We start from the raw sequence: 72,089 nt of genomic DNA on the forward strand, positions 1-72,089 counted from the left end.
CCTCTGTCTCATTCGGCGTCCTCTGGAACCCCAATTAAACATAGATTTTTCCTACTGAGGCTATCATTTATTTCCCTTAACATTTCCTAATGGTCTTTTAATTGTTCTCTCTTCTCTTTTTGCCTCAGCTTCCTTCCTTGCCATCAACTTGTCTTCTATGTCGCTCACTCTTTCTTCTCCCTCATTAACCCTCATCGTTAGGACCTCCAGTTTGGATTGCATCTCATTTAATTTATTTTTAATTTTGGCCTGATTCTAAATTCTAAATTCTGCAGTCATGAAGTCTCTTGATTCCTTTATGCTTTTTTACAGAGCCACCAGTAGCTTTGTAATGCTTTTCAATTGGTTTTCTGACATTGAATTGTAATCCAAATTCTTTTTTTTTTGTAACTAGGATTTTTTTATTATGCAGAATAATTGTGAGGCTTACAGTCCAAAAGAGCCATGCTCATATAGGATTATTTCCAGAAGGTTTGCTATAATGAAAACCATAAAATGATCTAAACCAGAGGTTGAGCAGATTTAGCCCCCATCCTGTTCTTATGAAAAGTTTTATTGGAACGCAGGCATGCCCACTTATTTACACTTGTCATTCTTCTTGTTCTAATGATAGAACCTTTAAGCATTAAATTGAGATCCCATGACCCACAAAACCTAAAGTATTGACCATCTGGCCCCTTACAGTAAAGTTTAACATTTCTTTTTTTTTGTTGTTTTTGTTTTAGTTATATTTTTGTTTTCATTTGTTTTCAAATACATATAATAAATTTGAAATAATACTGAAGTGAACACCCACAGAGCCATCATCATTCCACCAATTTTAACTTTTTGCAAAATGTCATCACACACATACACAGATGTTTAAATGTACACACTTTTGTCCTCAAATTCTGTAACTCTGTGGCAGACAGTACTGTTTCTGATTCTTTCTTTTGTGGTAAGTTCTTTCTAGTCATTTTGCTCAGTGCAGAGTGGCTAAAAACGAGTTGTACTGGAAAAAAGAAAGAAACAAAGAAAAAAAAAACAAGAACAGAAAACAAGGAGGGGTACCCTCTGGTTCTATATACTGTAAATCCCTCAACTCCCCTGGAACTTTCTAGCACTACTCGGCCAAGAACTTGCTCTTCTCCTGTCCTTCCGGCTAATCTTCTGGGGGAGGGGACTGCTGTGCTGATTCTCAGGTGTGTGCACCTGGGTGTGCCTCCCCGCCCCCTGCCAGGTGCAGGGCCCAGGGGAAGCTGTTTATCCTGTGAGGCCCCTGTTCCCTGGTCCCCCCCTCCGTCCCAGGTACAGTGTGACACCAGGAGGAACAACAACACTGGCCTCGGCCAGCTCTCTGCCCTGGAGGCAGCTACCCCAGTAAGCACCCACAGACTTCCAGTCCACACTGGCCTGGATGTTTGTGGGGGGGAGGGTGGGCACTGATCTGCACAGCTTGGGGCTGCCGGATGGCAGGAGCATCCTCACTGTCCTGTGCCCTCCTTGCCTCAGCCTGTCCCGCAGGCAGCGCAGGATCCTGGGCTGTGTCCCCCACACCCTGGGGTCCGGGGCCTGTGCTGCTGGAATCGCACTCCTGGGCTGCAGCTCCCCAAGGCAGCAGGGCACAGCCCCCTCCGCCCGGAGCCCCCGCCTGAGCTGCTCCCGAGGCCCCGCGTGGCGCACACTCCAGCGCTTTACCCGCTCTGCCCACGGTGTGTGGCGCGCTCTCCTCCAGGAGCACTTCCTCTGTTGGTGACCCCAAGAACCTGGGGGCTCCTCTGCCCCTCCTGCGGTTCTGCCCGATTTCCCTGCGAGCGCCTTTCCCTCCGGGAAGAATCCGGTGCAGATATTTAAAGTTCCTGCTTCTCTGGGGCTGGGCTTTCCTGTCCTGGAGGCTCTCCCCGCCTGGCCTTAGTCCGGCTCCTCACGGGGACCCCGCCCCCATTGGATTCTTTTTTATTTTATTTTATTTTATTTTATTTTATTTTATTTTATTTTATTTTATTATTTTATTTTATTTTTTATTTTATTTTATTTTATTTTATTTTATTTATTTTATTTTTCCACCTTCCTACCTTGTTAGAAGCACGAATTCTTCAGTCTGTAGCGTTCCAGCTATTCTCTCTTTAAATCTCAGGCCAAATTCTTAAGTTTTCAGGATGATAAGAAAGTTATCTAGGTAGTTGGTGGGGACAGGTGACTTGGGGACCCTACTCCTCTGCCATCTTGCTCCGTCCTCCCCAGGAATATAATTAACTCCATTCTCCACACCTGAGAACAGGCACAAAAACCAGGAGAAATTAAGCTTGCATGGTACTTGTACAGAAATACAAAGTCAGTAAAGGAACCATCTACAGAGTGCAAAACTGATCAAATTTAGCAAGAGTTTACTTCTCCTATAAAGGACACTTAAAATTGATAAGAATTTTCCCATAAATGGTGCTAAGTGACCATTGTGAGGAAAAAGGTCGGATCTCTGCAGCATTCCTTACATCAGAATAAATTGTAGATATATCAAAATGTAAATGAAGTCATGCATGTAGCAAAACTAAAAATTGTAGAAAAAGATGATTTTTGAAAAGCATTACCTTTTAACAACAGACTTTTCAAATCTTAACACAAAATCAAGTCATAAGGTAAAAGGATGATTAATTATACATGTGTGATATAAAAATCCATAAAGTCAACTTGCAAAGTAGAAAAAGACTTATTTTTAATGCAAAATCAAAGATCCCATTCCTCAAAATATTCAAGGGTTTTATACAGCAGTGGAAGAAGGTTGAAGAACCCGATAAAAGTAGCAAAGAAATACTCAGAACATCACAGAAGAAATAGGAAATGAAAATGATCTGTAAACATATAAAATTATGTTCATCCTCAACTATAATTAAAGTATCATAAATTAACAGGGAGATACCATTTTTTGATCTAATGGATTAACAAAATAACCAAATTGAAGAGTTTCACACTACTAAATGGTAGTAGAGTTCTAACGAAATAGGAACTTTTATGCAATATTGATGCATAAGATGACACAAATTTGTGAGAGGACAATTGACAGTATCTATTGCCATTTAAAGAAATAGACCATTAGATCCTGCGATTAAACTTCAGGAATATATATTTCAAATAGAGTTGGCAAGGACACAAAGATATATGTCCAATGAAGTGGCACTGTTTTAATATCTGAAGATTGGGAAAAAAATCATATGTCCTTTAGTATGGATATGATGAGATGTTACAGCATATTTGTACCATGCAACATAATCATTTAGTTTTAATGGGTTAGATTGATATGTGCTGTGAAATCAAAACTAAACTATGACTAATGTGTAAGCCAAGCCACAAAACCAATAAAACAATAAAATTCAAATTACTAGCATTTCCTTAATGTGATGAATGATGTTTTGCTGAAATAAAATTGCCACTGGAAATATGATTGGAGATTAACAGCCTCGGGGCATTTCCCTGCATCCTACAAGGCCATACTATCATATAATAACCTGACTCTTTTATTTTTTTCTCTTACAATTTTTGACCTTTGCCTAATATGAATGCATCTTTTGGATCTGAAATATACCTTTAAAAAATGTTTTCTTTTTTTTTTGTTCATTCTTCTTTTTATTTTTGCAAAGCATAGCAAAATGAGTAAACAACTGACAGGTGAAGAGTTTGCACAACAGACCACCCTGACCATATCTTGATTTTATGAGGATGATAGGTGGGAAAGTGTTCCTTTAAAGTGATTTTGTAATAGAAGAGTCATCTGAAATGGTTCTCATGGTGGGGGAGAGGAAAGACAAGAAATCAACATTCACAATTAGTTAAAATGACTTAAAAGCTAAACATAATATATTATCCTAGTACAAAAAATATTGCCAGAAACTATATATTTGTTCAAATATTTTGAAAAAGGTATAAGAATACAAATAGATATTAACAGTGGCTAGTGATGATTCATAAGGTTTTCTTAAACTGTAATAGAAATTTATATTTTCAACTATTTACACTGCTTTCAACGAAATTTATTAAGACATGTTTACACAGGCTTTTGAGAAACATACAGAAGGATGAAGTGAGCTTTAATACTTTCTTCCTTGCTCCATGTAGTGGAGCAGAAGGTGTCCAAAACTGTGTACAATTTAGCAATCTAAAAGAACTCTTAGTAATATCTACCTGGCTAACCTATGGGGAAAAAAACTCTATAGAGTAGAATACATGACTCCTTACATAAGGTGTTCTTTAAATTATCAACAGGTTAAATGATTCATACTTGTAAGAAAACAGGCTATTCACTGGTGGATTCTTAGTAAGTTCCGGGTAAAGAAGGTCCTTGGGGGTGGTGGTAAGTGGAAGGTCCTGGGAAAACTGTATAATACATATGTTGTAGATGAAAATGAAAGTGATATCATGTACCCTATATTTTCTTGTTCAATTTGTAAGATCAGAAGCTGGTAAGTCTCTTACTCAGCACTTTTTGCAGACTGTGGGATCCTTGAGGTCACTGCTGTCTCGGGCTAAGCACAGTGCCTGACATGTCACAAGGACTCAATAAAGGGTGGACTGTCACATGTCTGATACTAACCAATTAAATTTTACTGGTCACAGATATAGTCTTGCCTAGTGGTAAAGTGCCTTTATTTTTAACATAGAGCACAAATGTTAGAACTACTCCAATTGGATTTTCAATTTCTCTGTGTTTTTCACCAGATTTTACTCCTGATGCTTTATAGATCATCACAAGCAGTGAGTGATGTTCTGTTTACAAGAGTGATTTTAAGATGAGAGGAGGAAAAGGTATACTTTCTGTCCTCTCCTGTGAACAACTATAGTTGAAATAAAAAATGTTTTCATTAGCTTGAGAGAGTTATAGGAGTAGTTCCTTTTTCATGTAGCCAAAGTCTTAATTTAATAGTTTATAAGTCTCATTCTTTAAGACTATCCTTTTTGAATTGTTCCCACAAAGGGAAAGCTTTGACTTTATGTACAGTAAATTAACAACTTTAATAAGAGAGCCCACCTAAAACCCCTGCTATCGTGTTGATATTAAGACTTTGCTAACCAAATTAACTCCACCATGTAAGGGTGATCACATGGTACAAAGCAACTAACAACCAAAATGAAAGCACCAGCCCTGCAATTAATTAAACTTGTAGTACTCAGAGAGATAGATCCAAACAATCCAATATCTGTTTATTTTCATTTCTATGTAATTACCATAAATGTGAAAACAAAAGTTTGATGACTTGAGAACCCCGGGATATATCTGCTGATGCTATCTGGAATGCTATTGGTGTAAGGTTTTTTTTTTTTAAGATTTTATTTATTTGACAGAGAGAGTGAGCAAGCAAGCAGAGGCAGAGGAGAGACAAGCAGGCTCCCCTCCCAGAGCAGGGAGCCTGATGCGGGGCTCGATCCCAGGACCCTGGGATCATGTATTGGTGTAAGGTTTGAATGAAGGGTGTCAGTAGCATGAGTAGGAGACTTCAGCCTGTGACCTCAAATAGAAGACCGAGTGCCCTAGGATGTCTCAGAGGATGGAAAGGTAATCAGGTTGAGGGCTTTTCAAGCTCCAGGGAATGCCCTGTTTACATACTCTCAGGACCTCAGCTTTAAATAGATCCTTGAAGGAAAAATGCTCTCTGTTCAGGAGTGGGACCTAGGAGAATTGGAGTTTGTACCTGGAGTTGAGTAAGGCAGAAAGGCTCGGGATGGAGTCAGACTCCTAGGATGACTGGAGTGCAGGCCTGGAAGGCATTGCTTAGGAGCCAACCCACAACCCGTGCTGTCCTTCCAGACTGGATCTGGAGGCTGCAGACATCATTCCCTCCCACACTTGATCCTTGATCCTTCACCAGGGACCCTGCATCCCAGTTGCTGCCTCCTCTCTGCCCCCAGGTGAGAGTGGACAAGCTGGTGATGGGCCTCAGGCTGTAGGAATCTTAGTACCCATTGGGGGTTGGGAGGTGGGCATGGCATTGGGAAAGGTAAATTTTGTCATTTGATTTCTTGCACATCAATGTTGTTCCTTACTGGACACCCAAAGACAACAATTCTATTCCCACTCTTCTCCAGGATCCCAGCCCAAAAATGCTTTCCCAGACTTTCTTCTTCAGGAATAGGGCTCCTTCCAGAGAGATCACAGAGGTTGTGCTTCTTGCTGTTGAAAAGAAACTGCCTGATACTCCCTTTGCCTCCTTTGTCAGGCCTTCAGCATCATGTTTGCCTCAGCTTGCATTTGTCCCACCCTCTCCCATTGAACAGGCAAGGGGCTAGAAAGAAACAGGAATCATGCTTCAAGGAATCCCATCAAGAGCTCCTTGCTCTTGCGTCTTCGCTGGGTCTAGGAGATGTGAAGGAACCAGGACTGTGTAGTACAGCCTTCTAGGAAGGCCAGCACTGCTGCCTCCAAGCCTCTGGTGAGTTAGGGCAGACAGTAGGATGTGAGTCCATTTGCAGGCAGTGGTGGCCTTCTAGCCCTGAAGAGGATACTGGCGCCCACTACAGGTGCCCTCGCGCAAACATCCCATAGTGTGATATCTTGCACATACAAGTCAGGCTTGTGGGTTCCCACAACTGGTCAGTATCTGTTGGCTCAGTACCCACTCTGGGACATCTTTGGTTGTTGTGAAAGATATGGTGGCCATGAGGGTACATATATAAGAATATTAAATACTTCAGTGATTATGTCCATTTAACACTAGGAAACAAGAGGAATAAAGGAATTAAATCAACTGGCCAAGGCCACAGAGCTAAGAAATAGGGGGAAAGGATTCAACTTATGTCTGTGTTACTCACAATTCTTTATTGTTACCCATTTCTCTATATGATTTAGATTATATTCTATAGGAAAACAATAATTTATTTAGCATATCACCTACTGTTAGACTGTAAGTTCTTTTATCCTGGAATACCCTGTAAAGCAAAGTTTTATGTGAATATCCTTTAAAGCAAAGTTTCATGCATACCTGTAATTATCTCTAAAATGTAAAGTCCTAAAATTAGCATTGTTTAGAAAAAAAGGCAAGTCCATTTTGTAAATTTTTAATATTTTCGGATCACCTTCTAGAGAGATTTTATAAATGTGACCTGCCTATATTTTTCACACTTGTTTGTCCCATTCCAAAAATACAGTGGATGATTTCAATCTATTTCACCTTTGCTAATCTAATGTGAGAGATACAATAGCTATTATTTTATTTCCTATTTCTGTAAGCTAGGATGAACATTCTTTATATAATTCTTGGACATTTGCATTTCTTCTATGAATTGGCTATGTAATATCCTGTTTGCATCATTTTCTTTTTTTTTTGCTTTTTAGAAGCCCTTTGATGACCTAGTATCCTATTTGTTGTTTATATGTTAACTGTGTGTGTTCTTTATTTAACCACTCATTTTTTGTCATTATTTTTTTAATTTATTTTTTATTGGTGTTCAATTTGCCAACATATAGAATAACACCCAGTGCTCATCCCATCAAGTGCCCCCGTCAGTGCCCGTCACCCAGTCACCCCCACCCCCTGCCCACTTCCCTTTCTACCACCCCTTTTATCCACTCATTTTTACATTGTTTTATAATAGTCTATACCCACCTTAGGTTAATGGCTATGGTTTTGATGGCATCTTAATAGGTCCTTTCCCAAAGAAAGATCACAGAAAGTATACACTTACATTTTCTACTGGTAATAGTATGATGTCTTTGGTTTTGTTTTTCCTCACACCGAGTTATTTAATCCATCTGGATTTGAGGGGAGAAGAAGAACTAATGTGAGACTATTTTGTTTCCAAACAGCCAGATATTCTAACACCATTTTTAAGAACACACCTTTCTCTGTTAATTTAGATGACACTTGCATCATTCATGTCCTTATATTCTTGAGTTTGATTCTTGTCTATTTCATTGAGATGTTGGTGTTTGAGCTAATACGATATATAGAAATTAATCAGATTCAATTGTGTATCTTAATATCAGGTAAGTTAAATCTCCTAACCTCACCACTACAACAATGTTTTTCTTTCATAGTTTCAGATACTTTCCCTGTAGATTTTCACATGGATTCTTCTGGATAATCTCCAAAATTCTCTTGTTAAATTTTCCATCAGAAATTGCTTTAAAAAAAGAAATTGCTTATAGATTTTGATTATAATTGCCTTTGATTTTTAGAGTGTTTCTAGGGAGTGTTTCTCAAAATATGGTCCATGGAATAATCGTATCAAAATCACTAAAAATACTTGTTAGAAAGGCAAATTTCTTTGTTCCACCACAAACCTACTGAAAATCTCCAGTGGCCAGATATGTTTATTTTTGACACACTCTCAAAGAGAGAATTATTAGGAACATCAATATATGAGAATCAGTGATTTAGGAAGAATTGATATCTTCATAATGTTTAAAGATTTTATTTATTAACTCATGAGAGATACACAGAGAGAAGCAGAAGCATAGGCAGAGGAAGTGGAGAAAGGGGAACATGAATGAGAACATATAATGTTTGTCCTTCTCCGACTGACTTACTTCACTCAGCATAATACCCTCCAGTTCCATCCATGTCGAAGCAAATGGTGGTATTTGTCGATCCTAATGGCTGAGTAATATTCCATTGTATACATAGACCACATCTTCTTTATGGACACTGAGGCTCCTTCCACAGTTTGGCTATTGTGGACATTGCTGCTATAAACATCGGGGTGCAGGTGTCCTGGCATTTCACTGCATCTGTATCTTTGGGGTAAATCCCAGCAGTGTAATTTCTGGTCATAGGGCAGAGCTATTTTTAACTCTTTGAGGAACCTCCACACAGTTTTCCAGAGTGGCTACACCATTTCAAATTCCCACCAACAGTGCAAGAGGGTTCCCCTTTCTCCACATCCTCTCCAATATTTGTGGTTTCCTGCCTTGTTAATTTTCCCCATTCTCACGGTGTGAGGTGGTATCTCATTGTGGTTTTGATTTGTACTTCCCTGATGGCCACTGATACGGAGCATTTTCTCATGTGATTGTTGGCCATGTCTGTGTCTTCCTCTGTGAAATTTCTCTTCATGTCTTTTGCCCATTTCATGATTGGATTGTTTGTTTCTTTGCTGTTGAGTTTAATAGGTTCTTTAGAGATCTTGGATACTAGCCCTTTATCTGATAGGTCATTTGCAAATATCTTCTCCCATTTTGTAGGTTGTCTTTTGGTTTTATTGACTGTTTCTTTTGCTGTGCAAAAGCTTCTTATCTTGATGAAGTCCCAGTAGTTCGTTTTTGCTTTTGTTTCTCTTGCCTTCATGGATGTTATCTTGCAAGAAGTTGCTGTGGCCAAGTTCAAAATGGGTGTTGCCTGTGATCTCCTCTGGGATTTTGATGGAATCTTGTCTCACTTTTAGATCTTTCATCCATTTTGAGTTTATCTTTGTGTATGGTGTCAGACAATGGTCCAGTTTCATTCTTCTGCATGTGGATGTCCAATTTTCTCAGCACCATTTTTGAAGAGACTGTCTTTTTTCCAGTGGATAGTCTTTCCTCCTTTATCGAATATTAGTTGACCATAAAGTTGAGGATCCACTTCTGGATTCTCTATTCTGTTCCATTGATCTATGTGTCTGTTTTTGTCCCAGTACCACACTGTCTTGATGAGCACAGCTTTGTAGTACAACCTGAAATCTGGCATTGTGATGCCCCCAGATACAGTTTTCTTTATTTCTTTTTAAATTATTTTTATTTATTTATTTTTTGTTTTTTAAACTTTTATTTATTTATGATAGTCACACACACACACACACACACACACACACAGAGAGAGAGAGAGGCAGAGACACAGGCAGAGGGAGAAGCAGGCTCCATGCACCGGGAGCCCGACGTGGGATTCGATCCCGGGTCTCCAGGATCGCGCCCTGGGCCAAAGGCAGGCGCTAAACCACTGTTCCACCCAGGGATCTCCGGTTTTCTTTTTTAAAATTCCCCTGGCTATTTAGGGTCTTTTCTGATACCACACAAATCTTAAGATGATTTTTTCAAACTCTCTGAAGAAAGTCCATGGTATTTTGATAGGGATTGCATTAAATGTGTAAATTGCCCTGGGTGGCATTGACATTTTCACAATATTAATTCTTCCAATCCATGAGCATGGAATATTTCTCCATCTCTTTTTGTCTTCCTCAATTTCTTTCAGAAGGGTTCTGTACTTTTAGGGTATAGATCCTTTACCTCTTTGGTTAGGTTTATTCCTAGGTATCTTATGCTTTTTGGTGCAATTGTAAATGGGATTGACTCCTTAATTTCTCTCTCTTCAGTCTCATTGTTAGTGTTTAGCAATGCCACTGACTTCTGGGCATTGATTTTGTATCCTGCCACACTGTCGAATTGCTGTATGAGTTCTAGCAATCTTGGGTGGAGTCTTTTGGGTGTTCTACCTACAGTATCATGTCATCTGCGAAGAGGGAGAGTTTGACTTCTTTGCCAATATGAACGCCTTTTATTTCTTTGTTGCCTGATTGCAAGGCTAGGACTTCCAGTACTATGTTGAATAGCAGTGGTGAGAGTGGACATCCCTGTCTTGTTCCTGATCTTAGGGGAAAGGCTCCCAGTGCTTCCCCATTGAGAATGATATTTGCTGTGGGCTTTTCTTAGATGGCTTTTAAGATGCTAAGGAATGTTCCCTCTATCCCTACACTCTGAAGAGTTTTGATAAGGAATGGATGCTGTATTTTGTCAAATGCTTTCTCTGGATCTGTTGAGAGGATCATATGTTTTTGGGTTTTTCTCTTGCTGGTATGATCAATCACATTGATTGCCTTATGAGTGTTGAACCAGCCTTGAATCCTAGGGATAAATCCCACTTGGTCATAGTGAATAATTTTCTTAATGTATTGTTGGATCCTATTGGCTAGTATCTTGTTGAGAATTTTTGCATCCGTGTTCATCAGGGATATTGGTCTATAATTCTCCTTTTTGGTGGGATCTTTGTCTGGTTTTGGAATTAAGGTGATTCTGGCCTCATAGAATGAGTTTAGAAGTATTCCATCCCTTTCTATCTTTCAGAACAGCTTTGGAGGAATAGTATTGTTTCTTTAAACGTTTGATAGAATTCCCCTGGGAAGCCATCTGGCCCTGCACTTTTTTTGTCTTGGGAGGCTTTTGATGACTGTTTCAAATTCACCCCCTGTTTATTGGACTGTTCATGTTTTCTATTTCTTCCTGTTCCTGTAGTTTGTGGTTTTCCAGAAATGCATCCATTTCTTCTAGATTGCCTAATTTATTGCCGTAAAGCTGCTCATAATAAGTTTTTAAGATCGTTTGTATATCCTTGGTATTGGTGTTGATCTCTCCTTTCTCACTCATGATTTTATTAATTTGAGTCTTCTCTCTCTTCTTTTTAATAAGGCTGGCTAAGGTTTATCTATCTCATTAATTCTTTCAAAGAAACAACTCCTGGTTTTGTTAATTGATTCCACAGTTCTTCGTCTCTATTTCATTGAGTTCTGCTTGAATTTTTATTAATTCTCTTCTTCTGTTAGGTGTAGGATCTGTTTGATGTTTTTTTCTACACCTCTTTAGGTGCAAGGTTAGCTTTTGTACTTGAGTTCTTTCCAGTTTTTGGATGGATGCTTGTATTGCGATATATTTCCCCCTCAGGACTGCTTTTGCTGTATCCCAAAGATTTTGAACGGTTATATCTTCATTCTCATTAGTTTCCTCGAATCTTTTTAATTCTTGTCTAATTTCCTGGTAGACCCTTTCATCTTTTAGCAGGATGGTCCTTAACCTCCAGGTGTTTGAAATCCTTCCAAACTTCTTCTTGTGATTTAGTTCTAATTTCAAAGCATTATGGTCTGAAAATATGCAGAGGATGATCCCAATCTTTTGGTATCAGTTAAGACCTGATTTGTGATCCAGTATGTGCTCTAATCTGTAGAAAGTTCCATGTGCACTTGAGAAGAATGTGTATTCAGTTGAGTTTGGATGTAAAGTGCTGTAAATATCTGTGAAATCCATCTGGTCCAGTGTATCATTTAAAGCTCTTGTTTCTTTGGAGATGTTGTGCTTAGAAGGTCTCTCCATTGTAGAAAGCACTACATTCAAGTCACTTACAATAATAAGTGTATTATTATCTAAGTATGCCTTCACTTAGGTTATTAATCGATTGGTATATTTGGCAGCTCCCACATTCGGGGCATAAATGTTCATGATTGTTAGGTCCTCTTGTTGGATAGATCCTTTACGTATGATAGAGTGTCCTTCTTCATCTCTTACTACAGTCTTTGAGATAAACTTTAATTTATCTGATATAAGAATTACCACCCCTGCTTTCTTTTGAGAACCATTTGAATGGTACATGGTTCACCAACCTTTTATTTTCAGGCTATAGGTGTCCTTTTGTCTAAAATGAGTCTCTTGTAGACAGCAAATAGGTGGGTCTTGCTTTTTTATCCAGTCTGAAACCCTGCGCCTTTTAATTGGGTCATTAAGCCCATTCACGTTCAGAGTTACTATGAAAGATATAAATTTAGTATCATCATGAAACCTATTCAGTCCCTGTTTTGTGGATTGTTCCATTGGACTTCCTCTTTCTATTACAAAGTATTTCTTGCAGAGCCTTCTTCGTGGTCACATATTCTTTCAGTTTCTGCCTATCTTGGAAGCTCTTTATCTCTCCTTCTTTTCTGAATGAGAGCCTTGCTGGATAAAGTATTCTTTTTTTTATTATTACATACTGTCTTTTTATTTTAATGAGATTTTTTTTAGTTTATTTTTTATTGGTGTTCAATTTATTAACATACAGAATAACCCCCAGGGCCCGTCACCCATTCACTCCCACCCCTCGCCCTTCTCCCCTTCCACCACCCCCAGTTCATTTCCCAGAGTTAGCAGTCTTTACGTTCTGTCTCCCTTTCTGATATTTCCCACACATTTCTTCTCCCTTCCCTTATATTCCCTTTCACTATTATTTATATTCCCCAAATGAATGAGAACATATAATGTTTGTCCTTTACCGACTGACTTACTTCACTCAGCATAATACCCTCCAGTTCCATCCACGTTGAAGCAAATGGTGGGTATTTGTCATTTCTAATAGCTGAGTAATATTCCATTGTATACATAAACCACATCTTCTTTATCCATTCATCTTTCGATGGACACCGAGGCTCCTTCCATATTTTGGCTATCGTGGCCATTGCTGCTAGAAACATCGGGGTGCAGGTGTCCCGGCGTTTCATTGCATCTGTATCTTTGGGGTAAATCCCCAGCAGTGCAATTGCTGGGTCGTAGGGCAGGTACATTTTTAACTGTTTGAGGAACCTCCACACAGTTTTCCAGAGTGGCTGCACCAGTCCACATTCCCACCAACAGTGTAAGAGGGTTCCCTTTTCTCCGCATCCTCTCCAACATTTGTTGTTTCCTGCCTTGTTAATTTTCCCCATTCTCACTGGTGTGAGGTGGTATCTCATTGTGGTTTTGATTTGTTTTTCCCTGATGGCAAGTGATGCAGAGCATTTTCTCATATGCATGTTGGCCATGTCTATGTCTTCCTCTGTGAGATTTCTCTTCATGTTTTTTGCCCATTTCATGATTGGATGGTTTGTTTCTTTGGTGTTGAGTTTAATAAGTTCTTTATAGATCTTGGAAACTAGCCCTTTATCTGATAGGTCATTTGCAAATATCTTCTCCCATTCTGTAGTTGTCTTTGAGTTTTGTTGACTGTATCCTTTGCTGTGCAAAAGCTTCTTATCTTGATGAAGTCCCAATAGTTCATTTTTGCTTTTGTTTCTTTTGCCTTCGTGGATGTATCTTGCAAGAAGTTACTGTGGCCGAGTTCAAAAAGGGTGTTGCCTGTGTTCTTCTCTGGGATTTTGATGGAATCTTGTCTCACATTTAGATCTTTCATCCATTTTGAGTTTATCTTTGTGTATGGTGCAAGAGAGTGGTCTAGTTTCATTCTTCTGCATGTGGATGTCCAATTTTCCCAGCACCATTTATTGAAGAGACTGTCTTTCTTCCAATGGATAGTGTTTCCTCCTTTATCGAAATTTGTTGACCATAAAGTTCAGGGTCCACTTCTGGATTCTCTATTCTGTTCCACTGATCTATGCGTCTGTTTTTGTGCCAGTACCACACTGTCTTGATGAGCACAGCTTTGTAGTACAACCTGAAATCTGGCATTGTGATGCCCCCAGATATGGTTTTCTTTTTTAAAATTCCCCTGGCTATTCGGGGTCTTTTCTGATTCAACACAAATCTTAAAATAATTTGTTCTAACTCTCTGAAGAAAGTACATGGTATTTTGATAGGGATTGCATTAAACGTGTATATTATCCTGGGTAACATTGACATTTTCACAATATTAATTCTGCCAATCCATGAGCATGGAATATTTTTCCATCTCTTTGTGTCTTCCTCAATTTCTTTCAGAAGTGTTCTATAGTTTTGAGGGTATAGATCCTTTACCTCTTTGGTTAGGTTTATTCCTAGGTATCTTATGCTTTTGGGTGCAATTGTAAATGGGATTGACTCCTTAATTTCTCTTTCTTCAGTCTCATTGTTAGTGTATAGAAATGCCATTGATTTCTGGGCATTGATTTTGTATCCTGTCATGCTACCGAATTGCTGTATGAGTTCTAGCAATCTTGGGGTGGAGACTTTTGGGTTTTCTATGTAGAGTATCATGTCATCGGCGAAGAGGGAGAGTTTGACTTCTTCTTTGCCAATTTGAATGCCTTTAATGTCTTTTTGTTGTCTGATTGCTGAGGCTAGGACTTCCAGTACTATGTTGAATAGCAGTGGTGAGAGTGGACATCCCTGTCTTGTTCCTGATCTTAGGGGAAAGGCTCCCAGTGCTTCCCCATTGAGAATGATATTTGCTGTGGGCTTTTCATAGATGGCTTTTAAGATGTCGAGGAATGTTCCCTCTATACCTACACTCTGAAGAGTTTTGATCAGGAATGGATGCTGTATTTTGTCAAATGCTTTCTCTGCATCTAATGAGAGTATCATATGGTTCTTGGTTTTCTCTTGCTGATATGATGAATCACATTGATTGTTTTACGGGTGTTGAACCAGCCTTGTGTCCCAGGGATAAATCCTACTTGGTCATGGTGAATAATTTTCTTAAGGTACTGTTGGATCCTATTGGCCAGTATCTTGTTGAGAATTTTTGCATCCATGTTCATCAGGGATATTGGTTTGTAATTCTCCTTTTTGGTGGGGTCTTTGTCTGGTTTTGGAATTAAGGTGATGCTGGCCTCATAGAACGAATTTGGAAGTACTCCATCTCTTTCTATCTTTCCAAACAGCTTTAGGAGAATAGGTATGGCTTCCTCTTTAAACGTTTGATAAAATTCCCCTGGGAAGCCATCTGGCCCTGGACTCTTGTGTCTTGGGAGGTTTTTGATGACTGCTTCAATTTCCTCCCTGGTTATTGGCCTGTTCAGGTTTTCTATTTCTTCCTGTTCCAGTTTTGGTAGTTTGTGGCTTTCCAGGAATGCGTCTATTTCTCCTAGATTGCCTAATTTATTGGCGTATAGCTGTTCATAATATGTTTTTAAAATCGTTTGTATTTCTTTGGTGTTGGTAGTGATCTCTCCTTTCTCATTCATGATTTTATTAAGTTGAGTCTTCTCTCTCTTCTTTTTAATAAGGCTGGCTAATGGTTTATCTCTCTTATTAATTCTTTCAAAGAACCAACTCCTGGTTCTGTTGATCTGTTCCACAGTTCTTCTGGTCTCGATTTCGTTGAGTTCTGCTCGAATCTTTATTAACTCCCTTCTTCTCTTGGGTGTAGGATCTATTTGCTGTTTTTCTCTAGCTCCTTTATGTGTAAGGTTAGCTTTTGTATTTGAGTTCTTTCCAGTTTTTGAATGGATGCTTGTATTGCGATGTATTTCCCCCTTAGGACTGCTTTTGCTGCATCCCAAAGATTTTGGATGGTTGTATCTTCATTCTCATTAGTTTCCATGAATCTTTTTAATTCTTCCTTAATTTCCTGGTTGACCCTTTCATCTTTTAGCAGGCTGGTCCTTAACCTCCACGTGTTTGAGGTCCTTCCAAACTTCTTGTTGTGATTTAGTTCTAATTTCAAGGCATTATGGTCTGAGAATATGCAGGGGACGATCCCAATCTTTTGGTATCGGTTCAGACCCGATTTGTGACCCAGTATGTGGTCTATTCTGGAGAAAGTTCCATGTGCACTTGAGAAGAATGTGTATTCAGTTGAGTTTGGATGTAAAGTTCTGTAGATATCTGTGAAATCCATCTGGTCCAGTATATCATTTAAAGCTCTCGTTTCTTTGGAGATGTTGTGCTTAGAAGACCTATCGAGTATAGAAAGAGCTAGATTGAAGTCACCAAGTATAAGTGTATTATTATCTAAGTATTTTTTCACTTTGGTTAATAATTGATTGATATATTTGGCAGCTCCCACATTCGGGGCATATATATTGAGGATTGTTAAGTCCTCTTGTTGAATAGATCCTTTAAGTATGATATAGTGTCCCTCTTCATCTCTCACTACAGTCTTTGGGGTAAATTTTAGTTTATCTGATATAAGGACGGCTACCCCTGCTTTCTTTTGAGGACCATTCGAATGGTAAATGGTTCTCCAACCTTTTATTTTCAGGCTGTAGGTGTCCTGTCTAAAATGAGTCTCTTGTAGACAGCAAATAGATGGGTCCTGCTTTTTTATCCAGTCTGAAACCCTGCGCCTTTTGATGGGGTCATTAAGCCCGTTCACGTTCAGAGTTACTATTGAGAGATATGAATTTAGTGTCATCATGATAACTATTCAGTCCTTGTTTTTGTGGAATGTTCCACTGAACTTCTTCTTAAAGGGGAATTTTAAGAGTCCCCCTTAAAATTTCTTGCAGAGCTGGTTTGGAGGTCACATATTCTTTTAGTTGCTGCCTGTCTTGGAAGCTCTTTATCTCTCCTTCCATTCTGAATGAGAGCCTTGCTGGATAAAGTATTCTTGGTTGCATGTTCTTCTCATTTAGGACCCTGAATATATCCTGCCAGCCCTTTCTGGCCTGCCAGGTCTCTGTGGAGAGGTCTGCTGTTACCCTAATACTCCTCCCCATAAAAGTCAGGGATTTCTTGTCTCTTGCTGCTTTAAGGATCTTCTCTTTATCTTTGGAATTTGCAAGCTTCACTATTATGTCGAGGTGTTGAACGGTTTTTATTGATTTTAGGGGGGGATCTCTCTATTTCCTCGATCTGAATGCCTGTTTCCGTTCCCAGATTAGGAAAGTTTTCAGCTAGAATTTGTTCAAATACATATTCTGGCCCTCTGGCCCTTTCGGCGCCCTCGGGAACACCAATTAAACGTAGGTTTTTCTTCCTCAGGCTGTCGTTTATTTCCCTTAATCTATCTTCATGGTCTTTTAGTTGTTTGTGTCTTTTTTACTCAGTTTCCCTCTTTGCTATCAACTTGTCTTCTATGTCACTCACTCGTTCTTCCACCTCGTTAACCCTCGTCGTTAGGACTTCTAGTTTGGATTGCATCTCATTCAATTGATTTTTAATTTCTGCCTGATTAGCTCTAAATTCTGCAGTCATGAAGTCTCTTGAGTCCTTTATGCTTTTTTCTAGAGCCACCAGTAGCTGTATAATAGTGCTTGTGAATTGGTTTTCTGACATTGAATTGTAATCCAGATTTTGTAACTCTGTGGGAGAGAGGACTGTTTCTGATTCTTTCTTTTGAGGTGAGGTTTTCCTTCTAGTCATTTTGCTCAGTGCAGAGTGGCCAAAAGCAAGTTGTACTGGGAAAAGGAGAAAAAGAGGAGAGAAAGAAGGAAAGAAAAGAGAAAGAGAAAAAAAAGGATGAAAAAAAAGAAAAAAAAATAAGAAAAAGAGAAAGAAAAAGAAAGAAAGGAGAAAAAAGGGGTGTGGGGGAAGGAAACAAATCAAAAAGAAAACAAACAAATAAAGAAAAGAAAAAAAAAAAGAACCACGGGGAGTATCTTCTGATTCTGTGTACTTTAAGTCCCTTGGCTTCCCCTGGAAGTTGTCAGTCAGTCTAGCTGGTCTTCTGGGGGAGGGGCCTGCTGTGCTGATTTTCAGGTGTTAGCACTTGGGGGAGCTGCTCTGCCTCCTGCCTGGTCAGGGCTCAGTGGGGGTTGTTTACCCCGTGAGGCCCCAGGAGCAACAGCCCTAGTGGCGGGGCCAGCTCTGGAAACCTGCATTCAGCCCCCACAGGAACTCCGGAGCTCTCCGTCTGCAGGGCCTGGAGGCTCCGGGCGGGGCCGCTGATCTGCTCAGCTGGGGCAGGAGCGTCCTTGCTGTCCTGGGCCCTCCCGGCCTCTGCCTGTCCCGGGGGAGGCCGGATCCTGGGCTGTGTCCCGGCGCCCTGTGCTCCGGAGCCTGCGCTGGTGGATTCGCGCTCCCGGGCCGCGCAGCCCCCTCCGCGGAGCCGCCGCCCGAGCACCCCGAGCTGCTCCTGGAACCGTGCAGCCCCCTCCGCACGGAGCCTCTTCCTCTGCCCGAGCCCCTCCGAGCTGCTCCCGCCCCGCAGCCCCCTCCGCGGAGCCGCCGCCCGAGCCCCTCTGAGCTGCTCCGGGTCCAGCCTGCGCGCTGCAGCCCTTTAGGGAGCTCGGCGCACTCTCCCGGGGCGCAGGTGTCTGTTAGTGTCCCCGGGAGCCCGAGGGCATCCCCGCCCTCCTGGGTCCTGCTCCAACTCCCTGCGAGCCTCTTTCCGCCCGGGAAGGTCGGTGCAGCTCCTGCGTCTCCGGGACGGGGCTCTCCTGTCCTGGGGACACTCGCCCCGGCCTCAGCCCGGCTCCTCGCGGGGCCCCTCCCCCTTGGAGGCCTTTGTTTCTTTATTTCTTTTTCCCCGTCTTCCTACCTTGATAGAAACGCGAACTCTTCTCACTGTTGCATTCCAGGTGTTCTCTCTTTAATTCTCAGGCCGAATTCATAGATTTTCCGGATAATTTGAAGGTTTTCTAGGTAATTTGGTGGAGACAGGTGATTTGGGGACCCTACTCTTCCGCCATCTTGCCCCTCCCCCTGGATAAAGTATTCTTGGCTGCAGGTTCTTCTCATTTAGGACCCTGAATATATCCTGCCAGCCCTTTCTTGCCTGCCAGGTCTCTGTGTAGAAGTCTGCTGTTAATCTAATATTTCTCCCCATAAAAGCTAGAGATTTCTTGTGTCTTGCTCCTTTAAGGATCTTCTCTTTATCTTTGGAATTTGCAAGTTTCACTATTAAATTTCGATGTATTGAGCGGTTTTTATTGATTTTAGGGGGGTATCTCTCTATTTCCTGGATCTGAATGCCTGTTTCCCTTCCCAAGTTAGGAATGTTCGCAGCTATAATTTGTTCAAATACATATTCTGGACCTCTGTCCCTTTCAGTGCCCTCAGGAACCCCAGTTAAACCTAGATTTTTCCTTCTGAGGCTGCCATTTATTTCCCTTAACCTTTCCTCGTGATGTTTTAATTGTTTTTCCCCTTTTTTCCTCAGTTTCCCTCCTTGCTATCAACTTGTCTTCTATGTCACTCACTCGTTCTTCTACCTCGTTAACCCTCATCATTAGGACCTCTAGTTTGGATTGCATCTCATTTAATTGTTTTAATTTCATCCTGATTATATCTAAATTCTGCCATCATGAAGTCTCTTGAATCCTTTATCTTTTTTCTGGAGCTACCAGTAGCTTTATAATTGTGCTTCTGAATTGGTTTTCTGACATAGAATTGTAATCCAAATTTTGTAACTCTGTGGGAGGGAGGACTGTTTCTGATTCTTTCTTTTGAGGGGAGTTTTTCCTTCTAGTCATTTTGCTCATTGCAGAGTGGCCAAAAACAAGCTGTACTTGATAGAAGCATAAACTCTTCTCACTGTAGCTTTTCAGCTCTTCTCTCTTTAAATCTCAGACCGAATTCATAGGTTTTCAGGATGATTTGAAAAATATCTAGGTAAGTTGGTGCGGACAGGTGACTTGGGGACCCTACTCTTCTGCCATCTTTGGAGTCAGCCATATTTTGTTTTATATTGCTTCTAGAAAGAGGGCTGGTCATGTAGCGGCTACTTTATTAAGACCAAAATCAGATGCAATAATATGACTTTAGTTTAGAGGCATCCTCAACTAAGTGCTGTTTAGATTTTCCCATGTTTATATTTTTCCTATATTGGCAATACATGGTGACCCATTAAAGAACAAAAACGTTAAAAAAGAAAAAAAGTAATCCACATGTAATTTCAATACCCAGAGTCAATCACTCCAAACATATTGGAAATAGTTTTCTTTCAGTCCTTTTTGTGCATTTTGAAAACATATATTAACATTGGTGCCCAAAGCATTAGCAAAATCACTTTTGGTAAGTACTGGTGGAAGATGATTATCATCATTATTATTAATGGTATTATCCATTATCTGTAGGATATAGAAGAAATAGCAGTACTCAGATAACAACTAGACAATCAAATAAGGGGAAGAATAAAGTGACAAACATTACATTACTGACAGTGCTGAGAGTAGTTATTACCTGTGGAATTTCAGAAATAACTGTGAGAGAGGAACTGGTTCTTTGATGAGTTATAGGCACTATACTGTACAATACATCTCTAGGACTTATTCATTTTACATAACTGAAACCTAGTATCCTTTGGCTAATAACTAATTTGACTAATAATTTCCCCCTTCCCAAAGCCCATGCAATGATCATACCACTCTCTGCTTCTATAAGTTTGATTATTTTGCATCAGTGTTATCATATAGTAGTCATTTTTTTCTATCAATTCTTCTGTATCTGGCTTAATTCACTTAGCATAATGTCCTCCAGGTTCATCCATGTTGTCACAAATGGTAGGATTTCCTCTTTTTTAAGGGCAAATAATACTCTATGGGGGGGTATAGTCAACATTTTCTTTATCCATTTGTCAATGGACATTTAAATTAATTCTATGTCTTGATTGTTATGGGTAATACTGTAATGAACATGGGGTTCAAATATTTCTTCAAGATCCTGCTTTCAGTTCCTTTTGATATATACCCAAAAGTGAGATTCCTGGATCATATGGTAGTTCTATTTTTAATTTTTTTTGAGAGACCTCCAGTCTTCTTTTCCACAGTGGCTGCACCAGTGTACATCCCACTAAAAATATACAGGGGTTTCCTTTTCTCTACGTTCTCATCAACACTAGTTACCTTTCATGGCCTTTTATTTATTCATGAGAGACACACAGAGAGAGAGAGACAGAAACACAAGCAGAGGGAGAAGCAGGCTCCCTGCAGAGAGCTCGATGTAGGACTCGATCCGAGGATCCCGGATCACAACCTGAGCTGAAGGCAGATACTCAACCACTGAGCCACCCAGGTGTCCCCTTTTTTAAAGATTTTATTAATAAAAACCATCTTAATAGAGTTAACATAATAATTCATTGTGGTTTTGATTTACCCTTCCATGATGATTAGTAATTATGCACAACTTTTCATGTACCTCTTGGCCATTGTATGTCTTCTCTGGAGAAATATTTATTTGGTTTTCTTGTCTTTAAAAAATTAGATTATTTGCATTTTTTGCCATTGAATTGTAGGAGTTCCTTACATATTTCAGATATTAGCCCTTTATCAGATTTATGGTTTACAAATATTTTCTCCCATCTCATATGTTGCATTTCCTTTTTTTCTCTTTCATTTTGTTGATTGTGTCCTTTGCTGTGCAGAAGCTTTTTAGTTGGGTTTTGTTTTTAATCTCATTTGTCTAATTTTTACTTTATTGCTTGTGCTTTTGGTGTCACACACAAGATCACTGCCAAGTCTAATGTCCAGAAGTTGTCCTTATGGTTTCTTCATGGAGTTTTTATTTTCAGGTCTGATGTTAAGACATTCATCCATTTTTGAGTTGATTTTTGTATATGAATGTGACATAAGTGTCCAATTTCATTCTCTTGATGTGGATATCCAGTTGTTCCAACACTCTTTATTGGAGACACTGTCATTTCCTCATTTTGTATTCTTGGCTTACTTATCAAAGATCAGTTGACTGCATATGTGTGGGTTTATTTCTGGGTTCTCCATCATCTTCTGTATGTCTCTATGCCTGTTTTTAACCATTATTATATGACAGGATAAATAAATATTCTTGTTGATATTTTTCAAAAATTTAGAGGACTTATTTAGAATAGATTCCTAGAATTGTATTCAGAAATTGAAACAATATTTGGGAATATTATATGGTATTAGGCCGAGAGGACTCAGGAACTCTTAATATTATCTAGTCCTGGTCATTCTTCTTCTTAGAGTCCTACAAAAGAAACAAGAAATATGAAAATAAGTTACTGCTTTTTGTTAATTGCAGTAGTCTCTAATGTACTCAAATTCAGAACTCTGATAAGCCTCATTTGGGGTACTTGGTCTAGTCAAAAGTCTTTCAAAATCTTCAACCTTTCTTACAGCTTGAGTGGGACTTTTCCAATTTAATCAGTCCAGTTTCGTGAAGAAGTATGGAAATAGAACATGCATGACCTTTTAAGCACAATAGCCCTAGCCAGTAGTAAATAGGGACCAAACAACATTCTAGAATGTCACAAACAAGGTTCTTCTTCATGGGGAAGAAAGCACCAGTAAAAAGGGAATCTCTGCCTACTCCAAATATACTTGAGAACTGGGTCAAAGTATACACATATTTAAAGTTTAAAATATATTTGACAGGGAAGCCTGGATGGCTCAACAGTTTAGTGCCGCCTTCAACCCAGGGTGTGATCCTGGAGACCCGGGATCAAGTCCCGCATCGGGCTCCCTGCATGGAGCCTGCTTCTCCCTCTGCCTGTGTCTCTGCCTCTCTCTCTCTCTCTGTCTGTCTCTCTCATAAATAAATAAATAAATAAATAAATAAATAAATAAATAAATAAATAAAATCTTTAAAATAAAATAAAATATATTTTACAAAATTATTTTCCAGAGAGATTAATTTTCCTACCCATTTGCATTGCACAGAAATATCTTTTTTTTGCACCTCATTATATAGTTAATCAATGCTACCATTTATTAATTGGGTAATTTGGGGAAGGTAGCTGTGCTTTTCTGTGCCTCAGTTTTTTTTGTCTGGAAGCTAAGATTAATAATGTCTACCTTATGGTATTGGGACAATGTAATTATATAAAACCCATCATGCCTGCCACATGTTAAATTTTCAGTAAATTACAAGTTACTATTTTGTTTTGTGGTTCTTTTTGTGATTGTTTTCATTTGTTTTCCCAGGTGAAAAATGTATCTCTCACTCCTGTAGTTTTATTTAGTTATAATAATATCAAGTATTATTCTTATATTTTGTAGCTGTTTGCATTTCTTCTTTGTAAGTAGAAAGTCTGTTCATGTCCTTGGCCCATTATTTCTTGGACTCCACAATTTTCATGATTTATGTGTAACCATAATGTAAAAAAAATTAACTTTTGACATCTTCAAATAATTTTCCTCACTTTGCAGTTTATCTTTTAATTTTATTCATGATGCTAGTATCTCACAGAAGTCTTTCAATTTATGTTGTAAATTCTACATGTTTTCCTACATGGTTTGTAGATAGCTTTTGTATCAGTCTGATCCTATCCAGATATCATGATAATTTTAACTTATTTTTCCTATTTTTTATTGTTTAACTTTTAGTATTTTACTCTTTAATCCAAGTAGAACAATACATGCATATTAAATGCTAAACTTTATTTTAAACCAAGAAAAATATGTTGTTTTCTAAGAGGTCAAATTAAGCTTGATGCCTGAAAGCTGTTTCATATTTTCACACATAGGTTATAATTAAATATGTAGTGTTTTGAACAGATAGTGATGCAGGTTCATACATGGTCATAGTGTTAACAATATATAGTCATTTTGTAATATGTGTCCAGCCATTTAGTAAAATCCATGTGAAATCCAATATCCTCATATCAGAACTAGCAAGGAAGACTTTAACAATGTCATAATCTGTAAATGCCACTGAGAAGAGGAGATTTGGAAAAAAAATGAAGTGGATTGAAATTACAACCAACAAATAAGAATTAAGATATTCTATTTAGTATTAATTAGAATGACTTGGATAGCAAAAAGCTAGAAATAGCCAATCTGGTTATAAGCTGAGCTTTAAATAAGACTCTTCTACAAGACTCGATGTTACAAACCAAAAGGTTGTTCTTTTTATTTGTGCAAACAGGTAAATAGGCATAATCTCAATGGGAGAGGAAAACCAAACCTCTGTGGCTGAGTTTATTTTCCTGGGCCTTTCACAAGACTTGCAGACCCAGATCCTGCTGTTTGTTCATTTTCTCATCATTTATCTTTTGACTGTGCTTGGGAACCTGCTCATCATCATTCTCATCTTCATGGACTCTCGACTTCACACTCCCATGTACTTTTTTCTTAGAAACCTCTCTTTCACAGATCTCTGTTTCTCTACCAGCATCGTCCCTCAAGTGTTGGTCCATTTCCTGGTAAAGAGGAAAACAATTTCTTTTCTTGGGTGTATGGCACAGATAGTTGTTTCCCTTCTGGCTGGGTGTACAGAGTGTGCTCTGCTGGCGGTGATGTCTTATGACTGGTACGTGGCTGTCTGCAAGCCCCTGCACTACTCTAGCATCATGACCCAACAGGTGTGTCTCCAGTTGGCCATACGATCCTGGGCCAGTGGAGCACTTGTGTCTCTGATGGATACCACCTTTACTTTCCAACTACCCTATCAAGGGCAGAACATTATTAATCACTACTTTTGTGAACTTCCTGCCCTTCTGAAGGTGGCTTCAGCAGATACTTACAGCACAGAAATGGCCATCTTTGCAATGAGCGTGGACATCCTTTTAGCTCCTGTCTGCCTGATTCTGGTTTCCTACTGGAATATTATCTCCACTGTAATCCCGATGCAGTCTGGGGAGGGGAGGCTTAAGGTTTTCTCTACCTGTGGTTCCCATCTCATTGTTGTTGTCTTCTTCTTTGGCTCAGGAATGTTCAACTACATGAAGCCAAACTCCAAGAAAATGAATGAAAGGGATAAAATGATCTGTGTTCTATGCAGTGGTGACTCCAATGTTGAACCCCATAATTTATAGCCTGAGAAACAAGGATGTTAAAGGAGCTTTCAGAAACCTAGCAGGAAGAAAGCCCTTTTCTGAGAGATGGTGATCTCAGGGTCTGACTTTTATTTTACTTTATTTTAATATTTTGAGAGAATATTACATGTGTGCTTGCTCTAGCAGGTTAGAGGAAGGGCAGAGGAGAATTAGAGAGAGAATCATAAGCAGGCTCTACACCCAGGACAGAGCTGACTCAGGGCTTGATATCACCACCCTGACATCATGACCTCTGCCAAAATCAAGAGTCAGATGCTCAACTGACTTAGCCATGCAGGCAACTCTGTGGGTCTGATTTTTAGGACTATTGTAATATTCTTAAAATAGGTGCGGGATTTTGGTAGACGGTATGAATTAGTTAAGGAAGCATAAAAGTGAAGGACATGTTCTAAAAACTGTAAATCTTCACATGAAGCTATAACATAGAGAAGAAACAAAAGGATACAGTTAGATTTTCTTGATTATATAACACATCAAGTACTATTTTGGAGTTTGTGGTTAATTCACCTAACCTGGATATGTTTTAAGCATGATCACAACTGAATCTAAGAGGTTTAAACTGGATTATTTAAAAATAACATCTAATATGAGTTGCATACATGATTCTAACATTTAAAGACTTTTCACATTAGATGTCTCATTCAGAGAAACATAGAAATAGGCTCTGATAGAAACAATAGGTGTATCTGGAAGAATCTTTATGCTGGGATTATTCATGGTTTAGAGCATTTAAACTTGTAAAATTGTGCCAAAACCAAAATACATTCTAGTTCATAATGTTTTTTCCTGAAAACTTAAAAAAATGAGTTTTCAAAAATCTTATCCCAAGTTAAATATATACATATGTGATAGGGATCTGCCTGACAGCGACATCCATATTTTACACAATGTTTTAATCAATCACTTGTTTAGAAGGGATTCAATGAAACTGTAAGACTCTTCTATAGTTACCATGGATATGAGTCCAGGAACAACGAACGGCAGTAGTCAGGAACTACTGACTCTGCTGTAGAAGACTTCCCCGGTGAAGTGATACCTAGTAGCTAAATTTCTTCTTTCTTTCATTCATGCATCCATACATTCATTTTAAAACCATTATGAGCTCTTTTCTCATTTTCTCTTATCTGACTCTAGTTGTATCCGATATACCCAGAACAATGAGTGATGTATTATGTGTTTCAATACACATTTTTGCATTTGTTACTGTCCTTTTGATATTACTGGAGCTGCGCCACAATAGACAGATGCTAATCTGGGGTGTGAGGATCAGGGAAAACTTTCATATAAATAGCATGTGCTTCTTGAAGTGATACAGACTGCAGAAAGCACTAATAGGTGAAGTTGTGATCTGGCTGCCCCTGATTACTAAATGATATCTATTTCATTAGTGGGAGGAAAAATAAGAAAATGTAAACAGAAAAATTGGACACTAACTTAGAAAAGTCTTGCCATGAAGAAGAAAGAAGAAAGAAGGTATGGCTAAGAAAGTGAGATTGTGAGCTTGATAAAACAATTTTAGGGAGGAGGGGCAAGATGGCGGAAGAGTAGGGTCCCCAAATCAGCTATCTCCACCAAATTCCCTAGAAAACCTTCAAATTATCCTGAAAATCTATGAATTCGGCCTGAGAATTAAAGAGAGAACACCTGGAATGCTACAGTGAGAAGAGTTCGCGCTTCTATCAAGGCAGGAAGACGGGGAAAAAGAAATAAAGAAACAAAAGGCCTCCAAGGGGGAGGGGCCCCGCGAGGAGCCGGGCTGAGGCCGGGGCGAGTGTCCCCAGGACAGGAGAGCCCCGTCCCGGAGGAGCAGGAGCTGCACCGACCTTCCCGGGCGGAAAGGGGCTCCCAGGGAGGTGGAGCAGGACCCAGAAGGGCGGGGATTCCCTCGGGCTCCGGAGGCACTAACAGACACCTGCGCCCCGGGAGAGTGCGCCGAGCTCCCTAAGGGCTGCAGCGCGCACGGCGGGACCCGGAGCAGCTCGGGGGGCTCCGGGGCGGCTCCGCGGAGGGGGCTGCGGGGCGGGAGCGAGAATCCAACAACGCGGGCCCCGGAGCACAGGGCGCCGGGACACAGCCCAGGATCCGGCCTTCCCCCGGAGGCCGGGAGGGTCCAGGACAGCAAGAACGCTCCTGCCGGAGCTGAGCAGATCAGCGGCCCCGCCCCGGAGCCTCCAGTCCCTGCAGATGGAGAGCTCTGTGGTTACTGCGGGAGCTGACTCCAGGGCTCCAGAGCTGGCCCCGCCACTGCGGTTGTTCCTCCTGGGGCCTCACGGGGTAAACACCCCCACTGAGCCCTGCACCAGGCAGGGGCTGAGCAGCTCCCCCAAGTGCTAACACCTGAAAATCAGCACAGCAGGCCCCTCCCCCAGAAGACGGACAATTTTCAGGGGGAGCCAAGGGACTTAATTAAAGTACACAGAATCAGAAGATACTCCCCCGTGGTTCTTTTATTCTTTTTTTTTTTGTTGTTGTTGTTTTGTTTTGTTTTGTTTGTTTTGCGTTTTGATTTGTTTCCTTCCCCCAAACCTTTTTTCCTTTCTTTTTCTTTCTCTTTTTCTTCCTTTTTTTCCCTCTTTCTCTTTTCTTTCCTTCTTTCTCTCCTCTCTTTTTCTCCTTTTCCCAATACAACTTGCTTTTGGCCGCTCTGCACTGAGCAAAATGACTAGAAGGAAAACCTCACCTCAAAAGAAAGAATCAGAAACAGTCCTCTCTCCCACAGAGTTACAAAATCTGGATTACAATTCAATGTCAGAAAGCCAATTCAGAAGCACTATTATACAGCTACTGGTGGCTCTAGAAAAAAGTATAAAGGACTCAAGAGACTTCATGACTGCAGAATTTAGAGCTAATCAGGCAGAAATTAAAAATCAATTGAATGAGATACAATCCAAACTAGAAGTCCTAACGACGAGGGTTAACGAGGTGGAAGAACGAGTGAGTGACATAGAAGACAAGTTGATAGCAAAGAGGGAAACTGAGGAAAAAAGAGACAAACAATTAAAAGACCATGAAGATAGAATAAGGGAAATAAACGACAGCCTGAGGAAGAAAAACCTACGTTTAATTGGTGTTCCCGAGGGCACCGAAAGGGCCAGAGGGCCAGAATATGTATTTGAACAAATTCTAGCTGAAAACTTTCCTAATCGGGGAACGGAAACAGGCATTCAGATCGAGGAAATAGAGAGATCCCCCCCTAAAATCAATAAAAAACGTTCAACACCTCGACATTTAATAGTGAAGCTTGCAAATTCCAAAGATAAAGAGAAGATCCTTAAAGCAGCAAGAGACAAGAAATCCCTGATTTTTATGGGGAGGAGTGTTAGGGTAACAGCAGACCTCTCCACAGAGACCTGGCAGGCCAGAAAGGGCTGGCAGGATGTATTCAGGGTCCTAAATGAGAAGAACATGCAACCAAGAATACTTTATCCAGCAAAGCTCTCTTTCAAAATGGAAGGAGAGATAAAGAGCTTCCAAGACAGGCAGGAACTGAAAGAATATGTGACCTCCAAACCAGCTCTGCAAGAAATTTTAAGGGGGACTCTTAAAATTCCCCTTTAAGAAGAAGTCCAGTGGAACAATCCACAAAAACAAGGACTGAATAGATATCATGATGACACTAAACTCATATCTTTCAATAGTAACTCTGAACGTGAACGGGCTTAATGACCCCATCAAAACGCGCAGGGTTTCAGACTGGATAAGAAAGCAGGACCCATCTATTTGCTGTCTACAAGAGACTCATTTTAGACAGAAGGACACCTACAGCCTGAAAATAAAAGGTTGGAGAACCATTTACCATTCAACTGGTCCTGAAAAGAAAGCAGGGGTAGCCATCCTTATATCAGATAAACTAAAATTTACCCCGAAGACTGTAGTGAGAGATGAAGACGGTCACTCTATCATACAAGAGGACTTAACAATCCTCAATATATATGACCCGAATGTGGGAGCTGCCAAATATATAAATCAATTATTAACCAAAGTGAAGAAATACTTAGATAATAATACACTTATACTTGGTGACTTCAATCTAGCGCTTTCTATACTCGTGGGTCTTCTAAGCACAACATCTCCAAAGAAATGAGAGCTTTAAATGATACACTGGACCAGATGGATTTCACAGATATCTACAGAACTTTACATCCAAACTCAACTGAATACACATTCTTCTCAAGTGCACATGGAACTTTCTCCAGAATAGACCACATACTGGGTCACAAATCGGGTCTGAACCGATACCAAAAGATTGGGATCGTCCCCTGCATATTCTCAGACCATAATGCCTTGAAATTAGAACTAAATCACAACAAGAAGTTTGGAAGGACCTCAAACACGTGGAGGTTAAGGACCATCCTGCTAAAAGATGAAAGGGTCAACCAGGAAATTAAGGAAGAATTAAAAAGATTCATGGAAACTAATGAGAATGAAGATACAACCATCCAAAATCTTTGGGATGCAGCAAAAGCAGTCCTAAGGGGGAAATACATCGCAATACAAGCATCCATTCAAAAACTGGAAAGAACTCAAATACAAAAGCTAACCCTACACATAAAGGAGCTAGAGAAAAAACAGCAAATAGATCCCACACCCCGGATAAGAAGAGAGTTAATAAAGATTCGAGCAGAACTCAACGAAATCGAGACCTAATAACTGTGGAACAGATCAACAGAACCAGGAGTTGGTTCTTTGAAAGAATTAATAAGATAGATAAACCATTAGCCAGCCTTATTAAAAAGAAGAGAGAGAAGACTCAACTTAATAAAATCATGAATGAGAAAGGAGAGATCACTACCAACACCAAGGAAATACAAACGATTTTAAAAACAAACTATGAACAGCTATACGCCAATAAATTAGGCAATCTAGAAGAAATGGATGCATTCCTGGAAAGCCACAAACTACCAAAACTGGAACAGGAAGAAATAGAAAACCTGAACAGGCCAATAACCAGGGAGGAAATTGAAGCAGTCATCAAAAACCTCCCAAGACACAAGAGTCCAGGGCCAGATGGCTTCCCAGGGGAATTTTATCAAACGTTTAAAGAAGAAACCATACCTATTCTCCTAAAGCTGTTTGGAAAGATAGAAAGAGATGGAGTACTTCCAAATTCATTCTATGAGGCCAGCATCACCTTAATTCCAAAACCAGACAAAAACCCCACCAAAAAGGAGAATTACAGACCAATATACCTGATGAACATGGATGCAAAAATTCTCAACAAGATACTGGCCAATAGGATCCAACAGTACCTTAAGAAAATTATTCACCATGACCAAGTAGGATTTATCCCCGGGACACAAGGCTGGTTCAACACCCGTAAAACAATCAATGTGATTCATCATATCAGCAAGAGAAAAACCAAGAACCGTATGATACTCTCATTAGATGCAGAGAAAGCATTTGACAAAATACAGCATCCATTCCTGTTCAAAACTCTTCAGAGTGTAGGGATAGAGGGAACATTCCTTAACATCTTAAAAGCCATCTACGAAAAGCCCACAGGAAATATCATTCTCAATGGGGAAGCACTGGGAGCCTTTCCCCTAAGATCAGGAACAAGACAGGGATGTCCACTCTCACCACTGCTATTCAACATAGTACTAGAAGTCCTAGCCTCAGCAATCAGACAACAAAAAGACATTAAAGGCATTCAAATTGGCAAAGAAGAAGTCAAACTCTCCCTCTTCGCCGAAGACATGATACTCTACATAGAAAACCCAAAAGTCTCCACCCCAAGATTGCTAGACCTCATACAGCAATTCAGTAGCGTGGCAGGATACAAAATCAATGCCCAGAAATCAGTGGCATTTCTATACACTAACAATGAGACTGAAGAAAGAGAAATTAAGGAGTCAATCCCATTTACATTTGCACCCAAAAGCATAAGATACCTAGGAATAAACCTAACCAAAGATGTAAAGGATCTATACCCTCAAAACTATAGAACACTTCTGAAAGAAATTGAGGAAGACACAAAGAGATGGAAAAATTTTCCATGCTCATGGATTGGCAGAATTAATATTGTGAAAATGTCAATGTTACCCAGGGCAATATACAGATTTAATGCAATCCCTATCAAAATACCATGGACTTTCTTCAGAGAGTTAGAACAACTTATTTCAAGATTTGTCTGGAATCAGAAAAGACCCCAAATAGCCAGGGGAATTTTAAAAAAGAAAACCATATCTGGGGACATCACAATGCCAGATTTCAGGTTGTACTACAAAGTTGTACTCATCAAGACAGTGTGGTACTGGCACAAAAACAGACACATAGAACAGTGGAACAGAATAGAGAACCCAGAAGTGGACCCTGAACTTTATGGTCAACTAATATTCGATAAAGGTGGAAAGACTATCTATTGGAAGAAAGACAGTCTCTTCAATAAATGGTGCTGGGAAAATTGGACATCCACATGCAGAAGAATGAAACTAGACCACTCTCTTTCACCATACACAAAGATAAACTCAAAATGGATGAAAGAACTAATGTGAGACAAGATTCCATCAAAATCCTAGAGAAGAACACAGGCAACACCCTTTTTGAACTCGGCTATAGTAACTTCTTGCAAGATTCATCCACGAAGGCAAAAGAAACAAAAGCAAAAATGAACTATTGGGACTTCATCAAGATAAGAAGCTTTTGCACAGCAAAGGATACAGTCAACAAAACTAAAAGACAACCTACAGAATGGGAGGAAATATTTGCAAATGACATATCAGATAAAGGGCTAGTTTCCAAGATCTATAAAGAACTTATTAAACTCAACACCAAAGAAACAAACAATCCAATCATGAAATGGGCAAAAGACATGAAGAGAAATCTCACAGAGGAAGACATAGACATGGCCAACATGCATATGAGAAAATGCTCTGCATCACTGGCCATCAGGGAAAAACAAATCAAAACCACAATGAGATACCACCTCACCCCAGTGAGAATGGGGCAAATTAACAAGGCAGGAAACCACAAATGTTGGAGAAGATGTGGAGAAAAGGGAACCCTCTTACACTGTTGGTGGGAATGTGAACTGGTGCAGCCACTCTGGAAAACTGTGTGGAGGTTCCTCAAAGAGGTAAAAATAGACCTGCCCTATGACCCAGCAATTGCACTGTTGGGGATTTACCCCAAAGATACAGATGCAGTGAAACGCCCGGACACCTGCACCCTGATGTTTATAGCAGCAATGGCCACAACAGTCTAACTGTGGAAGGAGCCTCGGTGTCCATCGAAAGATGAATGGATAAAGAAGATGTGGTTTATGTATACAATGGAATATTACTCAGCTATTAGAAACGACAAATACCCACCATTTGCTTCAACGTGGATGGAACTGGAGGGTATTATGCTGAGTGAATTAAGTCAGTCAGAGAAGGACAAACATTATATATTCTCATTCATGTGGGGAATATAAATAATAGTGAAAGGGAATATAAGGGAAGGGAGAAGAAATGTGTGGGAAATATCAGAAAGGGAGACAGAACGTAAGGACTGCTAACTCTGGGAAATGACTAGGGGTGTTAGAAGGGGAGGAGGGCGGGGGGTGGGAGTGATTGAGTGACGGGCCCTGGGGGTTATTCTGTATGTTGGTAAATTGAACACCAATAAAAAATAAATTAAAAAAATAAATAAAGGAAAAATAATTTTAGATCCCCAGGTCACTTCCCTCTTCTCTTTGAAAACCTTCACCCCTGGATCACTGTAACTTTTCCCAACACACTACTCCTGTCTTGTATCATAGATTTATTAATTTTCACATAAAATGAAATATTCAACTATTCTGCATCCTCATAATTCCTCCCATGATCTCAGCCATCCATGCTATGGTCATATCGTTAACATTGCCATTACCAGTATTTGTTCCCCCCATTCCAAATTCTGAAACCACAGAATCCTGAGCAAAATAAAATGGTTACAGTTTTCAGGCACTATCGGTGATTTTTTTTTTTTTTACAACAGTAGATAACAGAAATGCTGAGAGGATTATGCTCCCATTCATTCCATCAAAATAGATATTGATGGTGTTTTTTTTACACTAATTAAAGCTTCCATCTCTCTCAAAACAAAACAAGGCAAAACAAAACAAGCTCCCCAATGCATGCTCTGTCTCCTGCTAAGGAAGGAGAGAGTGAATAAACTGGCAGAAAGCTTCCAAAGAAAACATTTCCTGTGTACACCCCAAAATAATAATAAAGATAACATGTAGATAAGGGTTCTTAGTTGTAAGTAAGAGAGATTGACTATGTGTCATATTAGTTAAAGGAAAAATATTGAACGAATGGTATTTCTGGTACTGCAGCCAGAACCACAGGCCAAAATCAGATAGAATGGGTGTGATGACAACCTCGCTGCCACTCAGCACTAGATGGCGGCCTTCGCTTTTCCAACACCATCAGCTCAGGCTCTGTTGCTGGAGCTACTGCTTCACTGAGGCTAGAAATTAGGCTGTTGGTGCTTCCTCTGCCACTGAAAGAAAAAGACAAAGGAAATTGTGTGCTGACCAACACTAAGTTAGTCAGATGACCCAGGTGAACAGCAATAGTGATCAGTCTCGTGGATAGCATGTGCCCTTGAGATGATGTGATGGAGATAGCACTTTATCTTTGTGACCTCCCTCCCCTAAACCCATAACCTGAGTCTAATCATGAGAAGAACACCAGACAATTTCTAATAGGTCAGCTTCCTATAAAATATGTGACCAGTACTCCTTAAAACTGGAACAGTCAGCAAAACACAAGTCTGAGAACCTGTCACAGCCAAGAGCAGCTTAAGGAGAGATGACTAGTAAATGTAATATGGCATTCTGGGTGGGATCCTGGATCAGAAAAGTGATTATAAGGGAAAAGAAAAGAAAAGACAAGAAAAGAAAAGAAGAAAAGAAAAGAAAAAAGAAAAGAGGCACCTGGGTGCCCAGTAGGTTAAGCGTCTGCTTTTGGTTCAGGTCATAATCTTGGGGTCTGGGATCAAGCTCCATGTGGGCCTCACTGTTCACTGGGGAATCTGTTTCTCCCTCTATTGCTCCCGCAGCATCATGATCTCTTTCTCTCAAATAAAGTTTTGAAAAGAAAGAGAAGATATCCAATTAAAGTATGAGTTTTAGTTAATAATGTATCAGTAGGGTGCCAGATAGCTCAATCAGTACGTCTCTTTGTTTCAGCTCAGGTCATGATTTTGGGGTCTCTGGATCAAGATTGACCCAAGGTGGGGCTCCACACAGCTTGGAGTGTTCTTAGGATTCTCTCTCTCTCTCTCTCTCCCCCTCCCTGTCCCCCTGCTGTCTATCTCTCTAATTCATAAATGAAATATTTGGGGATCCCTGGGTGGCGCAACGGTTTGGCACCTGCCTTTGGCCCAGGGCGCGATCCTGGAGACCCGGGATTGAATCCCACATCAGGCTCCCGGTGCATGGAGCCTGCTTCTCCCTCTGCCTGTGTCTCTGCCTCTCTCTCTCTCTCTGTGACTATCATAAATAAATAAAAATTTAAAAAAATAAATGAAATCTTAAAATCAGGAGGCATCAATGTTGATTTTTTTAATTGTAAGAAATACAATAATAATAATGTAAGATGTCAGAAATAGGGGAAAGTAGCTATATAAGGACACAGGGTACTTTTCAGTTTTTCTGTAAACCTAGAACTGATCTAAAAATAAAGTTTAGGGAGGGGGCAAGATGGCGGAAGAGTAGGGTCCCCAAGTCACCCATCCCCACCAACTTACCTAGGTAACTTTCAAATCATCCTGAAAACCTATGAATTCGGTTGAGATTTAAAGAGAGAACAGCTGGAATGCTACAGTGAGAAGAGTTTGCGCTTCTATCAAGGTAGGAAGATGGAAAAAATAAAGAAATAAAAAAGCATCCAAGTGGGAGCCCCCCCCCCCGCCCCCGCGAGGAGCCGGGCTAAGGCCGCAGGGCAAGTGCCCCAGGACAGGAAAGCCCCATCCCGGAGAAGCAGGAGCTTCACCAACTTTCCCTGATGGAAAGGCGCTCGAAGGGAGCTCGGGCAGGACCCCAGGATGGGCGGGGATGCCCTCAGGCTCCCAGGGGCACTAACAGAGGACCTGCGCCCCGGGGAGAGCATGCCACAAACTGCAGCTGAACTCCCTAAAGGCCTGCAGCGTGCACCTGCTGGCCGGGAACAGCTCCGGGGCTGTGCAGCTCGGGAGGGAGCGCGATTCCAGCGGCGCAAGCCCGGGAGCCCAGGGCACTGGGGGACACAGCCCAGGATCTGGCGCTCCCCCCAGGACAGGCGGAGGCTGGGAGGACATAGGACAGCAAGGACGCTCCTGTTGCCGGGCACCCCTGAGCTGTGCAGATAAGTGCCCCCCACCTGGGTCCCCCGAGCATCCAGGCCCCTGTGGACTGGGAGACTGTAGTAGTTACTGCAGGAGCTGACTCCAGAGCTGGAGAGCTGGCCGCTGCCACTGTTGTTCCTCCTGGTGTCATCTTGTGCCTGGGACGGAGCTGGCCGCCAGGGATCAGGGGCCTCACAGGATAAACAGCTCCCACTGAGCTGGGCACCTGACAAGGGGCTGGGCAGCTCCCCCAGGTGCACACACCTGAAAATCAGCACAGCAGGCCCCTCCCTCAGAAGACCAGCTGGAAGGACAGGAGAAGAGCAAGTTCTTGAACAAGCAGCGCTGGAAAGTTCCAGGGGAAGTCGACGGACTTACAGAATATAGAATCAGAGATACCCTTCCTTGATTTTTTTATTTGTTCCCCCCTCCCTTTTCCCCCCTTTTCCTTCCCTTTTCCAGTACAACTTGGTTTTAGCCATTCTGCACTAAGTAAAATGACTAGAAGGAAGAACTCACCACAAAAGAAAGAATAAAAAACAGTACTTTCTGCCACAGAGTTACAGAATTTGGATTAAAACTTGTTAGAAAGCCAATTCACAAGCACAATTATAAACCTATTGGTGGGTGTTATGCTATATGTTGGTAAAATGAACTCCAATAAAAAAATAATAATTAAAAAAATAAAATAAAAATAAAATAAAAATTAAAAAAATAAAGCTATTGTTGGTTCTGGAAAAAAGCACAAAGGAATCAAGAGACTTCATGACTGCAGAATTTAGATCAAATCAGGTTGAAATTAAAAATCAATTAAATGAGATGCAATCCAAACTGGAGACTAACAATGAGAGTTAATGAGGTAGAAGATAGAGTGAGAGAGGTAGAGGACAAGTTGATGGCAAGAAAGGAAGCAGTGGAAAAAAAGAGAAAAACAATTAGAAGATCATGAGGAAAGGTTAAGGAAATAAATGACAGCCTCAGAAGGAAAAACTACATTAAATTGGGGTTCCAGAAAGCGCCGAAAGGGACAGAGGACCAGAAAGTGTATTTGAACAAATCATAGCTGAGAATTTCCCTAACATGGGGAGGGAAACAGACATTTAGATCCAGGAGATAGAGAGATCGCCCCCTAAAATCAATAAAAACCCTTCAACAGCCTGACATTTAATAGTGAAACTTGCAAATTCCAATGATAAAGAGAAAATCCTTAAAGCAGCAAGAGACAAAAGGTCCCTAAGTTTTATGGGGAGAAGCATTAGGATAACAGCAGACCTCTCCACAGAGACCCGGCAGGCCAGAAAGAGCTGGCAGGATATATTCAGGGTCCTAAATGAGAAGAACATGCACCCAAGAATACACTATCCAGCAAGGCTCTCATTCAGAATAGAAGGAGAGATAAAGAGCTTCGAAGATAGGCAGAAAATGAAAAAATATCTGATCACAAAACCAGCTCTGCAAGAAATATTAAGGGGGACTCTGTAAAAGAAAGTCCAAGAAACAATCCACAAAACAGGGACTGAATAGGTATTATGATGACACTAATATCATATCTTTCAAGTAACTCTGAACGTGAATGGGCTTAATGATCCCATTAAAAGGCACAGGGTTTCAGACTGGATAAAAAAGCAAGACCAATCTATTTGTTGTCTACAAGAGACTCATTTTAGACATAAGTTCACCTACAACCTGAAAACTAAAGGTTAGAGAGCAATTTGCCATTCAAATGGTCCTCAAAAGAAAACAGGGGTAGCAATCCTCATATCAGATAAATTAAAGTTTATCCCAACTACTGTAGTAAGGGATGAGGAGGGATGCTCTATCATACTTAAAGGATCTATCCAACAAGAGGACCTAACAATCATGAATATTTATGCCCCGAATGTGAGACCTGCCATGTATATCAATCAATTAATAACCAGAGTTAAGACATACGTAGATAATACTGCACTTATACTGGGAAACTTCAACACGGCACTTTCTGCAAATGACAGATATTCTAAGCACAACATCTCCAAAGAAACAAGAGCATTAAATGATACACTGGACCAGATGGATTTCACAGATATTTACAGAACTTTACATCCAAATGCAACTGAATACACATTCTTCTCAAGTGCACTTGGAACTTTTTCCAGAATACCACATACTGGTTAACAAATCAGGTCTTAACCAATACCAAAAGATTGGGATCATACCCTGCATATTTTCAGATCATAATGCTTTGAAACTAGAACAAAATCAAAAGAAGAAGTTTGGAAAGAATTCAAACACATGGAAATTAAAGACCAACCTGCGAAAGATGAAAGGGTAAACCAGGAAATTACAGAAGAATTAAAAATAATCATAGAAACTAATGAGAATGAAGATACAACCATTCAAAATCTTTGGGATACAGCTAAAGCAGTCCTGAGAGAGAAATACATCACAATACAAACATCTCTCAAAAAATTGGAAAGAACTCAAATACACAAGCTAACCTTGCACCTAAAGGAACTGGAGAAAGGACTGCAAATAGATCCTACACCCAGCAGAAGAAGAGAGTTAATAAAGATTCGAGCAGAACTCAGTGAAATAGAGAACAGAAGAACTGTAGAACAGACCAACTAAAACATAGTTGGTTCTTTGAAAGAATTAATAGGATACATAAACCATAGCCAGCCTTATTAAAAGCAAAAGAGAAAAGACTCTAATTAATAAAATCACAAATGAAAGAGGAGAGATCACCACCAATACCAAGGAAATACAAACGATCTTAAAAACTTATTATGAGAAGCTATATGCTAATAAATTAGGCAATCTAGAAGAAGTGGACACATTTCTGGAAAACCAAAAACTATCATAACTGGACAGGAAGAAATAGAAAACCTGGAGGGCCAATAACCAGGGAGGAAATTGAAACAGTCATCTAAAACCTCCCAAGACACAAAAGTTCAGAGCAAGATGGCTTCCTGGGGGAATTCTATCAAACGTTGAAAGAAGAAACCATACCTATTCTACTAAAGCTGTTTGGAAAGATAGAAAGAGATGGAGTACTTCCAAACTCGTTCAATGAGGCAAGCATCACCTTATTCCCAAAACCAGAAAAAGACCACACCAAGAAGGAGAATTATAGACAATATCCCTGATGAACACTGACCCAAAAATTCTCAACACAGATCCAACAAAATATTAAGAAGATTATTCACCATGACCAAGTGGAATTTATCCTGGAATGTAAGGCTGGTTCAACACTCGTAAAGCAATCAACGTGATAGATCATATCAACAAGAGAAAACAAGAACCATATGATCCTCTCAAAAGATGCAGAGAAAGCATTTGACAAAATACAGCATCCATTCCTTATGAAACCTCTTCAGAGTGTGGAGATAGAGGGAAAATTCCTCAGCATCTTAAAAGCCATCTACAAAAAGCCCACAGCAAATATCATTCTCAATGGGGAATAACTGGGAGCCTTTCCCCTAAGATCAGGAACAAGACAGGGATGTCCACTCTCACCACTGCCATTCAACACAGTACTAGAATTCCTATCCTTGCAATCAGGCAACAAAAAGAAATAAAAGGCAATCAAATTGGCAAAGAAGCCAAACTCTCCCTCTTCGCAGATGACAGGATACTGTATGTAGAAAACCCAAAAGACTCCACTCCAAGAATGCTAGAACTCATACAGCAATTCGTCAGTGTGGCAGGATACAAAATCAATGTCCAGAAGTCAGTGGCATTTCCATATACTAACAATGAGACTGAAGAAAGAGAAATTAAGGAGTCAATCCCATTTATAGTTGCACCAAAAGCATAAGATACCTAGGAATAAACCTAACCAAAGAGGTAAAGAATCTATACCCTAAAAACTACAGAACACTTCTGAAAGAAATTGAGGAAGACACAAAGAGATGGAAAAATATTTCATGCTCATGGATTGGCATGAAATTGGCATGAAATTGTGGCATAATTCACAATTAATATTGTGAAAATGTCAATGTTACCCAGGGCAATTTACACGTTTAATGCAATCCCTATCAAAATACCATGCACTTTCTTCAGAGAGTTTGAAAAAATCATCTTAATATTTGTGTGGAATCAGAAAGGACCCCGAATAGCCAGGGGAATTTTAAAAAAGAAAACCATATCTGGGGGATCACAATGCCAGATTTCAGGTTGTACTACAAAGCTGTGATCATCAAGACAGTGTGGTACAGGCACAAAAACAGACACATAGATCAGTGGAACAGAATAGAGAATCCAAAAGTGGACCAACTAATATTCGATAAAGGAGGAAAGAGTATCCACTGGAAAAAAGACAGTCTCTTCAATAAATGGTGCTGGGAAAATTGGACATCCACATGCAGAAGAATGAAATTAGATCAATCTCTTACACCATACACAAAATAAACTCAAAAAGGATGAAAGATATAAATGTGAGACAAAATTCCATCAAAATCCTAGAGGAGAAAAGGTAACACCCTTTTTGAACCTGGCCACAGCAAATTCTTGCAACATACATCCATAAAGGCAAGGGAAACAAAAGAAAAATTGAACTATTGGGACTTCATCAAGATAAGTAGATGCTGTCCAGCAAAAGAAACAGTCAACAAAACCAAAAGACAACCTGCAGAATGGGAGAAGATATTTGCAAATGACATATCAGATAAAGGGCTAGTTTCCAAGATCTATAAAGAACTTATTAAACTCAACAGCAAAAAAATAAACAATCCAATCATGAAATGGGCAAAAGACATGAAGAGAAATCTCAGAGGAAGACATGGACATGACCAACAAGCACATGAGAAAAGGCTCCACATCACTCGCCATCAGGGAAAAACAAATCAAAACTACAATGAGATCCCATCTCACACCAGTGAGAATGGGGAAAAACAAGGCAGGAAACAACAAATGTTGGAGAGGATGTGGAGAAAGGGGAACCATCTTGCACTGTTGGTGGGAATGTGAACTGGTGCAGCCACCCCGGAAAACTGTGTGGAGATTCCTCAAAAAGTTAGAAATAGATCTGCCCTATGACCCAGCAATTGCACTGCTGGGGATTAACCCCAAAGATACAGATGGAGTGAAACACTGGGACACCTGCATCACGATGTTTATAGCAGCAATGTCCAAAATAGCCAAACTGTGGAAGGAGCCTCAGTGTCCATCGAAAGATGAATGGATAAAGAAGATGTGGTCTATGTATATAATGGAATATTACTCAGCCATTAGAAATGACAAATACCTACCTTTTGCTTTGACATGGATGGAACTGGAGGGTATTATGCTGAGTGAAGTAAGTCAATCAGAGAAGTACAAACATTATATGGTCTTATTCATTTGGGGAATATAAATAATAGTGAAAGGGAATAGAAGGGAAGGGAGAAGAAATGGGTAGGAAATATCAGAAAGAGAGACAGAACATGAAGACTCCTAACTCTGGGAAAAGAACTAGGGGTGGTGGAAGGGGACCAGGGCAAGGGGTGGGGGTAAATGGGTGATGGGCACTGAGGGGGACACTTGACGGGATGAGCATTGGGTGTTATTCTGTATGTTGGCAAATTGAACACCAATAAAAATAAATTAATTATTAAATAAAGAAAGAAATTTAGAGAAATGTTTATTTAAAAAAGTTTTTTAATTTCTTTTTTAGAGACATATTTATGGGCCTATTTTTAGATTCTTTTTCTGTTTCATTGATCTATATGTCTCTTCCTCCACAAATTACGGAACCTTGATTACTATAGTTTACATGATAAAGGTGTTAGCTAATGATATGATGGTAATCACAGTTCAATATATAAATGTATCAAGTCAGCATGTTGTACACCTGAGACTTATAGAATCTTATATGTCTATTATATCTCAGTTTTTTAAACAAAAACTGAAGAGAAGAAAATTATTTTTACCCATGCTTTTGCTTACTGTGTTTTTCCTTCCTTATTTGAAACTTCTTTTCATTTCCTTTCAGTTTAGAGAACTTCTCATACCTGTTATTTAAGGTTATGTCTGCTGGTAACATATTCTCCTAGTTTCCCTTCATCTGAGAGTGTCTATCCCCATCATTCTAGAAAGATATTTTCACTGGATATTGGAATCAAAGTTGACTGTTTTACTTCAACATTTGAAAGCTAGAGTGCTCCTTCTTTCTAGCCACCAAGGTTTCTGATGAGAAATTTTCTGTCATTCAAATTTTTCTCCTATAAACAGGATGATTTTCCCTACTGCTTTCAAGAGTTTTTCTTTTAATTTTCAGTGTTCAGGAATTTATCTCTGGTATGGCTGTGGATATCATTGGGTTTATTCTGTTTAGAGTTCACTCAAGTTCTTGAAACTGTAGATTTCTCTTTTTCCAAATTGAGGATTTTCAGCCACTACTTGAGTACTTTTCAGCCCCAATCAAGATATTGCTCCTGTCCTTCCTGGACTCTTATAACCTATCAGGAATTTTGTTATAAACTCACCATTCCTCTCCATTCTTTCTTTCCCCCCCTCATCTGATATTGAGTCCATCACTGAACTTTCTTATTTCCTTATTTTGTTTCTTAACTCTAATATTTCAATTTGTATCTTCTTTACATGTTCTATTTCACTGCTGAGACTATTTTTCAATTGTTTTAAGCATGCTCCTAATTCCTCATTATATTGGCTACTCTAAAATCTTTTCTCATAATTATGACATTTCTGTAATCTCAGAATTGGCATCCTTGATTGTTTTTATCATTCAGTTTGAGATCTTCCTGTTTCTTGATATGATGAGTAATTTTCTTTTGAAACCAGAATGTATTGGGTATTCTCTTATGAGACTTGCATTTGATTTAAACCTGCTTTAGCTTGTTTCCTTTGACATTTCTCCTACATGAGAGGGACAGGCATGGCCTTGTTATTGCCAAGTGTGGGTAGAATTTTTAATTCATTATTCACTCTCCACTGACATCCAAATGTGGAGCTTCTCATTACTGCTGGGCAAGAATGGGAAGTCTAGCTACCTATTATTCCACTGACACCTTCCCAGGAGGAGTAATGAGTGCCTTAGTTACTGCTCCTTATATGGCCTCTACTGATAATTACCATGGTTGGCCTCATTACTGCTGGATGGTGGCCAAAGTCCTGACTCTCTTCGGTATCTTCTGATATAACTTCAGAAGGGAGAGGGGCACCTTATTACTGCTGGATGGGAATAGAAGTCCAAACTCTCCACTGACATCTGGTGGCAGTGAAGCAAAGGAGCTTACCACCTCCCAATGGGGATGAAATTCCTGGATTCTTACTCAACTAGTGAGGGTGGAAGTCTAGACTCCCCACTCAACCTTTGCTAGTATGGGTAGGGATAGGACCACAGTTTCTTCTATTGTATTAGGCTGAAGTAGAGTGATCACTGTCTAAAACATTCTATCTTGCTAGTTTGTCCCTTTCCTGGTTATTTTAGTTAGAACACACTTTGGTTGGAGCTTTTTTGTTTGTACCTATTCATGTGTCCAGATTTCTGGCTTCTCAGTATCAGGTCTGGAATATATAAAGCCAAATACAAACCAGAGAAGTCACTAGCATTTCATTCCTTGGGCTACGGGGTTCCTGGCTAGTCAACCTTTCTTCCACCTTTCAGAGTCATGTTTTCTATATAATGGTTCAGGTTGTTAGTTGTGATTACTGGACAGAATCAGTAAAAGTGAGAAATCAATTTTTATTGCAAAATAATAACAATGTGTTTTGAAATTTGTAGAACATGTATAAGTAAAATATGCGACTGCAATAGCGCAAAAAAAGATAAATGGAAAGCTACCTTTAAAAAATGTTACATTACACATAAATAGTTATATTACCTCAAGGTAGATTGTGAAATGTTAAGGAAGCATATGATAATCCCTAGAGCAAACACATAACCAAACAAACAATGATTTGTTTAGGCATAGTTAAAACGTCGTTAAAATACTAAAAGAGAAGAAAAATACTCAATTTAAAAGAAGGCTGGAAAGGATGGCACATACAAACCCAACCATATCAAAATTAATTGTAAGTTTAGTCCGCTTTAATTGAAATTGTTTTTTATGCAGACAAATTTCACAATAAGAAATTGCTTTGGGATCCCTGGGTGGCGCAGCGGTTTGGCGCCTGCCTTTGGCCCAGGGCGCAATCCTGGAGACCCGGGATCGAATCCCACGTCGGGCTCCCGGTGCATGGAGCCTGCTTCTCCCTCTGCCTGTGTCTCTGCCTCTCTCTCTTTCTCTCTGTGACTATCATAAATAAATAAAAATTAAAAAAAAAGAAATTGCTTTAATGTAATTTGGGAGTTGTTATGTAGTAATCTTTATGTCTATAAAGTTTGATCTGTGGATTATTCATGATCAATGAATAGTAGTATTATATAATGACGCCTATCAGGATAAAAATACTTATGGATTAAAACTGGAGAATAAACATTCCCCATATTTACTCTAATTATTCCTATTTAATAGAAATATACTATTCCTATCAAGAGGCAGAGATTATCACTCTGGATTAAAAAGCATGACGCAAAAAAATAAAAAATAAAAAATAAAAGCATGACGCAAATATTCTTGTCAACAAGAAATGCCTTTTAAATATAGATACAAATACACTGTTAAAAAAGAATGAATAAGTGGTATATAAACAAAAACTAATTATAAGAAAATTGGTGCAGCTGAGTTAATAAACTGTATTAAGGATTTGCAGAAAAATAAATACTACCAATGAAAAAAGAAAGTAATTTCCTAATACTAAACAAATAAATTCATCACACTGATATAATAATCCATAATTTGAATGCCTTTAGTAGAGCTTCAAGATGTGTGAAGCCAAAATGACAGAATTTTAAAAAGAAATAAACAATTTTATAATTAAAGAAGGAGTTTTCACCAATCCTTTCTTAGTAGTTGAGATAATAACTAAACAAAAATTCAGTAGGGATGTAAAAGAATTGAACATAATGTGCTTCTTTTCTGGTCTATATACAGATAAGTGAGTATACTAAAATAAAAAATAAAAATCCTTATTAGTATTATTTAGGTAGCCAAATTTAGCAATTCATGTTATAGCTCATATAATTTTCATTTTGTTTAAGACTATAATTGCTCAGTTTTAAAATTTAATCTATAAGTACTTTTATCACGACAGACCTCATAATGTAGTATTATATTTATTTATCATGGGTAACCCACACAGTAAGTTCTGTAGATCACTATATAATGATTTCCTAATTACATTACAGTAATTGCTTATTGTTTAGAATTTTTGTTTGTATAAAAATCAACTTCTCTTAAAATTTGTGACTTGTCATATGCATAATATTTTTTTTAGATTTTTTATTTTTTATTTTTTATTGGTGTTCAATTTACTAACATACAGAATAACCCCCAGTGCCCGTCACCCATTCACTCCCACCCCCCGCCCTCCTCCCCTTCCAACACCCCTAGTTCGTTTCCCAGAGTTAGCAGTCTTTACGTTCTGTCTCCCTTTCTGATATTTCCCACCCATTTCTTCTCCCTTCCCTTATTTTCCCTTTCACTATTATTTATATTCCCCAAATGAATGAGAACATATAATGTTTGTCCTTCTCCGACTGGCTTACTTCACTCAGCATAATACCCTCCAGTTCCATCCACGTTGAAGCAAATGGTGGGTATTTGTCATTTCTAATAGCTGAGTAATATTCCATTGTATACATAAATATTTTTAAAGTCATAAATTCAAAAGTAAAATACTAATATGTATTTACTTACAGACATTGGAAATTAATTCTTTGAAAGTGTCAGTATTTGAAAAGAAAATTTTTCCTGGAGAAAATGAAATAATTGGATTGTCACATACATTTTTAGTGAAAGGAGATGGAATGTTTTAAAAAAGAAAAGAAGACATCAGAGCTACCAGTTTCAAAATACATCATTGATGTAACAACATTTCCTATCCCTCTGTAAACCATCAAGTGTAAATTTCAGTTACAAATAAAAACCTGGCAGGTGAAACAACTTTAAGAATCTGTTACAAATGAATGTACTTTCTGCCAGTCTAGTTACCCTAGGGCTGTATTATCTGAATATTAAGCAAGACATTTGTTGAAGATTATCCATTTCAATTATGAAATTTTAACTTTCCAAAAGATAAGACAGACAGTGAGATATATTATGTTACAGTTTACAATTCTTTTCTCTCTAGAGCAATTATATATCCCTGCAATGCTGAGGTCTGACATGGGTATGTGACTTGTTGTTCCTCTTCTTGGTACAATAAATTTACATCTCTTCCTGTTAAATTCAGATTTAGCTATGTGACTTCATTTTGGTCCATGAAATGTGTAAGTCTATGTCCTTTCTGAGCTGAAGCTTTAATAGCATCTTGTAGTTTTCAACCTTTCTATTCTTCCTCGGTCATGAGACTTATTTGAGATAGAGGATGCTCTATTTGCCTCGGTCCTCCAGTGAAGAAAACATGGAGCAACACTGCAATAACCTATACTGAAAATGGAGCATCAGTAAAATATAAACTATTGTTGATGAAAGCACTGAAATTTTAGTGTTGTACAAAACCATCTAGCTTTGTTTTTTAAAGATTTTATTTATTTATTCACGAGAGACACACACACAGAGAGGCAGAGACGTAGGCAGAGGGAGAAGCAGGCTCCATGCAGGAAGCCCAATGTGTGACTTGATCCTGGGTTTTGGGTAACATGCGCTAAGTCAAAGGCAGATGTTCAACTGTTGAGCCACCCAGGTGTCTCAAACATCTAGCACTGAAACCAACAGAGCTATGTCAGGCAGCCTACTGAAGTACTTTCCTAAGACAAAGGCTGGTGGGTGCTGTCTCTACACTCTTCCTCTGCCTCACTTCAGATTGCCCGTATCTCTTGGAAAGGAGCTTGTGTACTTGTCTGGCACCCTCATTTTTGTGGCTGCTACCCAGTGGACATCTCTTGATCACCTGGCTATGATGGCCAGCCAGGCTTATGCTTATAGGTCCCATAGGTTTACAAAAAGAAGAAAGAGCTCTTAACTGGCCACACTTCAGGCCACAGAGGAGAGGAAACAGACTGAGATATCTAGTCTATCTATGAAAGAGGCCTATTGGCTTATCTTCATAGCTGTGGCCTGAGATGCAGGCTTCCAATTAGACACATACCTAAGGGCCTACTGTAATCCTCTCAATGCCATCTTCATACTCTCCCTCTTCTGTGCTCCAGATCACTGGTATCTGCTGAAAAGGAATTTATGCACATATCTGGTTTGCTAGTTTTTATGTATGGTGCCCCAGTTTTTGTGACAATTGCCCAGGGGATACTCCTTGATCTCCTGGCTCCAGTGGCCAGTGGAGCTTTCATTCATTCAGGACTATAACAAATGGAGAAACAGTCTCTAACTGACTATACTTCAAGGCATGACAGAGAAGCAACAGATTCCACTCTTCTGTGAAAGAAGCCATTAGCTATCTTCATTGCTGTAGCCTGAGAGGTAGGCTTCTAATTAAACACATGTCAGGCAGCCTACTGAAGTACTTTCCTATGACAAAGATTAAACACATATATAGGGGCCAAGTGTAGTACTCTCCAAAAAAAAAGGAAAATCTGACAGATGCCATATTCACGTCCTCCTGCTGTCTTACCCCAGCCTGTCAGTATCTCCAAGAGAGATGGTGTATGTCTGGCACACGGCTTTTGTGGCCACCACCCAGAGGACATATCCTTTCATAGTCTGGCTCAAGTGACCAGTGATACTTGTGTTTGCAGATGCAATGGGATGGTAAAAATAAATGAACAGTTCTTAACTGGCTGTCATGCCAGGGCTCAGTGCAGAAAGAGGATACAAAAGATACAGAGATACCCATATTCCAGTCTTCCTGAAAGAGGTACATTTGCATACTTTAAATCAGAAGAGGACATAAAACCAATACATGAAATACAAAGGATTATATGAAAATACCATGAATGACTAGAGGGCAACAACTAGACAATGTAGAAAAAAATAAATTCCCAGAAACATGCAGTCTATTATGACTGGATAATAGAAGAAATAGAAACTGATCAAATTGATTACTAGTAAGGAGATTGAATCAACTATCAAAAATCTCTCACTGATCAAAAGTCCAGGGCCAGATGGTTTCATTTGTGAATTCTATCAAAATTTTAAAAAGAATTAATACCAATCCTTTTCAAACTCTTCCAAAAAATAGAAGAGATCTTTTACAAACTCACTTTACGAGTCCAGCATTACCCTGGTACCAAAACAAAACAAGGACACCACAAGGAAAGAATATTAGAGGCCAATATTCATGAAGAACATAGATGTAAAAACCATCAACAAAATCTTCGCAAACTGAATTCGGCAATACAGTAAAAGGATCATACACCATGATAAAGTGGGAATTTATTCCAGGGTTGCAAACATGGGTAAACATTCACAAATCAGTCGATGTGATTCACCAGATTAACAAAATAAGGAATAAAAATCAAATGAACCTCTCAATAGATGCAGAAGCACCTGACAGTATTCAAAACTGGCAAAGTTCATATCCATTCATGATTAAAATGCTAAACAAAGTAGGTATAGAGAGAATGTACTTCAACAGAATAAGAGAAACCCATATCTAACATCATTCTCAAAGGTAAAAACCGAAAGCATTTTCTCTGAGATCAGGCAAAAGACAATGCTGCCCACTCTTGCCACTTTTATTCAAGACAGTTTTGGAAGTGCTAGACACAGCAATTAGGCAATAAAAAGAAATAAAAACAATTCAAATTGGAAAGGAAGAAGTAAAACCATCACACAATATATTATAAAAACCTAAAGAGTTCACCAAAAAACTATTATAACTAATAAATGAATTCAGTGAAGTTGTAAGATACAAAGTCACATAAAAATCATTTATATTTCTATGCACTAAAAGCAAACTATCACAAGGAGAAATTAAGGAACAAATCCCATTTACAATTGCATCAAAAAGAATAGTATATTTTGGAATAAACTTAAAGAAGGTGTTTTAAGACCTGTGTACTGAAATAAGACATTGATGAAATCAATTGAAGAAACAAATAAGTGGGAAGGTATTCCATGAACATGCATTAAAAGAATTAATACTGTTAAAATATCCATATTGCTCAAAGCAATATAGAGATTCCATGCTATTCCTACCAAAATTCCAATGGTATTTTTCACAGAAACAAGCAATCCTAAAATTTGTACAGGACCACAAAAGACCCCAATAGCCACAGCAATCTTTTTTTAAAATTTTATTTGTTTATTCATGAGAGACAGAGAGAGAGGGAGAAAAAGAGAGAGAGAGAGGTAGACACACAGGCAGAGGGAGAAGCAGGCTCCACATAGGGCACCCAAGGTGGGATTCAATCCCCGGTCTCCAGGATCATGCCCTGGACCGAAGGTGGCAGTAATCTGCTGAGCCACTAGGGCTGCTCTAGCCACAGCAATCTTGAAAGAAAACAAAGCTGGAGGCCTAATGTTTCCTGATTTCAAACTATATTACAAAGCTATAGTAACCAAACAGTATAGTATTAGCATAGAAATACATATAGAACAATGGAAAAGAACTGTGGATCCCAGGAATAAATCTACTATATGGTCAATTAACTTATGGCAAAGTAGCCAAGATTATACATCAAGAGAAGGATAGTCTCTTAATTTTTTGAGTCTGACTTTTTAAAATTTTAATTTTAATTTTAATTTTAATTCAATTAACATATACTGTATTATTATATAGAGTTCAGTTGTTCATCAATTGCATATAATTCCCAGGGCTCATCACATCACATGCCCTCCTTAATGTTCATTACCCAATTACCCTGCCCCTATCCACCTCCCTCCAGCAAGTCTCAATTTGCTTCCTATAGTTAAGATTCCTTTACAGTTTTTCTCACTTTCTGATTTCACTTTATTTTTCCTTTCCTTCCCTTAAGATCCTGTTTTGTTTCTTAAATTCCATAAATGAATGAAATCATATGATAACTGTCTTTCTCTGGTTGACTTATTTCACTTAGCGTAATACTTTCTAGTTCCATCCACACCATTGCAAATTTTGAGATTTCATTTTTTTAATGGCTGAGTAATATTTCATTGCATATATGTCCATATACTATATCTTTTTAAAAAAAGATTTTATTTATTTATTAATGAGAGATACAGAGAGAGAGGCACAGGCACAGGCAGAGAGAGAGAAGCAGGATCCATGCAGGGAGACTGACGTGGGACTTGATCCTGGATCTCCAGGATCTCTCCCTGGGCCGAAGGCAGGTGCCAAACCTCTGAGCCACCCAGGTGTCCCTAGTATGTCTTTTAAATCCATTTATCTGTCAGTGGACATCTGAACTATTTCCATATTTTGGCTATTCTGGACATTGGTGCTATGAACCCCAGGGTGCAGGTGCCCCTTCAAGTCATTATGTTTGTATCCTTTGGGTAAATATCTAGTAGTGCAATTGCTGAGTCATAGGGTAGTTCTATCTTTAACTTTTTGAGGAGCTTCCATACTATTTTCCAGAGTGGCCGTACCAACTTGCAATCCCTCCAGCAGTATAAGAGGGTTCTTTCTCTGCATCCTTGCCAACATCTGTTATTTTCCGAGTTGTTAATTTTAGACATTCTGACTGGTGTGAGATGGTATCTCATTGTGGTTTTTATTTTTATTTCCTTGATGCTGAGTGATGTTCAGCATCTTTTCATGTGTTTGTTGGCCATTTGTATGTCTTCTTGGGAGAAATGTCTGTCCATGTCTTCTGCCCATTTCTTGATTGGATAGTTTGTTTTTTGGTTGTTGAGTTCGATAAGTTCTTTGTAGATTTTGGATACTAGCCCTTTATCTGATAAGACATTTGCATATATGTTCTCCCATTTGCATATATCATCTCCCATTCCGTCAGTTGTCTTTCAGTTTTGTCAACTGTTTTCTTTGCTGTGCAGAAGCTTTTTATCTTGATGAAATCCCAATAGTTCATTTTTGCGTTTGTTTCTCTTGCCTTCTTGTGTTTAGCAAGAAGTTGTTGTGGCCGAGGTCATGGAGGTTGCTGCCTGTGTTCTCTCAGATTTTGACGGTTTTCTGTCTCACATTTAGGTCTTTTATCCATTTTGAGTTTATTTTTGTGTATGACTTGAGAAAGTGGTTCAGTTTCATTCTTCTGCATGTGGCTATCCAATTTTCCCAGCACCCTTTATTGACGAAACTAACTTTTTTCCAGTGGATATTCTTTCTGCTTTGTTGAAGATGAGTTGACCACAGAGTTGAGGGTCCATTTCTAGGTTCCCTATTCTGTTCCATTGGTCTATTTGTCTCTTTTTTTGTGTGTGTGCCAGTACCACACTGTCTTGATGATTACAGCTTTGTAATAGAGCTTGCAGTCTGGAATTGTGATGCCACCAGCTTTGTTTTTCTTTTTCAATATTCCTCTGGCTGTTTGGGGGTCTCTTCTGGTTCCATGCAAATTTGGGGATTGTTTGTTACATCTCTGTGAAAATTGTTGATGATATTTTGACAGGGATTGCATTGAATGTGTAGATTGCTCTGGGTAGCATAGACATTTTAACAATATTTGGTCTTTCAATCCATGAGCATGGAATGTTTTTCCATTTCTTTGTGTCTTCTTCAATTTCTTTCATAAGTGTTCTATAGTTTCCAGGGTACAGATCCTTTATTTCTTTGGTTAGGTTTATTCTTAGGTATCTTATGGTTTTGGGATCAATTCCTTAATTGCAATCAATTCCTTAATTTCTCTTTCATCTGTCTCATTATTAGTGTATAGAAGTGCAACTAATTTCTGTGCATTGATTTTATATCTTGCCAGGTTGCTGAATTCCTATATGAGTTCTAGCAATTTTGGGATGTATATTCTGGGGTTTTCAACATAGAGTATCATGTCATCTGCAGAGTGAAATTTTGACTTTTTCTTTTCTGATTTGGATGCCTTTTATTGCTTTTTGTTGCCTGATTGTTGAGGCTAGGACTTTATTACTATGTTGAACAACAGTGGTGAGAGTGGATATCCCTATTGTGATCCTGACCTCAGAGGAAAAGCTCTCAGTTTTTTTCCCATTAAGAATGATATTCACTGTGGGTTTTTGTATATTGCTTATGATATTGACATATGTTCCCTCTATCCCTACACTCTAGAGAGTTTTAATCAAGAAAGAATACTGTATTTTGTCAAATGCTTTTTTCTACATCTATTCAGATTATATGATCTTGTCCTTTCTTTTATTTTTTTCTTTTTCCTTTTTTTTGTTTTTGTTTTCCTTTCTTTTATTAATGTGGTATATCACATTTGCGGATTTGATTTGCGGATGTTGAACCACCCTTGCATCCCAGCAATAGATCCCACTTGGTTGTGTTGAATAATCCTTTTAATGTATTGTTGGAGCTATAAGCTAGTATTTTGGTCAGAATATTTGCATCCATGTTCATCAGGGGTACTGGTATGTAATTCTCCTTTTTGGTGGGCTCTTTGTCTGGTTTTGGGTCAAGGTAATTCTGGCCCCATAGAATACTTTGGAAGTTTTTTTCCATTTCTATTTTAAAAAATAGATGTTAATTCTTCTTTAATGTTTGTTAAAATTCTGATGAGAGGCTATCTGGTCCTGGACTCTTGTTTATTGGGAGATTTTTGATTACTGTTTCAATTTCTTTGCTTGGGTATGGATCTGCTCAGAATTTCTAATTCTGTTTCAGTTTCGGTACTTCATATATTTCTAAGAATGTATCCATTTCTTCCAGACTGCCTAATTTGTTGGCATATAGTTGCTCTTAATATGTTCTTATAATTTTTTGTATTTCTTTGGTGTCGGTTGTAATCACTCCTCTTTCATTTATGATTTATTTATTCTTATCCTTTGTCGTGATTTTGTGGGGGGTGTTTGTTTTGTTTTGTTTTTCTTTGTTTGTTTGTTTGTTTGTTTTTGGTAATTCTGGCTAGGGATTTATCTATCTTACTAATTCTTTCAAAGAACCAACTCCTATTTCATTGATCTGTTTTACTGTTCTTCTGGTTTCTATTTCATTGATTTCTGCTCTAATCTTTATTAATTCTCTTCTCCTAGGTTTAGATTTTATTTGCTATTCTTTCTTCAGTTCCTTTAGGTGTAAGGTTAATTTATATATTTGAGACCTTTCTTGTTTCCTCATAAAGCCTTGAATTGCTATATACTTCCTTCATAGGACCACCTTTGTTGCACCTAAAAGGCTCTGAACTGTTGTGTTTTCATATTCATTTGCTTTCATGAATTTTTAAAAGTTCTTCTTTAATTTCCTGAATGATCCATTCATTCTTTCATAGGATGCTCTTTTGCTTTCACATATATGTGTTCTTTCCAAATTTTCTCTTGTGATTTTTTAAAATTTTATTTATGAGAGACACACACAGAGAAAGAGGCAGAGACATAGGCAGAGGGAGAAGGAAGCTCCATGCAGGGAGCCCGATGTGGGACTTGATCCCAGGTCTCCAGGATCACGTCCTGGGCCCAAGGCAGGTGCTAAACTGCTGAGCCACCCAGAGATCCCTTCTCTTGTGATTAAGTTCAAGTTTTAAAGCATCATGGTTTGAGTATATTCAGGGGGTAAATCCCTATCTTTTGATAGCAGTTGAGATTTGATTTGTAACCCAAAATGTGATCTAGTCTAGAGAATATCCTATGTACATGCAAGAAGAATGTATATTCTGTTGCTTTAGGTTGAAATGCTCTGAATATATCTGCGAAGTCCAACTGATCCAGTATGTCATTGAAAGCCCTTTTTACCTTATTGATCTTCTGCTTAGAAGATCTGTCTATTGCTGTGAGTGGGGTGTTAAAGTCCCCTACTATTATTGTGTTATTATCAATCTGTTTCTTTAATTTTGTTATTAATTGATTTATATATTTGGCTGCTCCCAAGTTAGAAGTATACTTACAATTGCCAAATCTTCTTGTTGAATAGACCCTTTTATTATGATATAGTGTCCTTCTTCATCTCTTATTACAGTCTTTGGTTTAAAATCTAATTTGTCTGCTATAAGGATTTCTACCCCAGTTTTCTTTTCATGTCCATTAGAATGATAAATGGTTCTCCACCTCCTCACTTTTAATCTGGAGATGTCTTTGGGTCTAAAATGAGTCTCTTGTAGACAACATATCAGTGTGTCTTTGTTTGTTTGTTTGTTAATTCAATTTGTTACCCTGTGTCTTTTGCTGGAGCATTTAGTCCATTTACATTCAAAGTAATTTTTGAAAGATATGAATTTAATGCCATTGTATTACCTGTGAAGTCACTGCTTCTGTGTATTATCACTGTTCCTTTCTGGTTTTTGTTACTTTTGGGCTCTCTGCTTGCTCAAAGGATCTCCTTTAATATTTTTTTGCAGGGTTGGTTTAGTGATCAAGAAGTTACTTTAGTTTCTGTTGGGTCTAGAAGCTCTTTATCTCTCCTTCTATTCTGGATGACAGCCTTACTGGATAAAATATTTTTGGCTGAATATTTTTCTCATTTAGCATCTTGAATATATCATGCCAGTCATTTCTAGCCTACCAGGACTCTATGGACAGGTCTGCTGCCAGCCTTATGTTTCTATTTTTGTAGGTTATGGGTTGCTTGTCCTGAGCTGCTTTCAAGATTTTCTATTTATCTCTGAAATTTGCAGTTTTACTATTATATGTCAAAGTGTAGACCTATTTTTATGGATTTTGAGGGGGCCATTCTCTGTACCTTCTGGATTTGAATACTTGTTTCCTCCTACAGATGAGAGAATTTCTCAGCTATAATTTTTTCTGCCTGCCTCTTTTCTTTTTTTCTGAGACCTCAATTATTCCAATATTGTTTCACTTTAGGGTATTCCTGATATCTTGAATCCTCCTTTGTGATCCAGTAGTTATCTCTCTTTTTCTCAGCTTCCTCATTCTCCATCATTTTGTCTTCTATCACTGACTCTCTATTTTGCCTCTTTTATTCTAGAGCCTCCATTTAAAGGATTAGATTTTAGTTCTTTTATTTCTCAGTAAGGGATTCTCTAGTGTCTTTGGTTCTTTTTCCAAGCCCAGCTAGTATCTTTAAAATCATTGTTTTGAATTCTAGTTCCAACATCTTACTTATATCCATGTTGATTAAATCCTTGGTAGTGAATACTGCTTCTTGTTCTCTCTTTTGGGGTAAGGTTTTCTGTCTTGTCATTATGTCCAGAAACGGGACATAAAAGAGGAAAATACAAAAATAACAGCAATGACACCAGAAAAAAATACGCTGAACAAATCAGGAGAAAACAAAAACTAAAAGGAAAAAAATGAGAGTAAAATCAAACAAGAAATAGAACAGAACAATAAACTAGATCCTACATGTATTTTCATCTGTTTGTTAGAAGGGACTAGATCCCCAAATAGGAAAGAATAACATCTATCTATCTATCTATCTATCTATCTATCTATCTATCTATCATATATAATATATAATACATAATATATATATTATATATATAATAAAATTGAGCACAATGAAATGAATCCAAATTGAAAAAATATATATAAAACATAAATATAAAAATTAAAATTAAAAAATACTTAAAAAAGAACTGGCAAAATAATAGCTGAAAAGAAAAAAAAAACATAAAACTGAAAGACTAAAGAATAATAAGAAAAAAACATGAATGCTATATACTGTTCTCCCCAGAGCTAGAGTTTTGCAGTTCTCTATGATCAGTAAACTCAGTATTAGCCAGCTGTTCCTGCTAGTCTTCTGGAGGAAGGGCCTATTGTGCAGATTCTCAAGTATCTTTCCTTGGGAGAGATTGTACCTCCCTTGCTAGGGGGCCAGGCTTAGTGTAAGCTACTCAGATTGCACTGTATGGCTGTTTCACTCCCTGAAAGTTTTCAGCACTGATCAGGGAATGAAAATGATGATGTCCTGATTTCTAACCCTGGAGCTGAAAGTTCGCACCACCACCCCCCTCCCTTTTGAACCCTCACAGAAAAGCAATCACTCTTATCTCTATGGTTTCCTTCTGAACTCTGTGTTCACGTAGCTTGTGATCCATCATTGTTATTTCAGGCATGCAACCTTGTTTCATGTCTCCAAACTACAAATATCTATAGTGTGGACACAGACTGCACCATTCCACCTTGTGGGTTGGGCGGTCTTCCCCATGGTTCTACCTCATGCTGGGTCCCTGCCCGGAGAGCAGTCACTCAACCTTGCAAGAGTTGCAGCATGGCAACACCAAACAGAAAGCCAGTGCCTGGCTCCAAGGGTTGGGAACTCTTCTGCACTCAGGAGTCCCTTTCTTTTTGTTATCTTGGGGATCCTGAGACCACACTGTCCTATCTGGATTCCTCCCTGCTTTGCCACCTGAGTGCTTTTCAGGCAGACTTCTAGAAGTTCCGAGTTTACACTCCACTGCTTATAATACTTTACAGTACTCAACTTATGGAGGCTCTCTCCCTCTGCAGTTTATCTTTCAATATGAAGGATAGTCTCTTCAATAAATTGTGTTGGGGAAACTGGACAGCTACATGCCAAAGAATGAAATTAGATCACTATCTCACACTGTATATAAAAACTAACTCAATATGGATTAAAGACTTGAATATAAATCCATGAACTATAAAATTCTTAGAAGAAAACTTAGGTGTAAGGTCCTTGACATTGATCTTGGTGATGATTTTTTGGATTTGTCACGAAAAGCAGAGGCAACAAAAGCAAACATATATCAAACTAAAAAGCTTTCTGCACAATGAAGAAAACCATAAACAAAACAAAAAGGCAACTTATAGAATGGTAGAAAATATTTGCATACCATGTGTCTCATAAGAGATTAATATCCAAAATACATAAAGAAGATATACAACTCAGTAATAAAAAAAGAACAATGTGATTGAAAGATGGACAGAGATTTGAATAGACATTCTTCCAAAGAAGACATACAGATACAGATAGCCAACAGGTGCATGAAAAAGTACTCAGCAGAACTAATCATCACAGAAATGCAAATCAAAACCACAATGATATATCAGCTCACCCCTGTTGGAGTGTCTTTATCAAAAAGACAAGAAATAAGAAGTGTTGGTGAGGTCATGGAGAAAAGAGAACCCATGTGCACTGTTGGTGGGAATGTAAATTGGTGTAGCTACAATGGAAGGCAGTATGGAAGCTCCTTAAAAAAATGGAAAAAAAAATAGAACTACCATATAATCCAGCAAATACAATTCTGAGTATTCATCCAAAAAAAATGAAAACACTAAATTGAAGAGATATATGCACTTCTATTTTTATTGCAACATTATTTATAATAACCAAGATGTGGAAAGTCTATGCTCATCAATGGATGAATGGATAAAGAATCTGTGGTATATAATGGTATATGATTCAGCCACAAAAGGAAGGAAATCTTGCCATTGTGACAATATGAATGATCCTTGAGGGCTTTATGCTAAGTGAAATAAGTCAGACAGAGAAACACAAATACTGTATAACTTAACTTATATGTGGAAACTAAAATAAAAGCAAACAAAAAGCTGAGGTCATGGATACAGGGAAAAGATTAGTGGTTGCCAGAGAAGAGGGGTAGAGTTGGGTAAAATGGGTAAAGGGCATCAAAAGGTAGAAACTCCCAGTTATAAAGTAAATAAGTCATGGGACTATAATATGCAGCATAGAGACTATATAGTTAATAATATATTGCACATTTGAAAGCTGCTAAGAGAGTAAAACTTAAAAGTTCTCATAATAAAAAAATTCATAACTGTGTGTGGTGATGGATGTTAACTGTATTTATTTTGGTGATCATTTCACAATATGTACAAATATTGACTATGTTGTATCTCTTAAACTAATGTTCTGTGTTGATTACACCTCAGAAAAAGAGACAGATCTCAAAAACTCCTCATATTCCATCTCAAGAAATCAGGATTAAAAGGGCAAAATAAACACAAAATAAGCAAAAGGAAGGGAATGATAAAGATTTTTATAAGATACTTAAATTTTATAGCAGAAATGAAATGTAGAATAAAAATACAAAAAATGAGCATAACCAGAAATCAGTTCTTAGAAGACACCTACAAAATTAACAAACGTTTAACTAGACTGTTCAAGAAAAACATAGAAAACTCTAATTACTAAAATCAGGAATGAAAGAGGAGTCATTATCACCAACCATACCAAAATGAAAAGGATTACAGGGATTCTATTGAATAACTGCATGGCAACAAATTAGGTGACCTAGATGAAATGAGAAAATTCCTAGAAAGATACAAACTACCAAAACTGACTAAAGAAAAATAGAAAGTCTCAATAGACTGATAACAAGAACAGGAATTTATAATCAAAAACCTTCCCACAAAGAAAAGCCAGCGAGGTGGCTTTATTGCTCTTCTACCATGCTTTTAAAGATGAATTAACACCAGTCTTTCCCAAACTGCTACAAAAAAATTAAAAGGAAGGAATATTTCCTAACTTACCCTGCGGATCAGTATTAGCATGATATCAAAATGAGGGGAAAATCTATTTGGTTGAAATATGTGAATAAGGGCAAGAAAAGTTAAAATTGATTGAACAGACTAAATAAGATCAGACTATACAGAGTTTTTGACCATGTTAAAGATTTTGGATCTAATGAAAATACAATGGAAAAAAATTGAAGAATTTTGAACAAGGGGTAATTTTTTAAAAAGATAAATATGTCTACTGGTAAGGTAGATAACTTATTAAAGGTAGAAAGAAACTAGGAGGAATGGCAATAGACCAGGTGAGAGCTGCTGATATTTTACTTTTGGATAGGTACCACAGACTACACTTATATTTCTGGGATAAGCAACAGATTGTTACAGGTTCCTTTTATTAAGATTGAAGAGAGAGGATGAGTATATATGGCAGTAGAGGCATTGCAACAAAAGAAAGTTCAAGAATTCAGTTTACAGATTTGCAAAGCATGCACAATATTGCATATGTTAAGACTGATATAATAAATAGTGAAAGATTCAATAAAAAGATGAATGGATAAAGAAGATGTGGTTTATGTATACAATGGAATATTACTCAGCTATTAGAAATGACAAATACCCACCATTTGCTTCAACGTGGATGGAACTGGAGGGTATTATGCTGAGTGAAGTAAGTCAGTCGGAGAAGGACAAACATTATATGTTCTCATTCATTTGGGGAATATAAATAATAGTGAAAGGGAAAATAAGGGAAGGGAGAAGAAATGTGTGGGAAATATCAGAAAGGGAGACAGAACGTAAAGACTGCTAACTCTGGGAAACGAACTAGGGGTGGTAGAAGGGGAGGAGGGCGGGGGGTGGGAGTGAATGGGTGACGGGCACTGGGGGTTATTCTGTATGTTAGTAAATTGAACACCAATAAAAAATAAAAAATAAAAAAAAATAAAAAAAAAAAAAACAAACAAAAAAAAAAAAAAAAAAAAACCGTAATGATTACTGAACCCAACTCAATCCTTGGTGTACAACAAATTTCAGTCCAGTGGGAAGACAGACATAAACATCAGGGCTCTGGATAATAACATATGCATAACGATTGGAAGCAGTAGCAAGAAATGTAAGAAGGAATGGGAGCCAAGGCTTAAGACTGTATGTGAGATAACAAATTCTAAGATAAATAAGTAGTAAATGCAAAAAGGTGCAGAACTCTAAACCTTCAAATGGGTAAGAGTGTAAACTCTGAAACCAAAATTACTGGGCTCATAATTCTGGCTCTTTCTGAGTAGCTGTAAGACATTGGACAGGTCTTTGACTTAAGACATTTGACTTAAGGGCATCTATTAAATGGGGATGACTGCAGCTCTACTTCATTGATTTTTTGTGAAGTGTAAATGATTAATATATGTAAAACACTACAGGATGCATAAGAAGTATGGAAATATTAATGATGATGATGAGAGTGGTGGTAATAGTGATGAAAATGATAGCATGAGAGAAGTCTGGAGGAGATCAGGGTAAAGTTATAGACAGGAGTCAAATATTCAAAGGACTATTGTGCTGAAGGTTTTAAATTTATTACGTGAACTATTTCTATTAAAAAATTGTAAGCATGAGGTAACAAAGCTATATGCTTGAAAAGCCTGTCCTGGAAGTACAATGGAAAATGTGTGGCATGGGACAAAGCCTACGGGATAAAGACCAGTCAAAATGTTTATAACTTATTCATGAGCCACAAACTCAGTATAACAGGAAGCCACCTCTTCATCTCAGGACTAGAAGTCCTCCATCAATGGTTCGCAGAGCACGCATGCAGCAGAGCTGAAAGATCAGAATGAAATCACTGCTGCTCTGGACTGCATCCACTCCTGTTAGCTGGCAGGCCAACAGGGATTTGAGCTTCAAAGCTGACCTGCTTGCCCAGAGGAGTTCATTAGGAGGTGAAGCTCTGCAGCCTGAGTTCATTAGCCCTCTCCCTGGATCTGATGCTACCTATTCACTTAAGCTTTCCCTCCAGGCCCCAGGGCAAGCCACTGGGAGCCTCAGTCAGTTGTGCTCCCTGAGCAGCAGTGTGCCTCATTAACAACTTTTTAATGAGTCACAGGCTGTGACTGCTCATTAATAGGCTGGTTAGTCTGCAACCCCAGGGGTGGGGGAGAGTGAGGATGGAAGCCAGGGAGAACAGAGCTCAGCCTGCATCAGAGCTGCATCAGAGGGAGAGAGAGCTAACCCCCTTTTAGCAGAGACTCCTAGGCTTTCACTCTCAGGTCCCTAGGCCTCCTCTGGCCCTCAGAGACTGATTCTGCAGATAGAAGTCCAGAGGGGCCCAGGCCTTAGAGAGGAAGAATGACAACAGAGTCCAGTGATCCCAGACTCAAGCCAGAGATTCTTTTTGTTTGTTTGTTTGTTTTTTATTTATTTTTTTTGTTTTGTTTTTTAAGCCAGAGATTTTTTTTTTTTTTTTTTTTTTTTTTAAGCCAGAGATTCTTGAGGAAATCAAATGCTTTTCAGGTTTTCTTTGATGCTTGTGTAAATGGAATATTGTTCCTGGAACTTTTTGTCCTCTTGCTTTCCATAACCATGAATATGCTTGCTGTCCCCCCAATCTCAGACACACATATCCAAGTGCAGATTTCTTCCTATTATTTCTCAAGTCCTTTTGAGCTACACTTTGGAAGTTCAGAGGTTGGCACTCTTCTTCTCTCTTCCTTGTGTACTATCTTAGACATCCCATCCATTGCCGGGGTTTCAACAAATCCTGTGGAGATGAAGCTTGGGTAGTGGCTTACGTCTCCCACTGGGATTATTGCTGAAGCCTCCTAACTGATCACCCAGCCTTTAGTCATACTGCAGACTCACATATGCACCTCATTCTAATTCATCCTCCTTACTGTCTCTAGAGTTCTTTTTTTTTTTTTTTTAGATTTTTTTAAATTTATTTATTCAGGGGGAGAGAGAGAGAGAGAGAGAGAGAGAGAGAGAGAGGCAGAGACACAAGCAGAGGGAGAAGCAGGCATCATACAGGGAGCCTGACGTGGGACTCGATTCAGGGTCTCCAGGATCACGCCCTGGGCTGCAGGCGGTGCTAAACCGCTGCGCCACCAGGGCTGCCCTGTCTCTAGAGTTCTAAGTATACATGTAAAAATCTGTCATTTTCATACTTAAAATCCCAACAATTCACCCTCATCGTCAGAATTAAATTAATCTTCTATCATACAAGCCCCCTTATACTTCAGCTCTACATAGTTCAGCTCTAGCTTATTTTTCCATTTGGGTTCTTACCATAACTCAACCATTTAGTTGCATGGATAGTCAGATATTGCCCCCCTTGAACTATTTTCTCTCCCCTACACTTTGCATTTCTACTTTCTCTAAATTTATTCCTTTTTAATCCTTCAACAATTTATAGTTTGAAAGACATGGGTTCAAACAAAACAAAACAAAACAAAACAATAAACAAATTCCATGCCCAGTAATTAAGAGCTATGCAAGTTCATAGAAATTACTCTAAATTTTTTTTTTACTCTAAATTTTTAACCTTATATTTCCTAATCTATGAGAATAATATAATAATGTAATTATAAACATATGTATTATAATGTTTAACACATAATAATATGTAATAAAATTAAAATTATATAAGACCAGTAGTTTCACTTGTTGAGTTCTGTCTTTCTATACTTTAGTATCTCAGTTCAAAGTGGGAGATCAATTATACAGAAATCTCAGAGATGTTTGCTGTAATTATAACATGTGAAATCTATGGTAAGTCCACCTCCCCTCAAGTAATAGGAGAAATAAGTAGCTAACATTATTTATTTATTTATTTATTTATTTATTTATTTATTTATTTAATCAGTTATTTATTCTTGAGGGAGGTGGGCAGGGGGTTAGGGTGACTGGGTGACAGGCACTGAAGGGGGAACTTGATGGGATGAGCACTGGGTATTATGCTATATGTTGGCAAATTGAACTCCAATAAAAAAGAAATTAAAGAGAGAGAGAGAGAGAGGCAGAGACACAGGAAGAGGGAGGAGCAGGCTCCATGCAGGGAGCCTGACATGGGACTTGATCCTGGGACTCCAGGATCATGCCCTGGGCTGAATGCAGGCGCTAAACCGGTGAGCCACCTGGGCTGCCCAGTAGCTAACATTTATTGACAGGCAAATATGAGTTTAAATATTTTTAAGTAATTACCAATTATTCCTAACAGGTTTTATTACAATTTACAGAATAAGTTAGTTTTTTCAAAAGAGCAAGTAGCTTGTTCAGTAGTCACAACTATTAAAATGTGAAAGCTGAAATTATAATCGAATCCAAATGTCAGGTACCTTAAAGATTTTGCACATGCCTTCTCTAAAATATAGAGGTAGCAACCAGAAAGGATAGATAAATAAATAATACTTAACGTGGAGATTAAAATAGCTCTTAAGAGAGTGATAGGAGCAAATGGAACAAAAAAAATAAATAAAACACAGTGTTGATGTCAACTTAAATGGGAGTGATATGACCTGCTGTCTGCAGAGCTATTTCTTCAGAATCATTAAAAATACTCATAGAGTTACTTTTCTTCTCTGCATGAAAAATATACTTGGCACAGAGTGTTCAGGTAGAAACAATTATCAAGCCTTTTTACCTTTTCTTCATTTTTAAAAATTTTAACTTCCTGTTAGTTAACATACAGTGTTATATGAGTTTCAGGTGGACATACAGTGATTCAACACCTCCAAACATCACTGAGTATCCATCACAACAAGTGAACTCCTTAATCCCCATCATCTATTTAACTTATCCCCCACCAACTTCCCCTCTGGTAACCATCAGTTTGTTCTCCATAGTTAAGTGTTTGTTGGTTTCTCTCTCTCTCTCTCTCTCTCTCTCTCTCCTTTATTTCCCTTTACTCATTTGTTTTGTTTCTTAAATTCCACATATAGTGAGATCACAGGGTATTTCTCTTTGTAACTTATTTCCCTTAGCATTGTACTCTCTAGTTCCATCCATGTTGTTGCAAATGGCAAGATTTCATTGTTTTTTTATTGCTGAGCAATATTTCATGATATATAGGTATATTATTCCATTATATATATGCATATATATAATATTTTTATTCATTCATCAATCAATGGACACTTGGACTGCTTGGACTGCTTCCATATTTTGCCTATTGTGAATACTGCTGCTATAAACATAATGGTGCATGTTTCCCTTTGAATTAGTATTCTTATATTCTTTGAGTAAATATCCAATAGTGTTATTGCTGAATCATAAGATAGTTCTATTTTCAACTTCTTGAGGAACCTCCGTACTGTTTTTCACAATGGCTGCCCCAGTTTGCATTCTACCCAATAGTGCACGTTCATTCCTTTTTCTCTATGGTCTTGCCAACACCTGTTGTTTTTTTGTGTAAAAATTTTAGCTCTTGTGACTGGTATGAGGTGGTATTTCATTGTAGTTTTGATTTGTATTTTCCTGATGGTAAGAGATGATGAATATCTTTTCATGTGTCTGTTGACCATCTGGATGGCTTCTTTGGAGAAATGTCTGTTCATATCTTCTGTCTATTTTTATTTAGATTTTTTGTTTTTGTGTGTGTGCTTTGAGTTGTATAAGTTCTTTATATATTTTGCATACTAATCCTTTATCAGATATGTCATTGCAAATATCTTCTTCCATTCCATAGGCTGCCTTTTAGTTTTGTTGATTTTTTCTTTCTGTGTAAAAGCTTTTTATTTTGATGTAGTCCCAATTGTTTATTTTTGCTTTTGTTTCCCTTGCCTCAAGAGACAGATTTAGAAAAAAGTTGCTATGGCTAACGTTACTCCCAGATTTCTCTTCTATGATTTTTATGATTTCTAGTCTCACACTTAGGTCTTTAATCCATTTTGAATTTATTTTTGTGTACGATATAGGAAAATGGCCCAATTTCTTTCTTTTGAATGTAGCTGACCAGCTTTCCCAACACCATTTTTGGAAGAGAATGTCATTTTTCCATTGGATATTTTTTCTTGTTTCATCAAAGATTAATTGACCATAGAGTTGTGAGTTTATTTCTGGATTTCTGTTGTGTTTTATTGATCTGTGTGTATACTGTTGTGCCAGTACCATCATATTTTCATTACTATTCCTTTGTAATATAACTTGAAGACTGGAATTGTGATTCCTCCAGGTTTGCTTTTCTTTTTCAAGATTACTTTGGCTATTCAGGATCTTTTGTAGTTCTATACATATTTTAGGATTGGTTGCTCTAGTTCTGTGAAAAATTTGTTTTTCCAATCCATAAGCATGGAATATCTTTCCATTTCTATGTGTCATCTTCAATTTCTTTCATCCGTATTTTATAGTTTTCAAAGTACAGATCTTTCACTACTTTGGTTAGGTTTATTTCTAAGTATCATATTATTTGGGGGGCAATAGTACATGGGATTGAGTCCTCGATTTCTCTTTCTGCTGCTTCATTATTGGTGTATAGAAATGTAACAGATTTCTGTACATTCGTTTTTGTATCATGTGACTTTATGAATTCATTTATCAGTTCTAGCAATTTGTGGAGTCTTTTGGATTTTCTATATATACTATCATATTATCTGCAAATAGTGAAAGTTTGACTTCTTCCTTGCTGATATGGATTCTATTTGTTCTTTTTGTGTCTGATCACTGTGGCTAGGACTCCCAGCACTACATTGTATAGATTTAGTGAGAGTGGACTTTCTTGTTTTGTTCTTGACCATTAGAGGGAAAGCTCTGTTTTTCCCCACTGAGTATAATATTAGCTAAGTTTTTTTTCATATATGACCTTTATTATGTTGAGATGCTCCCTGTAAACCTACCATGTCAAGGGTTTTTTAAAAAAATTATGAATGAATGTTGTACTTTGATGCTTTTCAGGATCAATTGACATGATCAAATTGTTCTTACCCTTTCTCTTACTGATGTGATGTATCACATGGATTTATTTGAGAATAATGAATCACTTTGCAAACAAGGAATAAATCCCACTTGATGATGGTGAGTGATTTTTTAAAATATATTTTTGGTTCATTTTCTAGTGTTTTATTGAGGATTTTTGCATCTCTGTTTACCAGAAATATTGGCCAGTAATTGTTTTTTTGGTCATGTGTCTTTTGGATCTGGGTATCAGAGTAACACTGACCTCATAGAATGAATTTGGAAATTTCCTTCCTTTTCTATTTTTGGGAATAGTTTGAGAATAATAGATATTAACTCTTCTTTAAATGTATGAAAGGATTCCCCTGGAAAATCATCTGGTCCTGGCCTTTTATTTTTTGGGAGCTGTTTGATTACTGATTCAATTTCTTTGCCAGTTATTGGTCTTTCCAAGTTTCTCTTTCTTCCTGTTTAAGTTTTTTTTATTATTATTATTTTAATTTATTTTTATTGGCGTTCAATTTACTAACATACAGAATAACCCCCAGTGCCCGTCACCCATTCACTCCCATCCCCCACCCTCCTCCCCTTCTACCACCCCTAGTTCGTTTCCCAGAGTTAGCAGTCTTTACGTTCTGTCTCCCTTTCTGATATTTCCCACACATTTCTTCTCCCTTCCCTTATATTCCCTTTCACTATTATTTATATTCCCCAAATGAATGAGAATATATAATGTTTGTCCTTCTCCGATTGACTTATTTCACTCAGCATAATACCCTCCAGTTCCATCCAAGTTGAAGCAAATGGTGGGTATTTGTCATTTCTAATAGCTGAGTAATATTCCATTGTATACATAAACCACATCTTCTTTATCCACTCATCTCGATGGACACCGAGGCTCCTTCCATAGTTTGGCTATTGTGGCCATTGCTGCTATAAACATCAGGGTACAGGTGTCTCTGCGTTTCATTGCATCTGTATCTTTGGGGTAAATCCCCAACAGTGCAATTGCTGGGTCGTAGGGCAGGTCTAAGTTTTGGTAGTTTATATAATTCTAGTAATTATCCATTTCTTCTAGGTTGTCTAATTTTTAAATCATATATTTTTTTGTAATATTCTCTTATAATTGTACTTCTGAGGTTGGTTGTTATTTCTCTTCTCTCATTTCCAGATTTCCTTAGAGCTAAAATGAGTCTCTGAAAGGCAGCATATAGATGGGGCTAATTTTGTTTTTGTTTTTATTGGTTTGGTTTGGTTTGGTTTAAGTAGACTCCATTCTGGTGGAGCCCAATGTAAAACTTGAACTCACAACCCTAAGATCAAGATCTGAATTGAGATCAAGAGTAGAATGCTTAACCAATTGAGCCAACTGGGTGCCCCTACATGGGTCTTGTTTGTTTTTCCATTCTGTCACCCTATATCTTCTGATTGGAGCATTTACTCCATTTACATTCAAAGTGATTATTGATAGAAATGTACTTGTTGCCATTTTATTACCTCTTTTTGTTGTTTCTTAAGATTTTCTCAATCCTTTCATCCCTCTCTCATGTTTTGCTGATTTTATTTAGTCATATATTTGGATTTCTTTCTCTTTCTTCTTTGCATTTTTATTAGTGTTTTGTGATATATGGTTACCATTAGGTTTGTATATAACCATGTCTGCATATAGCAGTCTATATTAAGTTGATGGTCATTTAAGTTTGAACCCATTCTTTTCTACTCTCCTCCCTACATTTTAGGTATGTGTTATTATATTTTATATTCTTTTTGTTATGTTCCTTGACTGATTTATTACAGAAATATTCATTTCTACTACTTTTGTGTTTCCTACTTTTATATGGTCACTTCTGGTCTCTCCTTTTCTTTCTTTTTTTTTTTTTTTGGTCTCTCCTTTTCATTCAAAGTGTCCCCTGTAATATTTATTGCAGAAGCCCTTAAATCTTTATGTAATTTTTCTAAGATTCCTCCTTCTCACTACATCCTCCCCATATTAAGTGGATGTATGCTTATCTTTCAGCAGCTCTAATTCTGTTCTTTGGGATACAATTATAATAGTTTCTTCTAGACACCTTTCTGATTCCACTAGACACAGCTAAGTTCATTTGCTTATGTCACACATTATATCTTGGACATATAGCTACTAAATCATTTAAGACAATATAACTAATAGTGTTTTGTATGTATATCTATCAACTGAGTCTAAGGGCAATCTCTAATTTATGTTCACATTCCTTTGCCTGGGCTCACTAAGAATGAATATTGTAATGAATGATTAAATCCCAGTCTTTATCTCTAGCAGTGACGTGTCACCCAAATATGAGTTCCAAGTTTCTAGCTGCCTCTAAGACTTTTCTGCTGAGGCAACAAGGTATCTGTCTACCATCATATTCCCCCCACCAAATTACACAAAATAAACTTATAAGAAGAATGCTTCATTCTCCCCCAATAAGAGTAAGAATAAACACAGCAAATATGTCTCCACTAATTAATTTCCTACCAAAAATTCTGTTTTGCTTATAAATATGCTTTTTCTCAAAAGGCCCCATCCCAATTTTTAACAGTTAAATTTTTAAACAAAATTTTATTTCCAGTGTAGTTAACATATAGTGTTATATTAGTTTCTGATGTACAAAATAGTGACTCAACACTTCCACAGATTACTCAATGCTTATCAAGTGTACTCTTAACCCCCTTCACCACATTCACTCCCACACACTTCCCCTCTGGTTACCATTTGTTTGTTTTCTATATTTAAGAGTGTATCTTTTGGTTTGTCTCTTTCCCCCTACCCTCCTTGTTCATTTTTTTCTTAAATTCCACATATAAGTGAAATCCTATCATATTTGTCTTTCTCTAACTGGCTATTTCACTTAGCCATCCCCCCCAATTCAACCCAAAAGCCCCCCAGAATTTTTGTTCAAAATTCCCACCAAAATATGTATACATGGTTACCACTATACTGATAAATGTATGATGTCTGTGAGGGTTTATTTGCCTACAGTGACAAACAACTCACCCCAAAGTGATAACCATCTGCTGTACTCCAAAATGGTATAGAACTGATATTACCCATAATGTAATGTGTGGGGAGACTTTGAATATCACCAGTCAAAACATGAATGAGTCCACAGGATGGGAGAAAGGTGCAATTGAATATCCAGGCACTGTACTTAACATAAAAGTCCAAGCCTTGCAAAATGCGGATCAAGAATCCGAGCCTCTCAGGAGTGTGCTGAGGTGGTTAGAAGGGGGTCATATACATCCATAAAGCAACTCTAACTCCTTCTGTGGTATACTTCCATGATGACATCCTGAGCTTAAAGTTTTCTTAGAATAAAGCACAAACATGTTCTTCCAATCACCAAACTTGAACACTCTTTCTTATTAAATAACCTTTCTTTTTGATTCTTCATGGATTTGTTTTTACCTTCCATCAAGGAACATTTACATGTCGAATTCTGAGAGGATAATGGGAATGAGGTGCTGCTATTTAGTTGATGCTCTTTCAGTAAATGGGTCAGAGAAGTAATTATAAACTGAAATGTTATTCAGAGTGCTTTACCATGTTATAACACCACAACTTGATCATTGCTGTCATAGAAGTATTTAGCAGTCTTTGACTCCTGTACATTGTTTCTTAGCAGCACACTTTTTGCTCATCCCTTAGTGTTAATTCCCATTTCTGTTGTCATTGCCATTGACCTTATTACTTATTCCTATTTTTGATTCCACCTTAATTGACATTTTATTTCACTTAATCAGTAAACATTTATATGCTGAATTCTGATCATACAACAATGAACAAGGTGTTGCCCTATAGGAGCTCTTAAGTGTCTTAAGTGTCTCTTAAGTGAGACAGACAAGTAAACAGCTACAGAACAAAGAGTGCCATTCAAACTGCTTAACTATGTTACAATTCTACATTTAATTCTGCCAACAGAATTGGTTTCCAATCAGTCTCTACATGCTAATTCTTTTTTTTTAATTTTATTTATTTATGATAGGCACACAGTGAGAGAGAGAGAGAGAGAGAGAGAGGCAGAGACACAGGCAGAGGGAGAAGCAGGCTCCATGCACCGGGAGCCCGACGTGGGACTTGATCCCGGGTCTCCAGGATCACGCCCTGGGCCAAAGGCAGGCGCTAAACCGCTGCGCCACCCAGGGATCCCTCTACATGCTAATTCTTATCTGGAAAAATTCTTCCTCATTCTTTGTTTCCACTCCCATCTTCTCATTTGCCACTACTATTGGCCTGGCCAAGCCTTTATTCCTGAATTATTACTATATAAGGCTTCTCACCGTTCCCACAGTTTCCATGCTTATTTCTCAAACCTCCCTTTTACACTCACTGTTAAGTACTGGATTTACACAGTCCCTGCCCTCAAATACACTACAGTTCAATTAAAAGAGATTTAACAAAGAATTCATAGATAAATGTTAAATCGTATAATGCTATTATTGCTGTGAAGCAAAAGAACAAGATTCTTTGAGGAAAGATACAAGGGAGTCAGGGAACTCCTTTCTGAATAATAACATCAGGAAATCAGAAAATGGTACCAGGTAATGGAGTAGGAATCAACCAGGTGGAGATTCGGAGGAAAACATTAGAAACAAATGGATTAATCCGTGCAAAGATCCTACTGCAGGAAAGATTTTGGTGCATTTCCTGCATGAGAAAGAAAGCAGCCAATCTGAACAGTTAAGTGTAATGTGGAAACAGTGTTGGTAGCAGTAATATCAGCAATGTATGCCATGATATAGTCAACTAGAATGCCTCTTTCCCTCTTTGCTGCCCACTTTCCAGTCTCAGGTCAAATAGTATCTTGATGAAAGTTTGCCTTATATGACATTTACCAGGACTTGGCATGTTTTCTATATTTTTTAATGTTTTTTTAAATAATAAATTTATTTTTTATTGGTGTTCAATTTGCCAGCATACAGAATAACACCCAGTGCTTCATTCTCATTAGTTTCCATGAATCTTTTTAATTCTTCCTTAATTTCCTGGTTGACCCTTTATCTTTTAGCAGAATGGTCCTTAACCTCCACGTGTTTGAAGTCCTTCCAAACTTCTCGTTGTGATTTAGTTCTAATTTCAAGGCATTATGGTCTGAGAATATGCAGGGGATTATCCCAATCTTTTGGTATTGATTCAGACCCGATTTGTGGTCTGAATGTGGTCTATTCTGGAGAAAGTTCCATGTGCACTTGAGAAGAATGTGTATTCAGTTGAGTTTGGATGTAAAGTTCTGTAGATATCTGTAAAATCCATCTGGTCCAGTGCATCATTTAAAGCTCTCGTTTCTTTGGAGATGTTGTGTTTAGAAGACCTATCGAGTAAAGAAAGTGCTAGATTGAAGTCACCAAGTATAAGTGTATTATTATCGAAGTATGTCTTAACTTTGGTTAATAATTGATGGATATATTTGGCAGCTCCCACATTCGGGGCATATATATTGAGGATTGTTAAGTCCTCTTGTTGGATAGATCCTTTAAGAATGAGATAGTGTCCCTCTTCATCTCTCACTACAGTCTTTGGGGTAAATTTTAGTTTATCTGATATAAGGATGGCTACCCCTGCTTTCTTTTCAGGACCATTTGAATGGTAAATGGTTCTCCAACCTTTTATTTTCAGGCTGTAGGTGTCCTTCTGTCTAAAATGAGTCTCTTGTAGACAGCAAATAGATGGGTCCTGCTTTCTTATCCAGTCTGAAACCCTGCGCCTTTTGATGGGATCATTAAGCCCGTTCACGTTCAGAGTTACTATTGAAAGATATGAGTTTAGTGTCATCATGATATCTATTCAGTCCTTGTTTTTGTGGATTGTTCCACTGGACTTCTTCTTAAAGGGGAATTTTAAGAGTCCCCCTTAAAATTTCTTGCAGAGCTGATTTGGAGGTCACATATTCTTTCAGTTCCTGCCTGTCTTGTAAGCTCTTTATCTCTCCTTCCATTCTGAATGAGAGCCTTGCTGGATAAAGTATTCTTGGTTGCATGTTCTTCTCATTTAGGACCCTGAATATATCCTGCCAGCCCTTTCTGGCCTGCCAGGTCTCTGTGGAGAGGTCTGCTGTTACCCTAATACTCCTCCCCATAAAAGTCAGGGATTTCTTGTCTCTTGATGCTTTAAAATTTTTTTTTAATTTTTATTTATTTATGATAGTCACAGAGAGAGAGAGAGAGAGAGAGAGAGAGGCAGACACAGGCAGAGGGAGAAGCAGGCTCCATGCACCGGGAGCCCGACGTGGGATTCGATCCCGGGTCTCCAGGATCGCGCCCTGGACCAAAGGCAGGCATCAAACCGCTGCGCCACCCAGGGATCCCGTCTCTTGATGCTTTAAGGATCTTCTCTTTATCTTTGGAATTTGCAAGCTTAACTATTAAATGTGGAGGTGTTGAATGGTTTTTATTGATTTTAGGGGAGGATCTCTCTATTTCCTGGATCTGAATGCCTGTTTTCCTTCCCAGATTAGGAAAGTTTTCAGCTATGATTTGTTCAAATACATATTCCGGACCTCTGTCCTTTTCAGCGCCCTCGGGAACCCCAATTAAACGTAGGTTTTCTTCCTCAGGCCGTCGTTTATTTCCTTTAATCTATCTTCATGGTCTTTTAATTCTTTGTCTATTTTTCCTCAGTTTCCCTCTTTGCCATCAACTTGTCTTCTATGTCACTCACTCGTTCTTCCCTCTCGTTAGCCCTCGTCGTTAGGACTTCTAGTTTGGATTGCATCTCATTCAATTGATTTTTAATTTCTGCCTGATTGGATCTAAATTCTGCAGTCAAGAAGTCTCTTGAGTCCTTTATGCTTTTTTCTAGAGCCACCAGTAGCTGTATAATAGTGCTTCTGAATTGGCTTTCTGACATTGAATTGTAATCCAGATTTTGTAACTCTGTGGGAGAGGGGACTGTTTCTGATTCTTTCTTTTGAGGTGAGGTTTTCCTTCTTGTCATTTTGCCCAGTGCAGAGTGGACAAAAACAAGTTGAATTGGGAAAAGGAGAAAAAGAGAGGAGAGAAAGAAGGAAAGGAAAGAGAAAAAGAAAAAAGGAAGAAAAAAAGAAAAAAAGAGAAGAGAAAGAGAAAGAAAAAGAAAGGGAAAAAAGGGGCAGGGGAAGCAAACAAATCAAAAAGCAAAAAAACCAAACAGACAAAAAACAAAAACAAAACAAAACAAAACAAAACAAACAAACAAACAAAAAACCACGGGGGAGTATCTTCTGATTCTGTATACTTTAAGTCCCTTGACTTTCCCTGGAACTTGTCCGTCTAGCTGGTCTTCTGGGGGAGGGGCCTGTTGTGCTGATTTTCAGGTGTTAGCACTTGGGGGAGCTGCTCAGCCCCTGCCTGGTGCAGGGCTCAGTGGGGGTTGTTTACCCCGTGAGGTCCCAGGAGGAACAACCGCAGTGGCTGCAGCCAGCTTTGGAGCCCTGGAGTCAGCTCACAGTAACTACAGAGCTCTCAGTCTGCAGGGGCCTGGAGGCCCCGGGGGCGGGGCCGCTGATCTGCTCAGCTCGGGTCAGGAGTGTCC

The 72,089-nt window shown here is 38.4% G+C and overlaps 1 protein-coding gene across 1 annotated transcript; it reads left to right on the top strand.

The window, feature by feature from the left end:
- Positions 1 to 24,116: 24,116 nt before the first annotated feature.
- On the top strand, positions 24,117 to 24,986 carry OR2D3H (olfactory receptor family 2 subfamily D member 3H). Its single transcript, NM_001389115.1, is given in 1 exon segment — positions 24,117 to 24,986. A coding segment is annotated over 1 exon segment (870 nt).
- The last annotated feature ends 47,103 nt before the right edge of the window (positions 24,987 to 72,089 follow it).

The sequence above is a fragment of the Canis lupus genome, chromosome 21, assembly GCF_011100685.1.
Source record: "Canis lupus familiaris isolate Mischka breed German Shepherd chromosome 21, alternate assembly UU_Cfam_GSD_1.0, whole genome shotgun sequence".
Lineage (NCBI taxonomy): Eukaryota > Metazoa > Chordata > Mammalia > Carnivora > Canidae > Canis > Canis lupus.